This window comes from Camelina sativa, chromosome 19 (assembly GCF_030686135.1).
Source record: "Camelina sativa cultivar CO46 ecotype springtype chromosome 19, ASM3068613v1".
Taxonomy (NCBI): domain Eukaryota; kingdom Viridiplantae; phylum Streptophyta; class Magnoliopsida; order Brassicales; family Brassicaceae; genus Camelina; species Camelina sativa.
Genome location: NC_141898.1, coordinates 16681214 through 16753302, shown reverse-complemented (window position 1 = coordinate 16753302; position 72089 = coordinate 16681214). Strand labels below are relative to the sequence as shown.

The 72089-nt window shown below is 38.2% G+C and overlaps 1 protein-coding gene, 1 non-coding gene and 4 pseudogenes across 3 annotated transcripts; 4 read left to right on the top strand and 2 right to left on the bottom strand.

The window, feature by feature from the left end:
- The first annotated feature begins 13846 nt into the window (after positions 1–13846).
- On the top strand, positions 13847–15078 carry LOC104768104 (putative F-box protein At3g23970 pseudogene; annotated as a pseudogene).
- A 1212-nt stretch (positions 15079–16290) lies between these two features.
- LOC104766952 (jacalin-related lectin 24-like) lies at positions 16291–17533 on the bottom strand (annotated as a pseudogene). Its single transcript, XR_015590633.1, has 3 exons — positions 17290–17533; positions 16836–17148; positions 16291–16758 (listed from the first exon to the last, which is right to left on the bottom strand). The product of XR_015590633.1 is annotated as a jacalin-related lectin 24-like (transcript).
- A 22227-nt stretch (positions 17534–39760) lies between these two features.
- Positions 39761–41769, bottom strand: LOC104766953 (polyprenal reductase 2). The gene is made up of 7 exons (XM_010490925.3): positions 41623–41769; positions 41342–41535; positions 40773–41122; positions 40465–40699; positions 40291–40389; positions 40132–40203; positions 39761–40043 (listed from the first exon to the last, which is right to left on the bottom strand). Exons 2-7 carry the CDS (start codon positions 41507–41509, stop codon positions 39939–39941), a joined length of 1029 nt encoding a protein of 342 aa, XP_010489227.2. The 5' UTR covers positions 41510–41535; positions 41623–41769; the 3' UTR covers positions 39761–39938.
- A 3000-nt stretch (positions 41770–44769) lies between these two features.
- LOC147920680 (uncharacterized) lies at positions 44770–48381 on the top strand (annotated as a pseudogene).
- Positions 48382–65661: 17280 nt separating this feature from the next.
- LOC147920679 (small nucleolar RNA R71) lies at positions 65662–65755 on the top strand (annotated as a pseudogene).
- Positions 65756–70020: 4265 nt separating this feature from the next.
- Positions 70021–70127, top strand: LOC147920678 (small nucleolar RNA R71). The gene has a single exon (XR_015591861.1). It is a non-coding gene; the product is annotated as a small nucleolar RNA R71 (small nucleolar RNA).
- The last annotated feature ends 1962 nt before the right edge of the window (positions 70128–72089 follow it).

The following is a 72089-nucleotide window of genomic DNA, read 5'->3' as shown; positions in this document are numbered from 1 at the left end:
ACCATCAGCATCCTCCCCCCAAGAAACTTACCTCTACCTATGGTTCTCTAATTTCCAATCACACTAACTATTAGTGGACTTGTAAAAAAAAAAAAAAACTCTGCTCAAGTATTGCTCCTCTGTACTAAACTCTTTTAAGATAATATAAACGGTATCTGTTTAAAAAAAAAAAAAAAAAAAATCTTATAATCCGATACTTGTTAGATAAAAGACAAAAAAAAGTTTATTAAAGATGTCCAACTTTGTCAAAGGAATTTTTTTTTATCAATTTAGTTGACGAGAGATGATTCATAGAGATACTACATAAACCTATTAAGCCTTGATAAACAAATAACACCTACGGCCTCCCCGACTTTAAATTACACCGCTTAGATTTTAATCTAATTTTGTTCTGCTTACTTGCTTAGTTGCTTTTCATCAAACATCACATCCTGTACATGTGCAGGGATGGATATCGTTGATACGCATTCTGAGGCAGGAAGATTCCATAAAGCTAAACTTTTACCCTGTCCACAAACCTGAAATGTGCAGTAGCAATAACAGTAAATGCCCAGTCTTTAAACTTCAAACTCATTCACCAGGAAAAAGAAACTATATTCTTTAGGTTAGTGGAGCCGTGGAGGCAACAACCCTATTGAAAAATAGCACGTTGCAAAAATATAATGAGATTATTCATTTTCTTAATTCTTACAAACCAGCTTTCACTTCCGTCGAGGGCCATAGAACTAATGCGAAGGCGGGACTTTTTATCCTGGGAACCAATTACTCTAATTCATTTCCCCGTTTTGCAATCTGGTTGACAAAACAAAAGGAAGCCTTGAGCGTACAAAGCTTAGTCTAGACAAGTAAAGTATACCACATGAACCGGAACCTAAACTAAACGTAGTGGAGTGTTTTGTAACCACCAAATGAATTATCCGTTTTGCAATTTGGTTGATACTACAAAAGGAAGCCTTGACAAGAAAAGTATACAAAATGTACCGGAACCGAAACTAAACATAGTGGAAATTTTGGTAATCACCAAATGAATATCATAGAGTTTTAAGAAGCAGTCAACAAATGAGGAGCATTATATCTTAAGTACCAACATGAGGACTAAATGATTTTGAAAGTTCTATAACCACAGATGATCCAAGCATAATACTGGAAACTACAGCATTAAAAAAGAGGAACGTGAGCAAAATACCCCAGATTCTTGCAGTTCCATCCTCTGAGCCCGTCAATATCTGGAGCAAGAGACTTAGTATGATCAGACAAAAAAATGCAAATGTGGAACATAGATACGGATAGGAATGTGCATTTCTAATACTTATGGAAACACCATTACCTGACTTGCAGAGGTACGAGAAACTACAGTATGCAAATAGTCTAAATGCCCCTTGAAGGTCATTTTGATTTTACCACTCTCCTTAAAATCAACAGCTCTGTTCAATCGCTGGAAGAAACAACAAAGGCGTCCGGATTAGGGATTCTCGCCGGAACAGGAGGAGCCCAGGCGGTTCTGAAAACTGTACGCGTCTGTATCTCTCGGCTCGCTCCTTCGGTATTGCTTCTCTATACTCATCTTCATTCCAGTTTGTAGCGTCTCCGTACATTTTCCTCTGTTTCTACTTCCGGTGATACTCTTCTTGCAGAACGCCGGCGATAACACCACCAGTGGTTTGGTGAAGGTGGAGGAATTTCTAAACCGGCCGATTTAGTCCCTTAATTATTATTTTGTCAGCTATTTCTCTCAGGGTGTAACTAACTCCTCATGTCTTTGATGGCCAACCTTGTGACGCAATCAGAAGTTCTCCTGAAACAGCTCTGTTCGGTTTCAACATGTCTCGTTCACTGGTTGCTCGCGGGTGGTGAGACCATGGCCAGCTCAACCAAACCACACGAACCTGAGGAGCAGCTTGAATCAGAGGAAGCATTGGAAGAGCATCTTGAACCAGAAGAAGCATCGGAGGAAGCATTATTCGTTCTGGCGGGTCTTGTAACAAGGTCAAAGTCTAAAAGTTTCAACCAAGCCATCAATGGTCTACTTAGGGAGCTGGACAAGAAGCAAGAAGACATGGTTCAAACTACTTTGATGAAGATCACAGCTGAATAAGCTAGGTAAAGGGTTAAGTTTTGCTTATGCACTCTTTTTCCCTTGTCAAGTTTTGTCCCATTGGGTTTTCTTGACAAGGTTTTTAATGAGGCCTAAGTAGCACTTCCAAGTCCCCTTTGCCAGCCAATTTCGTGGTCTAAGGCCCATCTCTATGCCTTGGCTCAATTTCTATCTTTTGTGTTCAAACTTTGTATTTAATGCTTTTGTAATATCCTAGACATTGTGCATGAGATTGCATGAGTGTGGACTTGTGCATGTCCTTGTATGAGCTTGACCTTGTGCATGCTCTTGCATGATTTTTCTCCTCTCTCCTCTTCTCCTTCGTCCCCCTTCTTCTATTTAAACTCCTTGTAGTTTTCATTTGTTACTCATCAAACATTTTAATCAAAAACCTTCTTTTTACTTGTTTGATCAGAGAAGTGTGTAGTATCTTCTCAACTTGTTTACTTCTTAGTGTGTCATATCTAAGTTGTAGTCAAGCATGTAGTCTAAGAGATCTCCATCTCTCTTAGAAGTACACTTCGTTCTCCCCTTCAATCCGTTGCAAATCCACCTCTTCACCTTCTCCGCCGTTCATCTCTCCATTCAGCTGCATATTCAACCCATTCATCTTCATCATTTCGTTCATCCCTCTTCAAGACCTTGCAAAGTGTGTTCTTGGGAGTAGATCCTCGTCCAGGAGTCTATCAGCGGGCCTCTCTCCATAGGTCTCCTCTGGATCCTAATCTCTTTGGTTGGTCTGGTCACTTTCATGGCTCCAACCTAGGTCTCGATGTTCAGATATCAGATTGGATTTGGTTCGGATTTTTTGGATATTGGCTCTAATATCCGAATGGATATTTATAAAATTCGGATTTTGGATCGGTTCAGATATATTGTTGATAACCAAAATTAAACCAAAAATTATTGGATAAGGTTTTATTCAAATAATTTGTAATCCAATTGTATACAAAAAATCATACTAACCGAGTGTTTGGAAAATAAATGAAGCAAATGACAAGTTCAAAGTTCAAAATAACATAAAACCATACTAATACATAAAAGTGCGACGTACTAACATGTAAAGTGAGACATATTACTCTCTCAATGCAAAAAAAAATCAAAACCAAAGTAAACAATAACGTAAATATATGAGTATCTATGATTTATATATATCGTATATAGTTAGGTGTGTATATCTATATCTTCATTTCATGTATATCGTATATAGTTAAATGTATATCTATATTTATCAAGTTGTTTATTATATTTTTGGTTATATTCGAATATCTATTGGATATCGGTTCGGATCGGATATCTTCCGATATCCAAAAATAACGAAAACAAAAATCGATCGGTTATTCTATGGGTATTTTCGAATCGGATTCGGTTCGAATTTTCAGATGATTTTATGCCTACCTCCAACCATTAGAAAAGTAATTATGGTATGGGTAATGATTTAGGTCTAGTAATTAATCACGATATATACTGTTCTTTGTATCATGGTACAAATGGTAATGTGTACATAAAAATTTCATGAGTTTCTAGGGGTCGAATCTAGCTCCCCTTAACAATATGTTGTTCATAGTATTTCATATTTCATATTGTGCAGTTTTTCGCAAGTTGATTTTATAGGATATATATATGGAAAGGCTACTTTAGTAAATATGATAAACCTAGACTCTCTTGTATTGTGTATATAATGTAATCCCTATACCAAATAATATCATTAAGCTTCCTTCTTTACATGGTATCAGAGCTTTCGATACCTAAAGCTTAACCTATATATTTTTTTTCAGACGTCGCCACCTTCGTCTTCTTCTTCTTTCTGTTCACCATGTCGACTTCATCTGGTGAAACAATTGCTGTCACAGATTCTCCAAGTGTTCTTCATGTGAACATGGTGAATGTAACCAAACTTAACCACACAAATTTTTTGATGTGGAGTCGTCAAGTTCTTGCCCTTCTCGACGGATACGATCTCACTGGATACGTCGATGGCTCATTGGAAACGCCTCCTCCCACCAACACTGTGTCAGGTGTTGCTACGGTCAATCCAGAGTACAAGATCTGGAAACATCAAGACCGTCTTATTTACAGTGCTCTACTTGGTGCCATGACGGACTCGGTTCAACCGCTACTCTCCAACACAACCACATCAGCGGAGATTTGGACTACTCTCTCGTCGATCTATGCCACTCTTAGCCGCTCTCACATTCAGCAGGTGAAGCAACATATTGATCTCTGGACCAAAGGCGACAAGTCTGTTGAAGAATACTTTCATGGTCTTACCACTCGGTTTGATCAGCTGGCCCATCTGGGCAAACCTATGGAGCTTGATGACAAGATTGAACATATTCTAAAGGGACTCCCTGAAGATTACCGGCGTGTTTTTGATCAACTGGAAGGCCGTGAAAGCTCCCCGTCTCTCCCTGAAGTTTTGGAGAAGATGATCAACCAAGAGAACAAGCTCAAAGCTGCGCTTGTCTCTTCTTCCTCGCTACCAGTGACTGCTAATGCAGTTCACGTTCGTGGTGGTCATAACAATCGTGGTCAGCCACGATCGAATTGTTGTAACCACACATCACCGCGGGGATACCAAGGACGTTGTCAAATCAGTGGGATTCATGGGCACAGTGCCCGACGGTGCTCTCAACTCCAGCTTAATGGCAGACAATACTCCTCACTCTCGCTGTCTCTGATGCCTCCAGTGCCATGGCAGCCTCGCGCTCATCTCGCTACCGCTGCGTCCTCAACGACGAACAATCCTTGGCTGCTTGATTCGGGTGCTACGCATCACTTGACCACCGACCTGAACAATCTCGCTCTCCATCAACTCTATAATGGTGGTGAGGAAGTGACCATCACTGATGGTTCCGGTCTCAACATCTCGCATACGGGTTCCACATTTCTTTCCACACCTATTAAACCTCTTTGTTTAAATGATGTCCTTTATGTCCCAAACATTGCTAAAAACCTTATATATGTGTATCGTTTGTGTAATTCTAATAATGTGTCTGTTGTGTTTTTCCCGGCCCATTTTCAGGTGACGGATCTCAAAACGGGGGTCCGGTTACTCCAAGGCCGAACAAAAAATGAGCTGTACGAGTGGCCTATTCCAGCATCCACACCTCCTACTTCTCTGTTTGCTTCTCCTTCACCAAAAGCTTCTCTTCCTTCATGGCATTCCAGGCTTGGTCATCCATCTCCTCCCATATTACATTCTATAGTTTCTAATTTTTCTTTGCCTTGTTCTGAGTCTTCAAATAAATTATTTTCTTGTTCTCATTGTCTTATCAATAAAAGTCATAAACTTCTTTTTTACACAAACACCATACTCTCCACAAAACCACTTCAATATATTTATCTGATGTCTGGATGTCACCTCTTTCGTCAAATGACGGTTACAAATACTATCTTGTGCTTGTGGATCACTTCACCCGTTATACCTGGTTCTATCCATTGAAACAAAAGTCGGATGTCAAACAAACGTTTATGGCTTTCAAGGCTTTGGTGGAAAATCGTTTTCAAGAAAAGATAGGGACGCTCTATTCTGATAATGGAGGTGAGTTTATAGATTTGCGAAGTTTTTTGACGTCGCATGGGATCTCTCATTTCACGACGCCACCTCACACGCCGGAGCAAAACGGCATATCAGAACGGAAGCATCTGCATATTGTTGAGACTGGCCTAACTCTGCTTCATCAAGCTTCGGTTCCAAAACAATATTGGTCGTACGCATTTGCCACCGTTTATTTGATCAATAGAATGCCAATGCATATTGTTGAGACTGGCCTAACTCTGCTTCATCAAGCTTCGGTTCCAAAACAATATTGGTCGTACGCATTTGCCACCGTTTATTTGATCAATAGAATGCCGACGCCAGTGCTTCACGATGTCTCACCATATGCCAAGTTATTCAAACAACCACCAAATTACTTGAAGCTCCGTGTCTTCGGCAGTCTTTGCTTTGCATGGCTTTGACCCTACAACACCAACAAGTTACAAGACCGTTCACTACCGTGCGTGTTTATGGGATATTCGCTTACCCAAAGCGCTTATCTCTGTCTCGACATCACTTCAGGCAGAGTTTATACCTCCCGTCATGTGCAGTTTGTTGAGTCCAGCTTCCCTTTTACTTCAACTTCTTCTCATCCCGTGGTCACACCATCGCCTGATCATGCTATTCCAAACTCTCCGATTCTTGTTCCTCTTCCTTGCCGGCCACTCGTCACAGCTCCGCCACAACAACAACCCCCGGTCACGATCCGTCACACTACAACACCACAGTTGCCGTCTGAGCCCCTTTTATCGCCATCACTCACACGAACGTGACGTTGAAAGGGGCGGTGAAGATAATAGACTGTTGGGCCGAGATGAATTTATAGGCCCATTAAGAGAATCTACACAGCCGAGTACACCCAATCCTGACCAAGTCCATCAACTCCATCGTCCTCTTCTCCCACTTCGACATCGTCACCAGCACCCGAGCCTCTTCCACAACCACAACCACAACCAAATCTTCCACCACAAATTGAACCACCACCAAATAATCCACCTGCTAATAACCACCCCATGCAAACACGTAGGAAAAACAATATTGTCAAACCAAACACAAAACTCAGCCTCGCTGTTTCTACTTCCAAACCAATCATCCCCACCACTGTAACCCAGGCTATGCGAGATGAGAAATGGAGGAATGCCATGGGAGACGAGGTCAATGCTCAAATACGAGCTCACACCTTTGACCTGGTTCCCCCGAAACCTGGTCACAATGTTATTCCCACCAAGTGGATTTATACTCTCAAATATTTACCTAATGGCTTGCTTGACAGGTACAAGGCGCGTTTGGTTGCTCGTGGCTTCAACCAAAAATATGGTCTTGATTACTCAGAAACATTTAGCCTTGTTGTCAAGCCAGTGACGATACGTATGGTGTTACAATTGGCCGTGAATCACGCTTGGAGCATCAAACAGCTTGATGTTAATAATGCGTTTCTCCACGGCACACTATTGGAAGAGGTGTATGTTTCTCAACCTCCGGGTTTTGTTGATAAGGACCGTCCACATTATGTCTGTCGCTTGAACAAGGCGTTGTATGGTCTCAAACAGGCACCGCGCGCGTGGTACCAAGAGCTCAAGTCGTATCTCTTGCGGATGGGTTTTCATAATTCATTGGCTGACACCTCTGTTTTTGTTTATCGTTGTGGTTCTGATGTTGTTTACACGTTGGTTTACGTCGACGACATTATCGTCACTGGGAGCTCCGACATGCTAATTACAAGTTTCATTGCCGCCTTAGCTGCTCGTTTCTCTTTGAAAGAACCAACAGAGCTCCGCTACTTCCTTGGCATCGAAGCAAAGTCGCACACCGCAGGGGCTGCATCTCATGCAACGGCGGTACATCCTTGATCTCTTGACTAAGACTCATATGTTGAATCCACGACCAGTGTCCAAGCCTATGGCTCCCGAACCTACGCTAACCATTCGCTCGGGCAAACCTCATGACAATCCAACAGAGTATCGCATGGTAGTGGGGAGCTTGCAATACTTGTCATTTACTCGCCCTGATATTGCCTTTGCAGTCAATAGATTGGCGCAGTTCATGCATTCTCCCACTGATATCCATTGGCAAGCGGCAAAACGGATACTCCGATATCTCGCTGGCACAGCTTCTCATGGTCTCTTCTTATGGCCATCACATCCCTTTACGGTTCACGGAATCTGATTGGGGCGGTGATCGTGATGATCTCATTTCCACAAACGCTTACATTATATACATAGGTACAACTCCCATTGCATGGTCACCCAAGAAACAGAAGGGGGTGGCTCGCTTTGCTACAGAGGCTGAATATAGGGCTGTGGCGAATACCACTGCTGAACTCATATGGATATGCCCTGCTCACTGAACTCGGGGTCACCTTACATGCTGCTCCGGTTGTGTATTGTGATAATATTGGAGCGACGTATCTTTGCACAAACCCGGTTTTCCATTCACGAATGAAGCACATAGCTATTGATTATCACTTCATTCGGGAATGTGTTTAATCCGGTGCACTACGTGTGACTCATGTCTCACGGATGATCAGTTGGCTGGCGCACTCACGAAACCCCTACCGCGGCCAAAGGTCGTTAATCTTTTCAACTAGATTGGAGTGACTCAAGCCCCTCCATCTTGAGGGGGTATATAGGATATATATATGGAAAGGCTACTTTAGTAAATATGATAAACCTAGACTCTCTTGTATTGTGTATATAATGTAATCCCTATACCAAATAATATCATTAAGCTTCCTTCTTTACAGATTTGTTTAATTATTTTGTACATGGAAGATGAATTTACAAACAAACGGTATTGCAATTCAAAAAGCTAAATATTTTGTATGGAGATATTGATCTACCACGTAAAAGTTGGTAACTAATGAATGCTTGAAACGTCGATGTTTCTAGAAACGTATTAAGGGGGGACCGCTTATGTTGTGCTTGCGTGAGATACAAACACACATGAACAATAGAATGTGGAAGAGGAATCAGATCAAATCAAAAGCAAAACTATATATATATATAAAACTAGTGAGATGGCCATGATGTTCATAATTCGTTGCCCTTAGCATCTTTTCGCTTTACTTAGTATACTCCAAACCTTTAGTGATATTCGCTTATATTTCTATTTTTATATCATTTCCTATGCCTTACGTTTCGATTTTACATTCGTTCTTACAAATATTACTTTTTATTCTTTTGTTCTCTGATTGGAGGATCAATGCGTGTTCTAGCTACAGATCTTAATTATGGTTGGGGATCTCTCACATACATCTAAACCTATGTATAGTTTATTAATTGTTCAAGTGGTTGTTTACGCAACAACCAAATAAATAGTTTCATTTCGTTTTAAGTGGGATCTCTCAATTCGAAAATCTAAATTGGATGTAGACTTTAAACAAATAAATGTTTAGGTATTCACATAAAAGCATTTTAGTGAGGAGTGTATTAATGTAGGACTTTAAACATTCGTCCCATACGACGGTTACGATTTAGTCACTTTGCTATTAATTAATGTAGTCACTATTTTTATGTTCTGTATTTACATTTATGTTTTTCATATAACGTGTCTTATAGAGCCGACCAGAGTCTCATTTTAGATCAATGAAGGATATTTTATTCATGTCAATAATCATGTGTTACTGTTACGGTAACAGACTAACAGTGTTACCCCGTGATATAATATTTAATGAAAAGAGGGAATATATATGCTCAAATTGACAATAAATAAACTAAGACGGGTTTAATCCGGCAGAATATTTTTAGAAATTAAACGAAACTAGTGGATGATGATGATATTTATGCATGCATCATCATATATACCCCTAGCATTCCTTATATATTAACCCTAAAACCAGACAAACATGTTTCATATCATTAAAATTTAGGGACCGAGGCTACTATATAGATCATATGCATGCACGAAGATGAAAAGGTTCAACTAAAGGAGGTCAGTGAATAGGTATAAGGAAGGCGACAGAAGAGAGTGAGCACACATGGTTCCTTTTTCTAGCATTCTCATGCTCGAAAGCTCTGCGTGCTTACTCTCTTCTTGTCTCCTGCTCTTTCTCTCTGTCTCTCTCTCTCTCTATGTATGTACATTTACATGTATACATTATACGTGCATCATGCATGGTAGAAAAGGTCTGAATATGGACTAAATATATAAGATCATTTGCATTGATGGACTAACTTGATTCTCACCAGTCACCAATTAAAAAATAAAAAATAACAAAAAGTAGGAAAGAAGTTGAGAAACATTGAGAAACTTATTCTGGGCACATGGAACATTCTAACATGTTAAATTTTATTTTTCTCATTTATTCTTTAAATAAAGAATAATTTATATAAAAAGATTACAATAAAATATTTTGAGATACGTACTGAATATCGATTCTGTATTCATCTTTTGTTTTCGCTAATGTTTTACTTACGACTCATACACAACATTCTTCACTATATTCGTTGTATACTGCCAAATAGCCGTCACAAAACTTGGAGTTGGAGTATAATAACTTGGTGTAGATGATTATTTATATAAAAAAAAATACTTTTTTTGGTAAAAATTATAAATATTATTTATATCGAGATAAATTAAAATCAGGCTACACAAAGATGGTCTAATGTTTTTATACAAAAAAAGAAGCATATATTAGATCTGAATCATCCATCAACCATCATCATACGAGGGCTTGTTGTTTCAGTTGCTTTCTTGTATCAACAATTTAGTGACTTTGTAAATAAGATGATATGAAAAATTTGAGGGTGCTTTTCAGAAATTATATCTTATATAATAAAGTAGAGTTACTTTCTAAAACTTTTTTTCTGAGTTTGACACGCGGCATATCTGGTATTATTGGCATCTGTTCCAGGAAAAAACACTTAATTGCCTCTTTAGCTAAATCTAATTCTCAAAAAATCATAAATGGGCTATGTGTGTATTGGCTAATGGGCAAATGGGCTACATGTGAAAATAATCCACATATTTTGAATTTAAAACCATATACATGTTGCTTTTTCTCATTCCTTTGTTATTCTTTTAAAGCATATATTGTCATATTTAAAACCATAATGTCTACCCAAAAAAGTCAAATAATTTCATATCTATTATTGTGACTCGTTGACGTTGTCGGACATTTATAGGTTGTTAGAGTGGGTCGTTAGAATGACATTAGGTTGTTGGTTTATTGCTTCTTGATATTATTAGATTGATGGTTATTGTTTTATTTGTTTATTGGTTATTAAATTTATGGTATTGGTTTATGTTATACGATGTTGTTTGATTGGATCATGATGTTAGTGAGTATGAGATCACTAGTTATAGTAAAAACAAAACTTCACAAAAAAAATCATAATCCAAATCTACTTTCACATTTTATTATATTTAGAAAGAGGAAATACTTTAGAACAAACAGATCGAATAATGGCATAAATGAGTTTAACGAGGAATGAGAAATTAACAATATATAAGTAATTAAAATTGCATACATTACTAAGGGCTTGTTTTGTTTATTAATCGTTGCAATAGCGACTTGATATATCATAATTTTTGTGGTTTTTAACCATGATATAAAGAGTCTTTTTAGAGTCTTTTGATGTGTTTCTAGGTTCTTTGTGAGTCTATACAGGTTTTACAGGATTTTGGCACGAAATGAGCAAAATGTAGCAATTTAAGGGATTTCGGAGCAATTCAGCTAAGGAAGAGAACTTGGAGCCGAGCAAGGACGAGTGATATGATTCTCCCAAGAAATCGTCACCTTCGAGTTGGTATATAGAGACACATTGATTTTAAAGACAATGAAACCTCAAGAATAAGGATGGTGGAATGAATAGTTGCACAAGAGTTGCGGAAAGACTCTTGATATACCGGTTTGATCTTTCAGCCTCGCAGCAAAAAGATCGGCTCTCTCAGCCTCGCACCAAGGAGATCGGGTATGACTATTGGAATCACACCAAGTAGTCGGTTTTGATTGTTGGAAGCACACCAAGCAATCGGTTTTGTTCACAAAGAACAGAAGAGAATCACTCTCAAAGAAAAGAAAAGGTTTTGATAAAAAGTTGGATGTTTATTTCATTGCTCTTACATGAGTTTATATAGGAAAATAAACTTGGTAACAAAGCCAAGTATTAACTATTCTTGAAACTAAAAACAATAAAGATAGATAGTTGAATGAAGATTCAACTCTTGGTGCATGTATCCCTCCCTCCAAAGTGACTCTTGGTGCATGTATCTCTATTTTCGTCACTCCTCTTTGACCACAAGATAAAGTGATTATTTTGGGCTTTCTTGGACTTGAATTAGGGTCAAAGTGGGCTGGACTTTATAGACATCATCCCTAATAGAATTTCCCATGCTCTCTTTGGCCATAAGCTCTTGAATAAGTCCATTAAGTGCATTCCTTAGCTTCTTAGCTTTTTTCTCTAGCCATTGGTCTTTTAGGTACAAGCAATGGTTCATCCGCTACAAGTTCCTCTGGTTCAAGCTCAGCTACAAGTTCCTCGGGTTCAAACTCAGCTACAAGCTGCTCGTCATTAGCTCCATCCATGATCACATCAACGAGAGTGTTGACCGACACTCTCTAGTGTCGATCGACACCAAGCCACAAACATAATGGAAATCCGAATTCTCAAGTTTTAGGTTAATCCGTACTGTCGGGACACGCACCTATCACCTTCCCTTCTTTGATATTGTCCCGATGTGATGCAGGTGCAACGTCCTCCTTTGTTCCTCCGATTTTGTCTTGAAGTGAAGCTGGCCTTTTTTGTCCGTAGGAGATGACATAGCCGTTGCAGTCGACCGTTGGATCTCATTGAGCTTAACGGGCTTGACAGGCTTCTCTTCTTTCTGCATTCGGCCCATTTGATTACTCTGCAAAACTACATCGTTTTGTGCTGTTGTAGAGGGGGTATAAAGCAAATACTCTGCTTCTGCTGGAGGCTTTAGTTTGGTGTTGCTATCAGCTCTAGGGTAAATTTGAGCACATCACGACTCTGATCTAAGGCAAAAATTACAGTATAAATATAGACATGGCAATGTCACTAATGAAGATGATGAGTCGAATTTTTAGCATGCCTTATACGTCACTGTTATTAGCATCGAGCGACAACTTTCTACATGCTCTCCACATTCTTGTGTGTTAAGCAATTGTTTTTCCAACTTTTTTTTTTGGTCGCTCGATCTGATCTCAACGATTAGAACAAGATTAAGGCCTAAGTCTTTATATTTCTGCTAAGAGAAAGTGCTTTTGTAATATTGACTCAAAAGATATCAATAAAATTCGTAAATTTTCAGATTTAAGTTTGATGATACGTTGACTTGTGAATTAAGCAAGTATGGCTGCTTATTATTTCAAGTTGCTTTGTTTTATTTAATAATCTTTATCCTCATCAAGTCCATGTTTTGCATTTAAGTTGAGAAATCTTATCATTAGATAGTTCGTTGTTCAAAAAAAAAAAAAAAATAGTTGACATTTTGCATTTTTCATGAAAGTCTTGAGAAGAAAGACCCACTATACAAGTCTTTTACTAGACGGTGCGTGACATATCAACTGAGTTTTACACTTAACGAACTAACACTCCATTTTGCTTTTAAAATCCATGTTCATTTGCTATTTGATGAAATATCTTCCAGATAAAAAGTTGAGCGAAGAAATGATGATCGAGTACACTCATGCAATCATAAACTCACAAGAGATAAAAAATTAATTAAAGGTTTGACATAATACTAGGGAAGAGCTTAATAGGGATGACCCGATGGTAAGAACTTCTTACTAATAAGAAGACTAAAGGTAAGGCAACTGGTGCAACAACCCAATTTTTGTTTTTTGAAAAACAAATAAGCATCAAACAAGTAAAAACCCGGATACAAGCGTTACGATTAAATCACTTCTGAAACCAATTGATTAAACTCAAAATTAAAAAAAAAAAAATTAAAAAAAAAAAAAAGGTAACGAAAGTCTCTGATCCAATTTCAATATGTTAAAATTGTAAAGATGTTTGATTGTTTATCTATTTTTTCTTTGGTCTCATATACAGTACATGAATTTGGGTGTATCCTAAACAATAAACTAATTAATTCTTTATTTCAATTAATTTATTTGGTCATTTAGATATTCTAAAAATTGTTTTTGGAGCTTTTTCATTTCATTGTTTTGGTGTGTTTCTGCAAGAATCGACTATATATAACTCAAACCAAAGAAGAAGATTAAGTCGAGAACCCTAAACCCAAAAATGGATATTCAAGATATGGTAATGGAAGTCTTGGCGCGACTACCATTGAAGAGCATTGCAAGATTCAGATCAACGAGCAGAAGATGGAAACTTCTGATCGATTCAGATATCTTCAGAGATTACTTAGTCTCTCGCAACGCTTCTTCTTCAATCTCGTGGTCAATCATTCAGATGCTACCTCACAAACTGACACTTGAAATCATTGGTCACCATAGATGCAAAACATGGGGACTTACTAGTTCTTTGCCGAGAGAGCAATCAAGAAGCTACTAGTCTTAGCATGCACCGATGGATTGGTCTTGCTTTACGCAGAAGGTACCGATGGAACTCCTATGTATTACGTTGGAAACCCGTTGTTTCAAGAATGGTTTCGAATCCCTTTCCCTCCATTCCTCTCTTTGCAAGAACTTGAGAGATTACGGCACAAGAAGCTTTTCAGCGACAATGGATTGGTTACAAAGATGCGGAGTGGTACCGTTCTGAGTTATAAGGTTGTGTGGTTGATCACTCGCAATGCTGTTAGAGTCGATTTTATAATTTACTCATCTGATACAGGGACGTGGGAAACTCGAAATGTGACTTGTATTAATTCTCTATTCTGGTTGAATCCGAACAAGTCAATTGCTTTGAATGGAATTCTTCACTGGATTCACGACATGATCAGTTCTTTTCAAGCCTACGATTTCTATGGTGGTCATGATGATAGATTGTGTAGTAGCGTAGATTTCCCAGATACTCAGGAGTTATCACGTTTTAGGAGAACCATCACGACCTCAGAAGGGTCTATTGTGTATTTCAGCGAGTTCCGTGAGAATGGAAACAAAACATTACGTGTTTGGAGGCTGGTCACGTACATTAGTAGCATTAATGGTCCTAAGGATCAGTGGCAGCTCTTTTGGGAAGTCAGCTTGGCGTCTTTGATCGAGTTAGATATCGATTATTTTCCGGTGGTGATGCATCCTTTGAACTCTGAGATCATCTACTTGTGGAGAAGGAACAAGAATATGCTGATATTGTTTAACTTGAGGACGCATGCGTTTAGGCTTCACGAGGAAACTGCAGACGATAGCAACAAGTGTATGGATGGTTGCATCTTGAGTTTTAACGGGTGCAGTGAGTATATGCAGATGTACAATATGGCAGCAACAGTTTATTGTCCTAGCCATCTCCTCTTTTCCCAGTATGTTCTCCCTCGTTGCCTGCAACGTCTCCCTCGTCCCCAGCCTAATTAGTGTCTTCTCTCACTACTCTACTCTAATGATCTTCTTTAAACTCTTTGCTTGTAAAGAAGAGGAAACATGTAGTTGTTTCTTTAGGCTTATTCTGTTATTAAGTTTCCATATTCTCATTTGTTAAAGTGAAAAAACAAGAAAAAATGAGAGTAGTCAAACACACATAACTGGCCACCCATTCATCTCTCCACCAAAATTTACTTATTTCTTTCTTCACCAAATTAATCAAGAAATCCCAAATAATGCTAACACCAAACGAGAAGAGTTGGGGCTGTCTGGCTGCAGAACCTATTAAACCTATTTGGCTGCAAAGATCAAAAGTTATGTAAGCAAACACTTGATAAAAAGAAAAAAAGGGCAAATAAAAATTTAAATAGGGTCAAATAAAAATGCTGCAGTGTAAGGGCAATCAAGACCATACACAAGAATCTAAAGCTCTGACAGTCAACATATAATTCCATTTGAAGCATCTACAAATGTATTCTTTCGTCAGAATTTCTCAATCAAGGCTACAATTACTAGCCTGTGATCAAACCACAAGAAGTCAATTCACAACAAAAGATTCCTCTTTGCGCGCGAAAGAAGAAGCACTGAACCCTTCCATTTGCAACCCCAACCTTGTAACAAATACTACTACAATGCAAAACTCTAAAACGTACGGCAAGCACTCTCTAGAAACGAACTGGCAGAAGAAGTACACACACTGACAAGTTTAAAGCTGAACTTGAACATTTTTCTCTAAACGAAGCCTAAGGTAAGGAACATCAACTATGGAAACTTGTAACAAATGTAACAGAAGAAATACAATATATGTATGAGCAATCTTCTAAGCTAACAACAATATTTGGTTCCCTAGTACAAATCCCGTCCTGCATTACCTATGCCTCGTCGTATATATATCGATTGGGAACTGTAGGTAATGCCCGACGGGATTTGGTACACTGGGAATTCCATCGGAAATGACATTGTTTTCTTGTAGTGTGGGTAGCAAGCAAATAGAATTTCGAGTAAATTTAAGAACCCTGAAAAAATGTGCTGAAGAGGGCCCATTTATTTGAAGGAAAAACCATTCAAACACAAGATTTGAATAATAGTACGTATAATTAAAGTTAATTTGTTGGACGTGATTCAGATTTGTAACATAATCAAAAGAATAAGATCTAGTGACTGTGGATTGTGTGATACAATCGGCAAAAAAAAACACAACCCATATAAGTTATAACAAAGAGACATTTGTATTTCTTATTTTTTATGGTGAAACTTATTACTTGAGGGTTGAGAATTAGAGAGATGCTTGAAACTAAGACAATGCTCCATTATATTAGAGCTACTTTTATTTAAGATAAAATTCAACTTGAACTAGACCACTGTCGAGCGCTGCTATAACGCGTTGCTTACTCGCTTGGCTATATCTTCCTGTGATTATTGGGACTCACGTAGATACCAATCGATGTCATACGGTAATCATTTGAAGACCCAAAGAAACCTCCGAACTCACTTCGACTACGTATTTTCTGGTTCAATTTCTATTTCGTCACCTAATAGATATTTATCGCTTGGACGTCCAATGGGTCCGTGGTTCCCACGGTTAGTGTGAAATGTTAAATTTCTGATTCCTTTACCACCTTTTCCTAGTACTCCACTCAATCCAGTTACATATTCATCTTCCTTCAGTTTGACCTGCGACTAAACTTCATCAGAGACTTAAGTAGACTCAAAAGCAAAGAAACAAAAACAATTGTAGACACAAAACTTACAATACGAAATGATCCCTCGGATGAACCATATTTTGTAGACAGGACTTGAGCTCCATTTTCCAAATAGCCAAACTGAATAGACCTTATGACTTTGTCGAAAGCAACATATATGTGAGAGATCATCGTGCGTCCCTTCTCGTCCCATTCAGTGTCACCATCCTCCTCATGATATTCATCATCGTCAAAGTTCAATCTTCTTCCCACTGATCCTGCTCTTATCATCTCCATATAAGAAGCAGGTCAAAAAGTACGTCAAAGGAGGATAGAGAGAAAGACGTCGACTAAGGCCGATTATATAAGATACAGTACTGTCCTGTCCAAAAGATCAAAGAAAGCAAGCAAGACAAGTTCCAAATACATTAAATATAATGCTTGAAATTTGTGCTTAAGAAATAACAAGACTCTTCGTTTGACCAAAATATTAAAATTACACTTAATTTCAAGTCAAACTTACTTCTGGGGATATGATCCAGTTATCCTTTATTGAAACATGCATATCATAAATTATAATCACCTCCTTTACGTGTTTAAATTAGAGGACTCTATACTAATTAAATATTTAGATATAGAATAATCTACATAATTGTAAGATAATGAAAGATCTAGAGGTATATTATTGTTTAGGATTAAGAGTGTAAGATATTTTGTAGTTTTTTTTCTTTCTTTTGATATTTTATAGTTCCTTTGAAAGCATATAAATAGTTTCTCCCTCTGGGATTTGTATTAGGTTGAATAAGTGAAATACAGAAACTTAAAAAAGAAAAGTATTCATTATATATTTTTTGGGTTTTTCTTTTTGGTTTATCAGTTACGCCACCAACTGCAGATGTAACAAGTGCAAAAGCGACAAAAGAGTGGACACTGAGGAATTTCAAATCGGAGTTCGCTTTTAAAAAATCAATTTTCTCAAAAGTATATATTTAAACATGTCTGAAAATATACATCCGCTAGTTTGATTTGGCAGGTGACAGCGTTAGATCAATTGTTCAACAAAAAGAACGCTGAACAATTGATCAATTTCATTTGTTAATTCGAAAATGTGATAGAGATGATATTTTCCTATTAAGTTGCAAATATTTTTTTTATTAATTGTACATATTTTCCTTATTAATTGTACATATTTTCCTATTAAAATTAGTAATTTAATAGATAACTTTCCTATTAGTTTTAGTGATATAATATATTACTTTTGGTTTTATATACTTTTAAAAATATTAATTGTAATCTTTTTCTTTTTAAAATTTTTTAATTTTCTTATAATTATTAAATAAATTTTTTCTCACATATATCAAAATATTATCATATACTTGACACTTGTCGCGATTATATAAATTACGTACTAACTTTGAAAACTAAGGTTATATAATAAGATATATATATATATATATATATATATATATATATATATATATATATATATTAAGAGAATATTTTGATGTTTTAAATAAAGTGTGGACGAAACCTTACGTCATTATATTAGTTATATCGACTTTGTAATAAAACGAATGATTCAGACATTCAGTTTGGGCTGTAATAATATTTAAAAACGTTGTATATCGTCTGTCGTACGTTGTTTCCCTTTTATTAATGAACTGAATGTTTATCTATGTACTATATCCTGTTTTCCGAATCACCTCAATCGATTTGTTACTCTTTATTATTATGCCTATAAATATTCATGTGTTTACAATTATTATTAGCCAAAATATCTATATTATTATCCACCGGAATTTGAGTTTTTTTCGGCCTAGCTAGAAAATGGGAACTTAAATTTAAAAACTCATAATATTTTTATGTGTATTAATTCTTTAGGAATCTGTACTTCCAAGAACAAAACAAGTGAAAATGAAAACAATCGTTTTACGTGGGATGGAACTAGGCCTCGAAATCGCAATCATGATGAAGAATCCAACGAGTAAAGCTCTTATCTATTTGGGTCGTAATTATTTAGAGTTGTAAGTAGCGTATATATGTTAGTTTCGCATTTGTTAAATTAAAGTTATCAAAAAGTTATATACAGTAGAACCTCTATAAATTAATATTTTTTAAATTAATATTCGCTATAAATTAATAATTTTTTTCAGTTCCAAGTTGGATCGATGTAAAAAATAACACAATTCGATAAAATAATAAAATAATAATTTTTTTGAAACTTATATGTAAAAATATAGTCCCAACAATATCATAAATTAATAATAATATAAATTAAATACATATATATGTATCAAAGAAAATTTAGTGAAATATAACTCGATTATTGTTTGTCTATTCCTGAATTTGCATCCTAGTTGGAGCTTATCTCTAATCTTTTTCGTTGTATTAAGAAATTTTAATGTTATCTTCTCAAATCGCATAAAAAAATGGAAGAGAGTCCTAGTTACGGTAATTGTTTTTTACATGTAAATGGTTCTAAAGGTACCGCAATATGTTATTCGATTTCATCATTACCATGAAAGATAATACCAGCAATTTCTTCTAAACTCTAAACTTTTAACATTTATCATTTTCACTTAGATAATTAAGTAAACTATTAACATCAATTCTATTACGATAGCTAAGATTATAAATTAAGAAAATTCTATAAAAATGTAAATCATAACAAAAGTGTCTTATTTTATAATATAAAATTTTAAAAATTATAAAAATCTTTTTATTATTAATTTATCGATAAATTAAAACCTCTATAAATTAATAAAATTTCATGGTGCGACTTATTAATCTATAGAAGTTTTACTGTACTATTGTTTTTCCAAGTAACCCATTCGTTATACTTTGATTATTATGCACATACGATTTAATATCCAGTTGTATCTACTATTATTTTTAGCTATCTTTTTTTTTCTATTAAGGTTGGTCAATATTTATTGCTAAGCAGGTAATATAGATTATCATATAGACCGTTCATTTAAGGTTACCAACCGAAGTTAAGCACGACAATGACGTCGTCCATTTCAGTCGGTGTTCATTTAATTTAAATACCATTCGTAGCTCCGTTTGTTGAAAACTTAAATTTAATTTTATATTATTTTTATTAGAAATATGGTTAATTTAGCAATTCATTGACTTTAACACTAGATTCGGATACGTGCGGAGAAGTTTTCATAAGTTGTATTTTTTATGTATAATTCATATAGTTATATTGTTGTTAATAGGTTTGGTTTGTTTCTGTATTCGTTGAAAGTGTTTTTGTAATAACATATTTTTAATTATCATTTTGGAGAGGTAATGTTTGTGGTTTGTATTGATAATGCATATTATATATAACCATATCCAAAGAAAGAAATTTAAATGACAAATACAATAGAGAATTACTTAAGTTTACACCATATACCAAATATGATAGAAGAATACTTAAGTTTAGCTTCCAAAATAGTTGTGTAAACATAAACTACTAACATAAGATTCCTGTTTTCTTCCCAGCTTTATTCTGAAGAACCTGTAATAGATATTCAAAATAGTTACGTACATATATTTAAACAGTAGAACGACTTTTATATAATTTGATAATTATTAGAAATACCTTCTACACATAATCCATTATACTTCCTCTTCCAAATCAAGACTTTATCTCCAACTCTATCCACCTTTCATTCTATACAAATAGGAGGTTAGTATTTTAATCCTTTTAATATGTGAGTTTTGATTCTTAACGTAAAACAAACTTCAATTGATATTTATTTAAATATTATAATTAACATATATAATTTTAATAAATTTTTTAATTATTATGAATATGTAAAATTAAAAAAATCTAAAAATTATATAGTATATGAGTTATAAAGAGGACGGGTTGGAATTAATAAAATATTATTATTTTTTTTTTCAACAAATATTATTAAATTTGTGTTAACACGAGTTAAATCCTTATTTAATTATTTACCAACACTACTAATATTAGAATATTTGACATAAAATCAAGTTGATTTAACTAAGATTGTATAAAATAATTAAATCATTAGGAAAATGTGACTTAATCACGACGTATAAATTACTAATTATGTATTTAAACCCCTAATTTTTTGTTATAATAATTAAAAATCAAAATAGAATCTCAAACACTAAACAAAATATAACAAACAAATGATCATGAAGTATATTGCGGGTTAAAAAAATAATTTAAATATTTAGCCGCACAACAACGGAAATTTTAGTTCTTTCTCTATTTACAAAACATCCAATATTTAACAAACAGATACAACACAAAATATAAACTATAATAAAAATTATATGCCCGCGGTGTACCGCGGGTTAAAATCTAGTTACTTAACATTTTGTTTCACTAATGGAATATTCTCCTAAGATTATGAGTATCATCTTAATTATATTATTAATATAAATATGAAAATTTGTTTGAAAAATACAGGTTTTCTAATAATTTGGTAATATTACCTTGTTATTAGGTTTCAATTAGTACCGATTTGGAAACAATACATGAATTTCGCAACTCTTAAATGTTGCAATTTAACTAATTATCGATGATATGAAGAATATGTTTAATATTTTGATCTTGTAGTTATAGTAGATATTAAATATATGGGATTGTGAATTTATTATAATTTCCTTATGTTGTGTTTTTCTATAGAACTGCATTATCTTCGACTAAAAAAGATGTTGAACCTGTTTGGATTAGTTCCTCATTCAAATAGATCTGCGTATTCAAGATTTGAAGACTAATGATTTAAATTTAATTATTTAGATATTCGTTAAGATAGTTTGCAATTTTTAGGGATGCTGATTTTATTCTGTTTTTCCTAATCTAATAAATCTTTCGGTTTTTTTATGGTAAGCTTTAATTACACCCGATTTTTATGTGTTAATATCATTTTTTTTTTATCGGCTATTACAACTAAGGACTATCAATTTGTTTGGCTATTATTAATATCAATCTGTTTGGATACACATTTTTTACATATCATTGTTCATATTTGAGTGGCATTTTGTAATAATCTCAAATTCTATGTCTACTTATTAAAAATACTTCCCTTTTAATAGTATAAACTAGATTAGGACCCGTGCTCTAGCACGGATAAAAATATATTTTATTTATATTGTAATTTTTATATAAAATATACTTTATGTGATTGTTTTTAAAAGTTGTTGTGAATAAAACAGTATGCAATAAAATCATATGCTAAATATGAAGACTTAAATTTTTTTTGAGATTTTTTTATGATTGTTCTCCGGATTAGCCTAAAACTTTTGAAATTTACCAAATCAATCATAATAAACATTATTTCTATTATTTTGATATATTGTTGCTAGTATAATCGAAAATCACTCTTAATCTGTAGAAGAAATATTAATTTTTGAGATTTTGTTGCCTATATATAGTTAATTAAATATTCTGTGGAGATTTAATTTTATTTTTTTGAAATATCTTTTTAAATAGGATTTGAAATTGAGATTTAACTAATCGTTACAACCTATATAACCTACAACCTATTTTATAGTCTACAAAAAAGTTGTGTACTTCCGTTTTATTATATAGAAGATGGTTAATCTTACCCTGACCGTTTCCCAGTTTGTAAACTTCAGTACATACAAATGATACACATTTATTTTTTTGGGCCAGTTTGATTTTACTCCCCTGTGATATATCCTTGTAGACTTTGTCTACAAATAATACATTTCGATTGAATATGCACTAATATTTTTTTTTCTATAGAAAAATACTTAGGTTCCATGGATAATATAACATATTAATTAGATATACCCTTTTAAAAAATTGATTTTAAGTTTTCTTAATCTTTTTGCATATAGACTAGGTTTTACCTTGTGGTACACCACGAGTCTATTATTTTGTTGATATATATACTGTTAACGGTTGTAGGTAGAGTTTTGTAGAAACTCTTGATTTGCAAGTTGAGAATATACATTTTACGATGTGTTAGTTATGATTTAGGAATGAATGATCTGGCATATTCTTATTATGATTCTTAATTGATATTGTTGGATTAATAGTGTACATTTAAAGCTAATACGATCTTACCAAATATGTAATCGTTTATTAAATGCAAATTATATATTTCCTAAGATGTATTCATCTTGAATTAGTTGCTATATTATAGGGATGTGATTAAAAGGATGTGATTACATAATGTGAGTTATCAATTCTTTTTGTCAAACTCGGTCCTAAAAATTTGGCATGCAAATTAGATATTTCCTAAGATACAATGAGCATTAACTGGCATTGATTGGATGTAAATAAGTATGCCATGGATTAAAAACCGGCCCAAAATATTCGGCAATTTTAAGAAGGATCCGGATAATTGAATCGGTTATAATTTTAGTTAAAAACCCGACCCGAAGTTGGCAAGAAGTGATGGCACCCTATTGTACTCCAAAAATGTATTTTGAGCTCTATATGTGGATATACTTTTTTGGTTACAAATATCCTAAGATAATTTTTAATATATATCCGTTTATAAAAATTCAAATCACATTATATGCTGAAAAAAATCTAAATTTTTTTTTAACTTTATGTATTAAATAGTAATTAAAATAATTGAATATAAGATTAAATAAAAATGAAAGGAGAATTATAATTTTAATCTAACATATTGATTTAAATTAGATAGATATATTTTAGGAAATTAATATTATCAAATAAGGAAATGATTGTGTTTGGTCGTAAGGATTGTAGAGAATTTAGTTGAGACTTGTTTGGATACAAAGATAAGAGAGGATGTCACAAAAATGTACTTAAAAAATGTTAAGATAGATTACGCAGGCGCCTATGTATAAATTGTAGCACAATTTTGCATACAATATATACACATGACATAGCTGTGGCATGTAAAAATTGCTAGACCATATATAATAGTTTTGGACATGCATCGACTAATTTTACATAAGTTGTTGGCTTATATATTGATAAGCTCAAATTAATCCCTGGAGCTACTCTCTCAAACAAGAGATCACTGTAGTACTTAGGGGTCGAATTCCTTAGAGACTCAAAATCAAACACAATGGATTATAGAGTTTTGTTATTACGCTAAACTAGTTAATTGAATTATTGAAAAAGCAATGCAAATATTCAAATAAAAGTGTTGTGAAATCAGAAAAGCAAAAGGTTTAAGCCTAGGGAATTTCTCAGTAAACTATGAAATATTAAATCAGATGAATTAATTAAGGTTCAAACAATTAAAATCAGATCTAGAACTCTAAACACAATTTGTAAAATAAATCAGTTCTCAATGCAAATATTATCTAAATTTAAAACCAGAAAATCAAAATCTCTTTGTAAAATTCAAGGTTAAAAATCAGCTTTAAATTCAGGTTTAGATAAGTTCACAAAATTACTAAATCAAATCTCTTTGTAAAAAGTAATTTTGCTCATCAATGGTTTTTATTCAAGAAAACAATTATATTCTCATATCAATTTACTTCCCTAAGATAATAATTCTAGGTGATCAATCAAGAATTATTGTGAAGAACAACCAAGGATGAAGATCATAAAATATTAAGAACCCTAAAATCACATATCTAATAAATCATAAAGACCCTATAAAAACTCTAAACCTAACAAGCAAATTACACAGATATGATTAATGAAGAACATATCATAATTCTGAATAACATGCAATAGATATTGAAAAGTAAAAGAGGGAGTTTAGAAATCTTCTCTCTACAAAGAATTCAGATCCGTCTCTCCCAAAAGCTCTCAATATCTCTCTCTCAAAAACTGCTAAAAAATAACTTAAAAGTTTCTAAAACCCAAAAATAAAATATATACATCCTAAAACACGTCCAGGGGTTTATGTTGCAATTGTGGAAAACTTCGGGCAAAATTGTAAAACTTCCAATTCTTGTTCTCTCGTCGGATAAAACAGGGTGTCGACCGACACCCAGGTGGTGTCGATCGACACCAACACTCTGATTCGACTCCAAGCTCGTTTCCACCGGGTTAAATGCTCCAAAATGGTCCAAATTGCTTCACTTCACTCCATCTGTGCCAAAATCCTAGAAAACCTGTTAAGACTCTAAAACATCCTAAAAACAAATCAAAAGACTCAAAAAGCACAATTATATCATGGTCAAAAACCGTAAAAAACATGATATATCAACTCCCCCAGACTTAGCCTTTGCTTGCCCTCAAGCAAAACAGAAACTTAGACCTGTGAAAGAGGTTTGAAAACATGGAATTCACTCAACTGCAGGTAATTGTTTTTCGCACTCTTCATCGCGTTGATCTTCAAAACTTACTTCATATACTTTGTCAATTGAGAAGCATCAACATTCGTTACTCAAATCCCACAATCCTTAGGAATCTCTAGTCTCACCATTGTCATCTCATTACATAAATTAAAGCAAATACAGGTGAGTTCTTACCTTGGTGTATCCATCAGTGGCATATGAACTCTCTTCAGGCGAAGACATTCTTCATACATCTCCTTTTCTCTCCCTTTTCTCACTTCCAATGGATTGATTTTTTTTTTTTTAAATCAAAGGTGTAAGCGAATATCGGGGTCATCGGTAATTTACCTACCTCTCGCGTCCAAGCTTTGTGTGATCATTTGACTCAAGAGTAGAATAATGGGGTCGCATGTAATTTACCTACCCCTCTAAACTGATCAAAATCATCTCATCTTTTACTCTCCTCTCTTTTTTTTTTTTTTTTTTTTAAGTACTGAAGGGAAGAGAGAGGGGAGACATACTTTGAAAAATTGCACTGTTTTGTATGGATCGAAGAAGAAGTCTAGTCCACTGATTTCAAACCCCAAAGTAATAGATTAAGTCCGGTTAAAATCCTGATAAAAGTTGAGACAACGTTAGTTTAACTAGATATCCTTTGGATAAGGGCTTTCAGGATGGTTGATACAGCCCATAGTCTTTTTCTAAACTTCAGTTCTGAGATCAAGCATAATCAAGATTCATAAGAGTGTTAGCCAAAGAAGAGAAACCATTAGTTAGAGATCCTAATTCCAAAAAGAAAATTTTTAAAAATTTGACCCAAAAATATGGTTTTGACATACTAAACACAAAAACTATGTTAGTAGTTAGTACTAACCTCCCCCAGACTTAAACGACACTGTCCTCAGTGTTTTCAAGTAAGAGGAAAGCAAAAAGAAACAAAATTTAATGGAAAAATGTATGAAAAATTAGAACAGTTCTCGGGTTACCAAGTGGTGTCGACCGACACCATTTTAGTGTCGGTCGACACTCATCACGAATGGTGTTTTGGCCGTAACTCCTTAGAAATTTGTTGCAGTTAGATGTGTTGTTGAGTTGTTTGATCAATCCGTGGATGGTAATGCTGTTAAGAAACACTCAAACACAAGTTAAAAGCAACATCATATTAGTTCATAAATTTCATACAAAATCCAAATAAAAACTGACTCAAAGCAACAATAAAAATGACTCAATCCTAAGAGAAAATGAAAAAGGGATAAGAAACCATGATCAATGTCTACTCATCATCAGAATCAGGACCCGCAAGAGATGGTGATCTGCTCCTGGTAGGACGGATGCAACCGCAACAAGACAACCAGGCCATACCGTTCCAGATGGAACACAAAGTAGAAACCACATAAGCCTGATGAGCTCCATGAGACATAGTGGCGGGATCCTTTGGTGGCTTTGGAAACTCTAATGGTGCGGTAGTGCCAGAAGATGACCCAAACTCAAAACCCCCAGCAGGGTTGGGACCATCTAAGTCCATAGTAGGAACAGCAGCGCCTCGTCGGCGACGAGGAGCAGGTGCAGCAGCAGTAGCAGACCGGTGACGACGGGTAGGAGGAGCGACAACAAAATCAGCAGCAGGTGGAAGAAAACGCAGCTGATCCGGATCGTCACCAATGGTGGTAAGGTCAGGTCAGGGTAGGTGAATCAGGTACTCTCCAGTGTCATCCGTAAACCTCCACAACAAACCCGGCTTTAGCAAGGTTTTACTCCTCAAATACTGCTCATCCATGAGAACCCTCTCGGTCATAACACTGTAACCATCAGTCGGGATGTTCTTCCACTGAAGAATAGCTGTAATGAGGCTCCCTACATTCTCAGTCTTAGTGCCTTTACCTAGGAAAGGCTTGTTCTGAAGTGAAACCAAGTGATACGTGAAAACTGCGCCGAGATTCGGTGTTGGAGGGTCAGTGCGCTCAGTCAATGCAGGAATCAAACGGCCTATCCCTATTCCCAATAAATAAAGCTCAGCAGCTCTCATCTTGGATGGTTCCGCCTTACACAAGTATGTGTTCCCAATGGCCCGAAGAACATACCGAAGTACGGGATGACGAACATCGGTTTGAAGAGACCTTTTGGAGTCATACTCTCCTTTGCCTATGTAGGACCACAAAATACCAACATCTGAATATTGCTGAGGCAAAGCAGTTCCTCTGTAGAACCGTCTCCAGTCAAAGATATCACACAGCGTAGGCAAAGACAAAGAATAAGGTACACCTCTAATACAAAAATGCAATTCGCCCAAACGTGGTTCTGGTGCCTGTTCGTTGTCATATACAACCCTCACACTAGCCATAAACTGTCTCACGAAATCAGGATAGCAATCATATTGTTTAGTGCAAACAGTCCCCATATTCATCCTATCTAGCAATCTCAAAACCTCATCCTGGATTCCCATCCTATGTAAAAGAGCAGGGTACACAAACTTTGTGGGTTCAATCTCTACATCTACCCAAGCATTGTAAAGCATAGTTTCATATTCTCCCACAACTAACACTGGCCTATTGATGAATTCTGCTTTCTTAAGCTCAGCAAGTGGATTCTCCCATACTAATTGGGTTGGAATTGGTTCACCTTCTTCTTTTGGCCATGGGAAACAAGATTGAATGGAAGATGGAAGTGAAAGGTCTGGGAGGTCAGAGGAATGAATCGCCGGAGGTCTCAGAGGCGGAGCAGCAGCGGCCGAAGCTGACAGAGGCGGACGGCGGTTGGACTGGCGAGTTGGGCGAGAAGATGAAGCTTCGCCGTTGTCGGTTCGTTGCTTCTTCCTCAGTACCATCACTCCAAAACACGAAATTGACACCGGATCCGGGTAGAGGAGAGAAAACCGAGTGGAATAGAGCTTTGAATCACTCAAAACGGATTAGAATTAAGAAAATTATGAGGATTTGAAGCTTTGGTCGAATGGAAGAAGAAGAAGACGACTCGGGTTTTTAGTCTGGTGTTCCTCGGTTTTAACGGTGTCGACCGACACCCATAAATGGTGACGGTCGATGCTGCTTCATTTAGACCCGGCCCATTTTTAATTTCAGGTCCAGTTTCTCAAACCCAATTATCAAACCCATTAACCCTTATGTCCATCTGCGATCCAATAACGGTGACGACCGACACCCAGGTGGTGTCAAAAATCAATATGTTAGTAATCTTAAAAGAAAATTGAAAAATAAATAGTTCCTACCAGTGGGTTGCCTCCCACTCAGCGCTTATTTTAAGTCATTAGCTTGACTTGGCAACGGATTAGGCGGAGGGTGCTTCGTCCAAACGCACAATGTGCCCGTCTAGTATCTCGGCTTTTGCCCAATAATTGTTCACCCTTTTACCATTAACAGTGAACTTCTCTCCCTTGGAATTTAGCAACACAATGGCTCCATATGGTCTAACTTCTTGGACAGTGAAAGGACCAGACCAACGGGAACGGAGTTTACCTGGGAATAGCTTCAAACGAGAATTGTAAAGAAGTACCTGGTCATTGGGCTCAAAATGTCTGGAGATGATCTTCTTATCATGATAAGCCTTAATTATCTCCTTGTACAGCTTGGAATTCTCATATGCATGAAATCGCAGCTCATCCAACTCATTCAACTGCACTAACCTTCTCTCTGAAGCTGTCTTGGCATTAAAATTCATCAACTTAACTGCCCAGGCTGCCTTGTGCTCTAACTCCACTGGAAGATGACATGCTTTCCCATAAATCAGATGAAAAGGTGTGGTGCCAAGTGGTGTTTTATAAGCAGTTCTATATGCCCAAAGTGAATCATCAAGCTTCATAGCCCAATCCTTCCTTGTAACACCAACTGTCTTTTCAAGAATCTCCTTAATCTGTCTGTTGGAAACCTCTACTTGACCACTAGTCTGAAGGTGATATGGAGTAGCCACTCTATGCTGAACCCCATACTTTTTCAGCAGCTTGTCAAATGATTTATTGATAAAGTAATTACCTCCATCACTGATAACAATTCGAGGCACTCCAAACCTTGGAAAGATGATGGTCTTAAACAGCTTAAGAACCACAGCAGAATCATTCTTCGGACAGGCGATCGCTGCAACCCACTTTGAGACATAATCAACAACAACCAGGATGTAGCTGTTCATATAAGAAGATGGAAATGGTCCCATGAAGTCAATACCCCAGCAATCAAACACTTCAACTTCAAGAATGAAGTTTTGTGGCATCTCATTCCGTTTACTGATTTGACCTTTCCGCTGACAAGCATCGCATCTTGAGACAAACTCATGAGCGTCTTTGAACATCGTTGGCCACCAAAAGCCTGCTTGGAGAACCTTGGACACTGTTTTGAATGTAGCAAAATGTCCTGCATAGTCAGATCCATGACAATGAAACAAAACGTCAGGTACCTCAATCTCTGCTAAACATCTTCTGTAAACCCCATCACTGCAATGCTTATATAAGTAAGGTTCATCCCAATAGTATCTTCTAAGCTCTCTCATTAACCTCTTCTTGTTATAGCCAGTGAACTTCTCTGGTTCTACCTCTACAGCAAGATAATTGGCAATATCAGCGTACCAGGGTTGATTGGAGTTAACCACAGCAGCTAAATCACCATCATACGACCAATCTGTATCGGGAAAACATGGGTGTCGACCGATGCCAGTGTGCTGTCGATCGACACCATCTGTATCCGAGAACAGACTCTTTGTTTCATCAGTCTGAAACCCTATATCCACAAAATAGACGTGTTCTTCAAGTAAACAATCATGTATTGGGACATCATCATCAATTCTAATCCTGGACAAGTGATCAGCAACACCATTCTCAATTCCCTTCTTATCCTTCACTTCAATGTCAATTTCTTGAAGAAGAAGAATCCATCTCAAAAGTCTAGGCTTTGCATCTTTCTTCTGCATCAAATACTTTAAAGCAGCATGATCAGTATGAACAATGACTTTTGAACCAAATAGATAAGACCGGAATTTTTCAAAAGCAAACACAACTGCCAACAACTCTTTCTCTGTTGTTGCATAATTTCTTTGTGCATCATCAAGTGTTCTGCTTGCATAGTAGATTGCATGCAGCTTCTTGTCTCTTCTTTGTCCCAGCACTGCTCCCACTGCAAAATCACTAACATCACACATAACCTCAAATGGTATAGCCCAATCTGGTGGCTGAACAATAGGAGCACTCACAAGCTCTTACTTAATCCTTTCAAAAGCTATTCTGCATTCATCAGTGAATTCAAACTTGACATCTTTGCACAACAAAGCAGAAAGTGGTCTAGCTATCTTGCTGAAATCCTTAAGGAATCGCCTATAGAACCCTGCATGCCCAAGAAAACTCCTCACTGCCTTCACATTCTTTGACATTTGAAGACCTGTCATCACCTCTATCTTGGCGCGGTCAACCTCTATTCCAGCTTCTGAAACCCTGTGGCCAAGCACTATGCCATCTCTAACCATAAAATGACATTTTTCCCAATTAAGCACCAGATGCTTCTCTTCACACCTTGCTAGCACCTTGCATAAGTTGTCTAAACAGTTCTTGAATGAAGACCCATAAACTGAAAAATCATCCATGAATACCTCCATAAAGTCTTCAATCATATCAGTAAAGATAGAAATCATACATCTTTGAAATGTCGCAGGAGCATTACAGAGACCAAAAGGCATTCTTCGGTAAGCAAAGGTACCATATGGGCAAGTGAAAGTGGTCTTCTCTTGATCATCAGGATGAATTGGAATTTGAAAGAACCTGGAATAGCCATCCAAAAAGCAGTAGTATGGATGATTAGCTAGCCTCTTCAACATCTGATCAATGAAAGGAAGCGGGAAGTGATCTTTTCGGGTTGCAACATTCAGCTTCATGTAGTCTATGCATATCCTATGACCAGTAATTGTCCTTGTAGGGATCAGCTCATTCTTGTCATTCTTCACCACTGTTACTCCGCCCTTCTTAGGAATAACATGTACCGGACTAACCCAATTGTTGTCAGATATTGGATAGATGATCCCAACATTCAGCAGCTTCATGATCTTTTTCTTGACAACATTGTCAGCATTAATCTAATGCTACGAAATACTTAACATCCGATTTTGGTACTTTTAGTAGCAGTTCGTAAATTCGTGCTACAACGAACTACTACCGACGCTCATATTTCTTGTAGTGTTTCGATGAGCCGGATCCCATGGCAAATCATCCAAACCATAAATAGGTGGTGGAAATTTTCTTTCTAGAAACCAATCCATTGATGTTAAAGTTAGAATTAACCTACAAACAGAACATAAACGAGAATAATGGACAAAAGATAGAAGACACCATAATAGAAAAAGAAAGATTTATTAGCTCTGTTTACCTGGGAATAGCTTCAAACGAGAATTGTAAAGAAGTACCTGGTCATTGGGCTCAAAATGTCTGGAGATGATCTTCTTATCATGATAAGCCTTAATTATCTCCTTGTACAGCTTGGAATTCTCATATGCATGAAATCGCAGCTCATCCAACTCATTCAACTGCACTAACCTTCTCTCTGAAGCTGTCTTGGCATCAAAATTCATCAACTTAACTGCCCAGGCTGCCTTGTGCTCTAACTCCATTGGAAGATGACATGCTTTCCCATAAATCAGATGAAAAGGTGTGGTGCCAAGTGGTGTTTTATAAGCAGTTCTATATGCCCAAAGTGAATCATCAAGCTTCATAGCCCAATCCTTCCTTGTAACACCAACTGTCTTTTCAAGAATCTCCTTAATCTGTCTGTTGGAAACCTCTACTTGACCACTAGTCTGAAGGTGATATGGAGTAGCCACTCTATGCTGAACCCCATACTTTTTCAGCAGCTTGTCAAATGATTTATTGATAAAGTAATTACCTCCATCACTGATAACAATTCGAGGCACTCCAAACCTTGGAAAGATGATGGTCTTAAACAGCTTAAGAACCACAGCAGAATCATTCTTCGGACAGGCGATCGCTGCAACCCACTTTGAGACATAATCAACAACAACCAAGATGTAGCTGTTCATATAAGAAGATGGAAATGGTCCCATGAAGTCAATACCCCAGCAATCAAACACTTCAACTTCAAGAATGAAGTTTTGTGGCATCTCATTCCGTTTACTGATTTGACCTTTCCGCTTACAAGCATCGCATCTTGAGACAAACTCATGAGCGTCTTTGAACATCGTTGGCAACCAAAAGCCTGCTTGGAGAACCTTGGACACTGTTTTGAATGTAGCAAAATGTCCTGCATAGTCAGATCCATGACAATGAAACAAAACGTCAGGTACCTCAATCTCTGCTAAACATCTTCTGTAAACCCCATCACTGCAATGCTTATATAAGTAAGGTTCATCCCAATAGTATCTTCTAAGCTCTCTCATTAACCTCTTCTTGTTATAGCCAGTGAACTTCTCTGGTTCTATCTCTACAGCAAGATAATTGGCAATATCAGCGTACCAGGGTTGATTGGAGTTAACCACAGCAGCTAAATCACCATCATACGACCAATCTGTATCGGGAAAACATGGGTGTCGACCGATGCCAGTGTGCTGTCGATCGACACCATCTGTATCCGAGAACAGACTCTTTGTTTCATCAGTCTGGAACCCTATATCCACAAAATAGACGTGTTCTTCAAGTAAACAATCATGTATTGGGACATCATCATCAATTCTAATCCTGGACAAGTGATCAGCAACACCATTCTCAATTCCCTTCTTATCCTTCACTTCAATGTCAATTTCTTGAAGAAGAAGAATCCATCTCAAAAGTCTAGGCTTTGCATCTTTCTTCTGCATCAAATACTTTAAAGCAGCATGATCAGTATGAACAATGACTTTTGAACCAAATAGATAAGACCGGAATTTTTCAAAAGCAAACACAACTGCCAACAACTCTTTCTCTGTTGTTGCATAATTTCTTTGTGCATCAAGTGTTCTGCTTGCATAGTAGATTGCATGCAGCTTCTTGTCTCTTCTTTCTCCCAGCACTGCTCCCACTGCAAAATCACTAACATCACACATAACCTCAAATGGTAGAGCCCAATCTGGTGGCTGAACAATAGGAGCACTCACAAGCTCTTGCTTAATCCTTTCAAAAGCTATTCTGCATTCATCAGTGAATTCAAACTTGACATCTTTGCACAACAAAGCAGAAAGTGGTCTAGCTATCTTGCTGAAATCCTTAAGGAATCGCCTATAGAACCCTGCATGCCCAAGAAAACTCCTCACTGCCTTCACATTCTTTGACATTTGAAGACCTGTCATCACCTCTATCTTGGCGCGGTCAACCTCTATTCCAGCTTCTGAAACCCTGTGGCCAAGCACTATGTCATCTCTAACCATAAAATGACATTTTTCCCAATTAAGCACCAGATGCTTCTCTTCACACCTTGCTAGCACCTTGCATAAGTTGTCTAAACAGTTCTTGAATGAAGACCCATAAACTGAAAAATCATCCATGAATACCTCCATAAAGTCTTCAATCATATCAGTAAAGATAGAAATCATACATCTTTGAAATGTAGCAGGAGCATTACATAGACCAAAAGGCATTCTTCGGTAAGCAAAGGTACCATATGGGCAAGTGAAAGTGGTCTTCTCTTGATCATCAGGATGAATTGGAATTTGAAAGAACCTGGAATAGCCATCCAAAAAGCAGTAGTATGGATGATTAGCTAGCCTCTTCAACATCTGATCAATGAAAGGAAGCGGGAAGTGATCTTTTCGGGTTGCAACATTCAGCTTCATGTAGTCTATGCATATCCTATGACCAGTAATTGTCCTTGTAGGGATCAGCTCATTCTTGTCATTCTTCACCACTGTTACTCCGCCCTTCTTAGGAACAACATGTACCGGACTAACCCAATTGTTGTCAGATATTGGGTAGATGATCCCAACATTCAGCAGCTTCATGATCTTTTTCTTGACAACATCTTGCAAATTTGTATTCAGCCTCCTCTGATGCTCAATAGATGTCTTAGCTCCCTCCTCAAGATGAATCCTATGCATACACAAGTCTGGAGAGATTCCTGCAATATCATCAAGAGAATAGCCAAGAGCTTTGCAAAACTTGCGCAGCTTGCTTAGCAATAAAGTGAGCTCTGCATTGTTCAAGGAAGCATTAAAAATAACAGGATAAGAAGAATTCTCACCTAGAAATGCATACCTTAAACCTGCAGAAAGTGGCTTGAGATCAAGCTTTGGAGCTTTCTCTAGACTCCAATCAGAAAAATTTTCAGCTTGTGAAGAAGTACTAACCAATTCCTCTTGTGCAACCAGCTTCTTCACTTGTTCATTAGCATCAAGTAGCTTGACATACACAACAGTAATTTCATCTAGATGCTCAACCTCTTCAGCAGAAGCAATCAATGCCCTCTCTAGTGGATCCTCAGGATGCAACTCCTGGAATATCTCTTCAGCAAGATTAGACAAAGTGTCTACATAGAATGTCTGACCATCAATAGTTGGCCTCTTGACCAGCTTGTCCATATCAAAACGCATTTCTAGATCACCAACATTAAGACCAATCTGACCCTTCTTGACATCAATAATAGCTCCACAAGTGGCTAAAAATGATCTTCCCAGAATAAGAGGGTCCTGAGGTTCTTCTTCATACTTGAGTACCACAAAATCAGTTGGTATCAAGCATTCTCCAATCTTAATTGGAACATCCTCAAGAACACCATCAGGAATACGAATTGACCAATCCGCAAGGATTAGAGTAATCTTGGTAGGCTTGAAGTCTGTCATTCCCAAGCTGAGAGCTACTGATCTTGGCATTAAGTTGACACTAGAGCCAAGATCACACAAAACTACCTAGATCAGGAAGCTTTTCTGGGATCTTGTTCCGAATAATAGCACTGACTTGAGCTGATATCATCATGACTCCTTGCTCAGCATTCAAATCTTTGGTTACCATCCTCATGACATATCTCCTTAGCATTGGAGAAGTCCTAATAGCATCAATCAAAGGTAGCTCAACAATAAGCTTATCCATCATTGCTTTACATTTAGCATCATCTAGCTCTTGTTTGGACTTCTTTGGACTCTTGGGGAAAGGAACCTTGGGTTTGTAAACTCTTTCAACAACTGGAGTGGAAGAAGTGGCATTCGGAGTTTCTGTTCATGACCGGTGACAATCGACACCCAGGTGGTGTCGGTCGACACTGGCTCAGCTGCGGCACTCTCATCTTCATCTATGTCAATCAACTCTTGTGTATCATCAGTGTGAATCTTCTGTGGTATAGGATGGAGTTGTTTACCACTTCTCAAAGTTACTGTATTGCATGAATGCTTGGGATTTGATTCAGTTCTCCCAGGGAGAAATCCCTCTTACCTTTTGACGGATCCAGCGGTTTGTGCAACCTGAATTTCCAGCTTCTTTACATGAATGTTCAAAGCTTCAAATTTCCCATTAATTTCAGTGTAGACATTGTCAAGCTTCCCATTGAAAGTCACTGTCATCTGCTCTTGACCTTGCAAAAGCTGCTCAAGCATAACTTCCATATTACTACTTTCTGCTGTCTTCGGAGGAGGGGGCTGATATGAGTTATTGCCATATGTCCTTGTGTATCCACTGCTTTGTTGATGCTTCTGATAGTCAGGGTTGGGTGTGAACCAGAAGAATTTCCCTGAAAGTTACTGCGCTGGCTGTTTCCACCGTAAGGCCTGCTACCTTGCTGATTACCAAACCGCTGACCTTGATTTCCATAGACATAGTTCACATCCTCTTCTTCATGCCCTTGCTCAGGTTCTGGTTCAAAAGTTTCAACTTCAGCAGCAAAGTGAACTGATTTCTTGCCAACCAAAAGGTTGTGAACTGAATCAAGCTTAGCACTCACTGAAGCAAGCTGATTTGCATCAATTCCTCAATGTAGTCTCTTTCTTTCAGCATCAGCTCTCTTAGTAATATTACTGGAGGCTAGGTTCTCAATCAAGTTCTTAGCTTCATCTGGGTATCTTGTCTTGAAGTTTCCATGGCTTGCAACATACAAAGCTAACAGATATTCCCAGTCAATTCCTCTGAAAAAGATACTCAGCAGTTGCACTCTTGAAAAACCATGGTGTGGACAGTCCCTCTGATATGCCTTGGATCTCACCCAAGCCGCCTTGAAAGCTTCATCTGGTCTTTGTTTGAACGAGGACCGCTTGACTCTCAGCTCATGTGACATTGCATCATCATAAAAGTAATTGAGGAAAGCCACCTTGATTTGTTGCCAAGATGTCAAAGACCCAGCGGGCAATTGTTTCAACCATTGAGATGCCTCTCCTGCAAGTGAATATGGGAAGAAATTGCCGTAAATGTAGTCTTCAGTCACACCATTGGCTTTGATGCTGGCCACCAGATCTTCAAAGTGTTCAATATGATCCAGACCTTTCTCATTTGGCAGGTTAGAGAAGGGTCTCTGTCTAACTAGCTGCAAGTAAGCAGGCTTCAGCTCAAAGTCATTGCGCGGGAAAGGAGGTGGAACAATTGCAGAGCGGTTTTCATACATCAAATCAGCTCGGTTGAAGTCTGCAATAGTCCTGATCAGATCCTGGTTTTGATCCTGTCTTCAAACGGGATTCTGGACGTGGTTGGCAGCTCCACGTACGTCTGCTACAGGTGGGTGTCGATCGACACCCTGATGGCGTCGGTCGACACCATCGTTTTGCCCGTCAACAACAGCTTGTTCATTGACAACAACAGCTTCAGCAATCACATTGCCTTCTGCATCAAGCTTTTGGCCCTGCTCATTGCACAAGTGACCCTCTTGATCCCTCAAAGCACCATCCTCATCACGAATCAAAATGACTGTGTTAACCATCTTCAAGGATTTGGGTGCTTTTCTGTTCTCACGCTCAAGTTTTCCCAACTCTTGGTTTGAAAGCTTCAATGGGAAGCGTTCCTTGTGTGAGGTCTAGGAGGCATACACCTGAAACACCAAAGAGAAGAAAAACAAAAACGTGTAAGGAGAAAAAAAAAAATTTAGACGAAATTAAAAACTCAAATCTAATGGTAGATCAAAGAGTCCCCGGCAATGGCGCCAAAATTTGATAAGCTCAAATTAATCCCTGGAGCTACTCTCTAAACAAGAGATCACTGTAGTACTTAGGGGTCGAATTCCTAAGAGACTCAAAATCAAACACAATGGATTATAGAAACTAGTTAATTGAATTATTGAAAAAGCAATGCAAATATTCAAATAAAAGTGTTGTGAAATCAGAAAATCAAAAGGTTAAGCCTAGGGAATTTCTCAGGAAACTATGAAATATTAAATCAGATGAATTAATTGAGGTTCAAGCAATTAAAATGAGATCTAGAACTCTAAACACAATTTGTAAAATAAATCAGTTCTCACTGCAAATATTATCTAAATTTAAAACCAGAAAATCCAAATCTCTTTGTAAAATTCAAAGTTAAAAATCAGCTTTAAATTCAGGTTTAGATAAGTTCACAAAATTACTAAATCAAATCTCTTTGTAAAAGGTAATTTTGCTCATCAATGGTTTTTATTCAGGAAAACAATTATATTCTTATATCAATTTACTTCCTTAAGATAATAATTCTAAGTGATCAATCAAGAATTATTATGAAGAACAACCAAGGATGAAGATCATAAAATATTAAGAGCCCTAAAATCACATATCTAATAAATCATAAGAACCCTATGAAAAACCCTAAACCTAACAAGCAAATTACTCAGACATGTTTAATGAAGAACAAATCATAATTCTGAATAACATGCAATAGATATTGAAAAGTAAAAGAGGGAGTTTAGAATTTTTCTCTCTACAAAGAATTAAGATCCGTCTCTCCCAAAAGCTCTCAATATCTCTCTCTCAAAAATTGCTAGAAAATAACTTAAAAGTTTCTAAAACCCAAAAATAAAATACATCCTAAAACACGTCTAGGGGCTTATGTTGCAATTGTGGAAAACTTCGGGCAAAATTGTAAAACTTCCAATTCTTATTCTCTCGTCGGATAAAACAGGGTGTCGACCGACAAGAAATATAAGCCGACGGACTATAAGAATGTCCCAGAGTCATTAGCCTAAAAGAGGGAAACACAACACCAAAGAACAAGGAACCAGATTACAACAAATGATAATAATACAAGAAGGAGAAAAAACAAACTAAGCTCTATATCTGAACAAAGGCATGAGAGATTCCCACAAAACTTCCCTATAAAACCTGTCAATGTCGAAAGCACTAGAAGACCGGACTACCACACACCGAAGACAACCAGAAATCAAATCGACAGAGAGGAAAGCAGGAACCCAACGCGACCAGAGACACAAACACAACTTCCAGCACACCTTACCAGCCAATTAAAAAGAACTAAAAACCCTAGGGACAAGGCCAAAATCTTAAAAACGACTGGAGATAAGCCACGCAATATCAGCTATTCTTACACGCGGACACTCGTCGAACCACCTTCAGCCACCTACAAACTTAAAACTGACGACGTCCTCGCAAGAGAAGAAGTAGAGAACGATTCCACTGCTTTGACTAATACCTTACTCCAAAATTTCCAAAAAGGGAAATCAGAGGAAGGCTAGTAGGTGACTCAGCAACAAAATACCATCCAAATGGCTCACACCAAGAACGAACCTAGAGCATAACATAATCTCAAACCAGCAAGAGGACTCTAAGAAGAGGTTGAGCAAAAAACAAAATTCAAACCTCCAAACATCTCCACAACCGAAAATACAAGACCAAGAAAGGAGACAACAAGGATAACACTAAAGCCACCACTAAGCAAACTGGAGATATACCAAACGAGTTTGATTTGATGAGAATGTAGCCAAAGGTAACCTAGACACTTTGTAAACAAAGAGACCTAAGACAGCACTATCATGGACGGAAGAATACAAAGGCTAGATGTTACGAGAGAGGAAGCAAAAAACATCTCAGCCGCAGTAGAAGCCAAATAAACCGCCTATCACCATCAACGACCAAGGCCAAAGAAAACCAGATATGAAAATACACTCAACAAAGTCTTCGACGAGACAGGGCAAAACGTGGCTCTCCATCACGAGCCAAAAGAAGACGACACTCAGAGAAAATCTCACCGAAGCCGGAGAAAATATACTCTTGACGCCGATCCAAAGCATTTGAGACTAGATCCGCCGGAGAAAGGCTGAAAAAGGCTCATCAACAACTAGACATGAAAGAAAACAAACAGAGCACGACTTCTCACAACTCCGGCAAGAAGCGCTGGTGGTCGGAGAGGTTAGAACGAGGTGATAAGCTTGGCGGCGGCTAGAGCGAACTTCTCTTGCCAAAAGAGGGAGAGATTACACGATTGACACCCACCAACTACAGATGTAACAAGTGCAAAAGCGATAAAAGAGTGGACACTGAAAAATGTCAAATCGGAGTTTGCTTTTAAAATATCAATTTCCTCGAAAGTATATATTTAAGCATGTGTAAAGATATACATCCGCTAGTTTGATTTGGCAGGTAGCGTTAGATCATTTGTTCAACAAAAATAATGAGGGTATATCTTCTTATAGCAGTTTCCATTCTTTTTGTTGAACAGTTGATCTAACGCTGAATAATTGGATGCAACCATCTCTTAGCAGTTTTCATTCGAATAGGCCACATGAAAAGGAATACCCACACCTATATCCATCAACTAAATAGTTAATTCAAGAATGTGATTAGAGATGATACCTGCAATAGTTAATTAAAAGTAGAAAAAGCATTTAACAAAAAAAAAAAAAAAAGAATACAACGGAAAATTCATTGACTAAGATAACACTAAAAATGTTGATTAGAGTGGAGTACATGCCGAGTGATTGGGACACTTTTGTTTGTGTAAAAATACATTCTTCAAATGAAGAAAACTTACAGCACCATAAAGATGACAAGCATAGCCTTGTTATATAACACAACAAAGATCTTCAGAAAAATATCATTTACAGAAACATGGAAATTGAAACATTGTACAAACTTGGCAAAGTTGTGTTCTATCTCTCAACCATTTTAGTAGACATAAGGGAAAATAGCATGCCGATTAGCCGGATAATTCTCAAACTTCCGGAGATACCAACGGTGTGTTTCTCCAGCGGCGTATGTCAGATTAGCCGCCTACAAAAAAGAAGACGTAAATACAGTTTCTCATAATCTAAACAACCTTCAGAAACAAAGCATTCCAATTAAGAGACTGAACCGTTACCACGAAACCAAAGAGTAACCAGATGTTTATGTCTGTTCCTCCACTCGCAATCAGTAAGCCCGCATATAAAACCTGAATTTTATAGCAACCATATCATTAAGAGAAGAGCTGAGAAATATAGAAGAACGTTAACAATATCTACTAGGGAGGGTTTATTACGATTTCTGCCAAGAAATGGGGACAAGAGACCATCCCAAACCAATCCCCATATGGAATTATATACTCTTTAGCTTGGCTTGGATTTTCCCGGAGTGATCCCTACATTAACGTTTTTGTATTTCTTAGTATCATAAACATTAAACAATGCGCAAATCACTAATCGTTAAAACTTACAAGAATGGCGTGACAGCGGCGCTGATGTATCCATCCCCATAGAAAAATAGCTCCACCAATCCACTGGAGTGATCCAAGCTTCGCCAGTGGGCTTATAGACGATAACAAATTAACTTCAGGGGATGAAGTATGGCTTTTCCCATTAGCAATGAACTCAGCCGCTTGATTTCCAGCGAATCTTGCTACCTCTGGAGCAATGTTTGAGCAGAGTGACAAAGGCGCTGTTACATAGAAACTAGAAACACAAATTAAAAGCCAAGCAAAAAAAAAAAAAACAATCAAACTAAAGAGTTTCTTGAGAAACTTACAACAAACCAGCAAAATAACCAAGAATGTGCATCCGAGCGGTAGGGCTATATTTGAATACATAGATTGACTCTATAAGCCGTCTCAAGACATGTATCTCCATCAGAAGAAGTAGAAACACCGCTCGCCACACTTTGAACCGATGCTCAAAGGGAGTCATATGAGATTTATGAAAGGAGAAAACATGGGAACCTCCGGCTAAATGGCTTGCAATGTCCGATAACTGGAACTCACCAGAAGATAAAGGCGCCATTTCGTAAGCATACATCCAAGTTGCAGCAAGCAGTAGAGTTGTCCACACCACTCCAATAACATAAAAGTGAGCAAAGTATTTCTGAGGAATTGTAAACTTCTGCACAGAGAAATTACACAACAACAACTGAGTCACTACTAAGACAAGGTTTAAGCCCAAAAATCGAAAACAGAACATATCTGAACTTCAAACTAAAAAGTGTTCTGCTTTCTCGTTTCCTCAATCAGACTATAAGAACAAAAATTTCAAATCTTTTTCACTAAAGTTAAAAAGTTCAGAGAAATTGGGTAAAGTTACAAACTTTAGACGAATATATACCTGAGAGGATGGGTGAAGAATCTTGCCTCTTCCAGCGAAACTCAAAACGAGATCACGAAAAGAGTCAAGCTTTGAAGTGGGTATTGAAGCAATCAACAAAGGAAGTATAGAGACGATCCAAACGGTGATCCAAGCGGCTCTAACAAACCACACAATCTCCAAATCCATACTTTGTTAAAAAGGGTTTCTTCTCTCTGAATCACAAATAAGGGTGAAAAGTATAATAAGTTGCAAAAAAATTGGAGAAACAGTTTTTGATTTGAAAAGTAAAGATTTCTTACTATTTTCTTCAACTTTCGTGGGAGGGAAAACAAAGTAGTTGTGAAGTCAATGGGTTGAGTCCTCCTCAATTTTGTGACTTTTGGCTTTGATCACTGTCGATCTAACTGATAATATCCAATTTAAGGTCAATGAACGCTTAATTATGTAATTAGTGGTAAAGAACAAAATCAATAATTGACTCGGTTTAGTTTTGGTTTAGCAAGTTGTGGTCCTTACCGGGCTGGTTGTACTTAAACCGTTGCCTAGCAATTTGGCTTGGCAATGCACGATATAGTCTGCACCTATCCAACTTTGGTTATCGTATCGACGAGCAACTCTTACCAATCTGGCTCACAATTGATTTTGCGGACTCACCGAGGAGAAAGGAACGTCGACTTGGCCTCTTCGTTCTTCACAGACCTCTTGGTTGGGTCTGATCTCAAACCAAAACGATGGTTTACATCGGTTTAGTCATATTTTGGGCCTGTTCTACTGGGCTTATATGATAACTTATGTTGGTTATCCGATTAGAAGGAAGAGGTCGGAAGAAGAAGGAAGAAATTTGTTGTGTTAATTCGATAACCAATCCTGGAATTGGGCAGTCTCCTTTTTATGTACAGTGCCAGACTTAAACGACAACGTAGGGATAATTCATAATTACTCTCTTTATTTAAATCGACAACGTAGTAGAGAACCACACCGTCGTTTTCTTCTTAAACTGCTTCTTGTGTTTTCTCACCAACCTCCCTGATCTTGTGCTCACCAAGGCCAAAGGTATTGAAAACCTATCACTTTGTTGCTATTCGTTGGTTTGTTTAATTAGGGACTCGATTATGACCCTAACGATAAGGAAGGGATTTGCTTTACTAGGGTGTTTAACTAATGGTAAAGTTTTGGACTTCATTACTACAATCTGCAAAAGCTTCATAAAGGCTTTAGTGACATAGAACTTTGTTTTGTTGGTTTGATTCTCACTTGTTTCACTTCTACCTTTTGGCGTTTTTTTTTTCTTCTCGTTTTGTAAGGGAGGCACAAAAACAGGATAACCTCAATTTATTCTTACCATATGTAGCCAACGAGAGTTGACGTTAATGCACTTTGTGCAATTATCAGATCTGAACCTTTAATGCTTGCTTGAGTTTTTAAAATCAAACGAGAATTTAGCTTTTAAGAATTTTATTGTTTAAATAATCACTACAAAAAGAAAACACGCGATTTGCGACGGAAAAACGTCCTCGCAAATTTGCTATGGATTTGCGAGTAGTTGCAACTTCCTTGCAAAATTTGTGACGAACATTTCCCTCACAAATTTGCGACGGAGATAAAACAGAAGTGCAACGAAACGAAAATCCCTAACAAAATTGCAACGAAATAGTGATAACAAAATTCGTAGCAAATTTGCGAAGGAGTTGCGAGGGACTTAGATGTCGGCAAGCACGTTTTCCTCGAGTGTAACTGTTTTGTCGGCAAAAAAGAAACAGCCTCGCAAATTTGTAGCTGATATATCATGGTTTTTGTGGTTTTTAACCATGATATAAGTGTGCTTTTTGAGTCTTTTGATTTGTTTCTAGGTTGTTTTTGAGTCTTTACAGGTTATCTAGGAATTTGGCACGGATGGAGCAAAATAGAGCAATTTGGATCGTTTTGGAACATTTAACGGAAGGAAACGAACTTTGAGTCGGATTAGAGTGCTGGCATCGATCGACACTACATGAGCATCGATCGACACTCCTGTTTACCCGACGAGAGAACAAGAATTGGAAGTTTTACAATTTTACCCAAAGTTTTCCACAATTGCAACATAAGCCCCTGGATGTGTTTTAGGACATATTTATAGTGTTTTTGGGTTTTGTAAACCTTTAAGTTATTTTCAAGCAGTTTTTTGAGAGAGAGATATTGAGACCTTTTTGGAAGAGAGATCTGAACTCCTTCGAGAGAATATGAGAATATGATTGTTTTCCTGATTAAACCATAGATGAACAAAATTACTTTTTACAAAGAGATTTGATTTAGTAGTTTTGTGAACCAACTAAACCTGTTTTTAAAGCTGACTTTTAACCTTGAATTTTACAAAGAGATTTGAATTTTCTGGTTTTAAATTTAGATAATAATTGCAGTGAGAACTGAATTATTTTACAAAACTGTTTAGAGTTCTAGATCTGATTTTAATTGATTGAACCTTAATTAATTTATTGATTTAATATTTCATAATTTCCTGAGAAATTCCCTAGGCCTAACCTTTTGATTTTCTGAATTCACAACCTCTGATTTAATATTTTGCGTTGTCTTCTTTCGTTTTTAATACAACTTAATTCGTTTAGCGTAATAACAAAAGTCTATAATTTATTGTGTTTGATTTTGAGTCTCTGTGGATTCGACCCCTAAGTACTACATTGATCTCTTGTTTGAGAGAGTAGCTCCACGGATTAATTTGAGCTTATCAGTAGCAAAAAAAATAAATATTAAAAAACAACCCTTGCAAGTCCGTCGCAAATTCCCTCACAAATCCGTAGCAGTTATTTTTAGAAAACCTATAAATAGCCAGTCTATGAGACATGGAAACCACAACACAAATCAATAAGAAAAAAAAACTTCTGAGAGAGAAAAAAAATTGTCAAAAAATAAAGTTTTTGTAAAGAAAAAAAAAGGCTACAGGACAAGCCTAGAAAATAATGTTTGGAGGTGAGGAGCATGAGATATATACAATATGACAGTGGATGCACAATCATAGAGACCTGGAGACCGGTGATGTGAGGAAAGAGTTTTGTGATGGCTTGCGCGGTTTCATGTACCAGGCGACAAACCAAGACTTTGCTCGTGAAAACGGTACAATATTTTGTCCATGTCATAAGTGCTTAAACGATAAATATTTGGAATTTAATCTAGTGAAGAAGCATCTTTATAATAGAGGATTTATGTCAAATTACTGTGTATGGTTCCGTCATGGAGATAGTTGTAGCAGTAATGCTGGAAGTAGTAGTATGAATTATGCTGTTGATCAACCTAGTAAATATGGGCATCAAGAATCTGATCAATTTGGTTTTCATGGGTATAACGAGGAAAATAGATTTCATGATATTGTTAATGATGCATTTCATGAAACTATTACTGCATTTCCAGAGAGTAATATGGAAGAACCCAACGTAGATGCACAACGTTTTTATGATATGTTAGATGCTGCAAATCAACCTATCTACGATGGATGTAGAGAAGGGCATTCTGAGTTATCATTGAAATCTAGGATGATGACAATTAAAGCAGATAATAACTTAAGTGAGATTTGCATGGATTCTTGGGCTGAACTCATTAAAGAATATTTGTCACCTGATAATGTATCGGCTAAGAACTACTATGAAATACAAAAGTTGGTTACGAGTCTTGGATTACCATCTGAAATGGTTGATGTGTGTGTTGATTATTGCATGATTTTTTGGAAAGATGATGCTAAGCTGCAGGAATGTCGATTTTGCGGGAAGCCGAGATATAAACCTACTGAAGGAAGGACACGAGTGCCATATAAATGTATGTGGTACTTGCCTGTTGTTGATAGATTGAAACGCTTATACCAATCAAAACGGACTGCAGCAGCAATGAGATGGCATGCAGAACATTCTACACACGAAGGAGAAATTACACACCCATCTGATGCAAAGGCGTGGAAACATTTTCAATCGGTATATCCTGACTTTTCTCAAGAGTGTAGGAATGTTTATCTAGGGTTGTGTACAGATGGTTTTAGTCCATTTGGTATGTCAGGGAGGCAATATTCTTTATGGCCTGTTATATTGACGCCATACAATCTTTCTCCAGATATGTGTATGCAAAGCGAATTTCTGTTCTTGAGTATTTTGGTACCAGGTCCTAAGCATCCAAAGCGAGCTCTAGATATCTTTTTGCAACCTCTGATTCATGAGCTGAAGCAATTGTGGTATGAACGTGTTCAAACGTTTGTTTCCTCGAAAAAACAGAATTTCAATATGCGGGCAGCGCTAATGTGGACGATTAGTGACTTCCCCGCATACGGAATGTTATCTGGGTGGAAAATTCACGGAAGATTATCATGTCCATATTGTATGCATGGTACAGAGACATTTCAGTTAAAGTATGGGCGAAAACCTTGTTGGTTTGATTGTCATCGTCGGTTTCTTCCCTTGCATCAAGCATATCGGAGGAACAAGAAGTTGTTTAGAAAGAATAAAGTTGTGCGTGTTCCCCCACCAACTTACGTCTTTGGAAATGATTTGTTTAAACAGATCAATTACTATGGTGCTCAAGAAACATGTAAACGTGGGGGTAACTATCACACACCAGCAAACATGCCGGATGGATATGGGAGCACTCACAATTGGCACAAGCAGAGTATTTTTTGGGAGCTTCCATATTGGAAGGATCTTCTCTAGCGGCATAACCTTGCGTGATGCACATCGAGAAAAACTTTTTTGAAAATTTCATCACTACGCTTTTGAATGTGCAGGGTAAAACAAAAGATAGTATGAAATCAAGGTTGGATTTGGCGGAAATATGCGCAAGGATCGAGTTACATATTACAAGAGATGGAAAAGTACCAGTACCCCAACTTTGATTGACAGCGGATGCTAAGAGGGTGTTGTTCGAGTGGGTTAAATCTGAAGTGAAGTTTCCCGATGGATTTGTCTCAAAATTTTCAAGATGTGTTGAGCAAGGCCAAAAAATTTCAGGTATGAAGAGTTACGATTGTCATGTCTTCATGGAACGACTACTACCATTTGTATTTCTTGAGCTATTGCCGGAAAACGTTCATGAAGCTATTGCAGGTATATAATTATAAAATGTTATACATTTTTATAAACCTATTTAATTAATTCACTCATTAATTGAGTATGCATTTGCTTGTAGGAATCGGAGTATTTACGGAATAATATTCCAGTGTTGATTTGTAACTTGGAGAAAATCTTCCGTCCTGCTTTTTTTTGACGTGATGGAACATCTTCCAGTCCATCTCCCACATGAAGGAGATCTTGGTGGGCCAGTGCAATTTCGGTGGATGTATCATTTTGAGCGGTTTATGAAATCTCTTAAAGGAAAGACCAAAAGTCTTGCCAGAGTTGAGGGATCAATAGTCGCCGGAAGTTTAACAGAGGAAACATCATTTGAATATGATGTATAGGGAACAGTTAATAGTAATCAGAAGACAAACGTAATTGATCGTTATAGCAGATAGATGAAGTCATTGTATCCTCACTTAGTAGCACATAATAAAAGCTACAACTCAGATACAAATAGCTCAACACCGATGCTAAGATAACTAATCAAATGGCATTAACATAGAGCTACTAAAAATTAAATCATAGCAAGAAAAGATAGCTACGTTTACCGTATATATAGCAGGCATAAAGTACTATTATATATATAAATATAGCACGATATATGTGTTATTAAACATTGTAATATAGTATTTTATATATGCTATTAAAAGATACCCTACGATAGCACCAGCCCAGAAACACTATCGTATATAGCCCCTCTATTATAGCGTCTCATTTAATAGCATTCATGAAAAAGCTATAATAACCATATCATAGCGTTAATCGTATGCTATCAATACCCATATTTGTTGTAGTGACATCATACTACTTTAGCCCCACCGTGAGAACAAAAAAAACACGTACTCAACGATATGATGACGGAGGCGTTGCACCTACATATAACGTTCCCGATGTTCCAGATATCTTTGCTCAGATAGGAAGACTCGCTGGAAAGTTAAAGGAAGTTTGGTGGGAAGATCATAACTATTGTCGAGCTGCTCACAATTACATCTTGCGGAATCTAGATTACGTTCAACCTTTTGAGAGGTATTCATTTTTAAAAGTTAAAATTTAAATTTTATTTACTAAGATAACAAACTAACAAATATTTTTTTTATAGACTTTTCGAAATGCAGATTCGTGAAGCATATCCTAATTTAGAAGAAGTTGACTATGAAGCTTACAAAGAGCGGGATTTTGCTAATTGGTTAAAATACTATGTAAGTATATATATTTAAAATAAATTTTGAACTATATGTATAATTTATTTATTCTTTAATTTTAATAAACTTTTCCTATGGATGTGGAAATGAACCCTTGCCTCTTTGGTTGCATGAGCTCGTTCAAGAACTAAGAGCAAAAATCACAACTGCTCTGGTGTACTTCACTCGCGGTTACACTTTTCATACGTATGCACATGGTAGTCAAAAAGTGACATCAAATTACGGAATCTACGTACAAGCTGGTGATAGCGATTTCAAAGGCGTTTTGCAACAAATCTTAGAAGTTGAATATCCAGGCCTTCTGAATCGGAGATGCGTACTTTTCAAGTGTAAATGTTATGATCCATCGCCCCGATGCGTGCGAGTAAATAAATGGGGAGTTGTCGATGTAAATGCCAACAGATCGTATGCCAAATTTGATCCTTTCATCCTAGCATCACAAGCACAACAAGTGAGCTTTATTTCCTATCCTCCTTTGCGGCCAAGACGTGATATGTGGTTATCAGTCATCAAAGTTAATCCTCGAGGCCGTATAATCGGGTTAGTTGATGAGCAAGTCGTGGTGCAACAAGAGAGAGTCGAAGAAATTTCCATTCCAAACATATGAACAGAAGATGTTATCCACATTGGTCCACATAACCGACAAGTAGAAGATATTGGTGATGTTTCTCAAGAAGATGTTGAATTAGACGAATTCGAAGAGTCTGATGATGGAGTAGATTCTAATGATGATGATGAACTTTCTAGTAATTCAGAAAATGAATCTGATTGAGTAATTGTAGTTTTTGTTATTTTTTTAATAAAAATATTACTCGTTTTGCGACAGAAATGCGTCAAAATTGTGACGCTTTGCTAAATGGGCCTTGTAAAGGCCTCACAAATTGTGTAACACTCGTGAACCAAAACTCTGTGTTTTGGGGGTGGGTGTAGACCGACACCAATAGTTTCTGGTTCGACCAGATTGACTTAATTGTCGATTTTGCTCGGTTTGGTTTAGGGAAAACAATTGAACCGAACTATTTAGGTGTTTTGTTGCAGAAGAGGGTTCTGGCAAGTTGTGTCTGTCGCCGTTCTCTTGTTTTTGGGAGAAAAGAGAGAAAAACCTTGTTCTTGAGATTTTGGTGTTTTTTGAGAAGATTTTTGGCTGTTCTTGAGAGATTTGAGGCTAAGAAGGAGATAGAAGCTTGGTAGGAGGGTTGGATTCGTTTCTTTTGGTCTGAATCTTCCTGCAAAGAGGTGAGTGCATGAACATGGCTAATCTAAGCCTTTGATTTTCTTGTTCTTGCTTGTTTGTTGTTGTTTTGTGTGTTTTTCCTTCTGGGATTGGTTGCTACAGGTTCCTATGGATGTTTTCGGCTTGAGTTTTGAGTATTGGACGATTTGGTGGAGTTTTGGGAGCGAGATTCGATTCTCGGCTTCGTGCGGATCGCAGTTGCAGAGTGAGTGTCGATCGACACCATGTGATGTCGGTCGACACCAGAAAATTAGGCATCGATCGACACTGTGGGGTAGTGTTGGTCGACACCAAGGCCAGTGTCCGTCGACACTTGGTGGTGTCGGTCGACACCTCCCTTCCAGCGAGATGATGTTTGATTTCCTAGTTTGTATGTTTTTGTTTGTTGTTTGTTTGGAACATTGGAATCACTATTGCTTGTGTGTATAGCCCAGTAGATGAGAGGATTGCCTCACTAAGTGTTTATCAAATACTCATGCATCTCAATATGTGTTTGTGGTGCAGGTAAAGGCAAAGTGTGATCGTGGAATCAAGGCGATGAAGAGGAGGATGTTCTAGGGACTCGATTGGATGTTGTTTGGCATTTCTAGGTTGCTAGAGTTGGGTCATTAGAAACATTGCTAGGTTGCTGGTTTCTTGTTTCCTGATGATTGGTTATTGGATTGTTGTTATATTTGATTATTGGTTATTTTATTATTGGATATTTATTGGATATTGGTATTGTTTATTTCCGATGTTGGTTGTGGTTGTGGATAGGTGGCTAGTGGATATGGGACCACTAGTTGTAGTTATTGATTATTTATTATTTAAAAAAAAACGGGTCGGGTCGTTTCAGTTTGGTATCAGAGCCCTTACTGTTCTAGGTTTGGGTTCACTAGGCTTTGTGTTGTAGATGTTTGGGATTGCATGTCTTAATTGATTATGTGACTTAGTCAATTGTGTGTGGCATGGAGTCCTAGAACATCCTCTTGGAGCCTACAGTGTGATTCCACGGTGAATCTTGGTTTTTGTGTTTTGTGTTATGTTAATATTGCGGGTTAGCCTCTGTTCTTGGAAGTGCAGTGGTTAAAGGTATTTGCGTTGTTGGTCGTGGACGGGGACGTGGTCGTGGTCATCATCGAGCGGGTCCCGAGGCCAGCGAGTGTGTGGTCTAGAGTTTCCACGAGGAGGTACATCGGAGGGTCGCAAGCGTATCAGGAGGGACCAGAGGGGGTTAGCCGGTGATCGTGCCGGATGTGCTGGGAACCCAGGTGTGGGGTTGCAGCAAGTGAAGCCTAGGGTCAAGATGATCGCTTGGCGGATCTGTTGACGTGTTGTTGGAGCGATTACCGAGAGGGGTACCAGTGCAGGCTCCAGTTGTGCCGCATGTCGCGGGTGCAGCCGAGGGCTGCAGATGTTGAGGAGTTTCCATACAGTTGTAGATGACCGGTACGAGATTCTTCTCGAGAGGTATCGAGCCTAGAGAGGCAGATAGGTGGACATATGCAGTTGGAGTAAATATTTCTCTGTTTGGTGGGTAATCCAGTTGGATGTTAGAAGTTGAGTGGGCAGGTGTAACATTGCAATGTTATACTCGGACCACATGAGATACTTTTGGTCGGGAGATGTTTATAGTCGTTAAGGATTGTTGCTCCTGAGGGGGATGTTGATTCTCCTGGATACCGATGGCTCAAGGGGCTGGGGGCTCCGAGAGTGGCAGAGGGGATGATGTTCCCCTGAGGGGATTAATAGTTCCCCTGATACCGAGATCTTGAGGATTGCGGTCCAAGAGTGAGACAGTATAACTCGAAGACGCTAGTCTGAGAGTGAGATTGGTATGGCTCGAAGGTTGCGACCTAAGGGTGGAGGAGTTGGGAGCAAGCAATACCTAGGACGTGAGTATAAACATAACAACTGAATGTAGACCTCGAGAGATTGGCGGTGGTTTAATCTCGGGTTTTGGATGTGTTGACCAATGGGTCAGGGTTTTATGACCAGAGCTGTTATGAATGTTTGGTTGTGCGCCAAGATTGTGAGGCCGGTGGTGCTGGAGTCCCGGGAAGGGGAGTTGCAGCAATTTTGAGCCGGGAAAGGCATGTTTTCTAGATACATAAGTTCACAAGAAGCCTTCATGGCAGGATAAACTAATCGTTGCGACGATGCTGGATGAAGTTCATTGGAGATGGACAGGTTGTTAGATTCAAGGTTTTGGTAAGCTTGTTGGAGGGAATAAGTCAAGTGGTTTGAATTCGCGGCCTGCAAAGCATTTGATGCGGTGAATCAATATATGCGAACGTATGGTTTGTTTTATTACGCTCGTATTGATGATTTGCTGTGGAGAATTGCTAAGCAGAAAGCTAATTTTGGATTAAGCTATCTTGTGGAAGTTTTCCTAAGAGACAAGTTACTAGAGGCTCTTGGACAGGCAAGAGGGGTTGATTTTCACATTGTGAGGATTCATTCGTCTTATCACTCTACCGTGGGGAGCGTCGGTGTTGTCTCAAGTAGAAGGACGAGGTATGGGTTTATGAGTTCATGGCGATGCCTTTCAGGTTGACTAACGTGCCAGCAGCGTTTATGAGATTGATGAACAGCGTGTTTCAGGAGTTTTCTGGATGCGTCTGTCATCATTTTTATCGTCGATATCCTGGTATATTCTAATAGTCCTGACGAACATGCAGTGCATGTGAAGGCAGTTCTGGAGAATCTGCGGGATCAGAGATTGTGTGCTAATTTGAACAAGAGCAGTCTTTGGCAGCGTGAGATGGGTTTCTGGATCATATTGTTTCTGCAGAGGGGGTTTCTGTAGATCCGGAGAAGATTTAGGCTATCAGAGTTTGGCCTAGACCGCATAATGCCACAGAGATCAGAAGTTTCCTTGGTTTGGCAGGTTACTACATGAGGTTTGTGCAGGGATTTGCGAGGAGAGCACGTCCGTTGACTAAGTTGACAGGGAAGGACGTTCCTATTGTGTCGGTCGACACCAATAGTTTCTGGTTCGACCAGATTGACTAAATTGTCGATTTTGGTCGGTTTGATTTAGGGAAAACCATTGAACCGAAGTATTTAGGTGTTTTGTCGCAGAAGAGGGTTTTGGCAAGTTGTGTTTGTCGCCGTTCTCTTGTTTTTGGGAGAAAAGAGAGAAAAACCTTGTTCTTGAGATTTTGGTGTTTTCTGAGAAGATTGTTGGCTGTTCTTGAGAGATTTGAGGCTAAGGAGGAGATAGAAGCTTGCTAGGAGGGTTGGATTGGTTGCTTTTGGTCTGAATCTTCCTACAAAGAGGTGAGTGCATGACCATGGCTAATCTAAGCCTTTGATTTCCTTGTTCTTGTTTGTTTGTTGTTGTTTTGTGTGTTTTTCTTGCTGGGATTGGTTGCTACAGGTTCTTATAGATGTTTTCGGCTTGGGTTTTGAATATTGGACGATTTGGTGGAGTTTTGGGAGCGAGATTCGACTCTCGGCTTCGTGTGGATCGCAGTTGCAGAGTGAGTGTCGATCGACACCAGCAAATTTGGCATCGATCGACACTGTGGGGTAGTGTCGGTCGACACCAAGGACAGTGTCGGTCGACACCAAGGACAGTGTCGGTCGACACTTGGCTGGTGTCGGTCGACACCTCCCTTCCAGCGAGATGATGTTTGATTTCCTGGTTTGTATGTTTTTGTTTGTTGTTTGTTTGGAACATTGTAATCACTGTTGCTTGTGTGTATAGCCCAGTAGATGGGAGGATTGCCTCACTGAGTGTTTATCAAATACGCATGCATCTCAATATGTGTTTGTGGTGCAGGTAAAGGCAAAGTGTGATCGTGGAATCAAGGCGATGAAGAGGAGGATGTTCTAGGGACTCGATTGGATGTTGTTTGGCATTGCTAGGTTGCTGGTCTTATGTTTCCTGATGATTGGTTATTGGATTGTTGATATATTTGATTATTGGTTATTTTATTATTGGATATTTATTGGATATTGGTATTGTTTATTTCCGCTGTTGGTTGTGGTTGTGGATAGGTGGCTAGTGGATATGGGACCACTAGTTGTAGTTATTTATTATTATTAATTATTTATTATTTAAAAAAAACGGGTCGATCGTTTCAAATTGCGTGGGACTTGCGATGGAGCCTCACAAATCCCACACAATACCGTATACCCTGAACAATTTGCGAGGTATTTGCGAGAGCTTTGCTAGGATTCTCTCGCAAATGCCTCGCAATAGACTTTTGAGAATTTATGTTATATTTATTTTTCTTTAATTGTTTTTTGTTCTACTATTAAAGTTATCCAAAAAGTGAGTAGATTCTCTAATGAACTTTATAATGAAGTTTGAACTTTAGAATGAGGATATCCAATGAAGTTTGTAGAACTAGGTAAATTAATATCCAATGAAGTATGTAAGTAGAACTAGGTGAATTAATTTGGTATGAAGTTTCTAGAACTAGGTGAATTAATATTATCCAAAGAAGTTTGTAGACTCTAATGAGGATAGTGAATCATAATTGAAATCTAAATAAATTGTAATGGTGTTTTGTTGTGATTTTGTCAATAATGTTTTGTTGTGTTTTACGATGGTTTTGCTATGTAATTGCGAGGTCTACAATATTTACGTGGCATTTGCGAGGGTTTATCAAGGAATCGTAGGTAATCCCTCGCAAAGTAGTGACGGAATAGCAAGGCCTCCTGAAACTAGTATCTTTCTTGTGTGCGTGAAATGGAATGTGAATGAATGATATGATCATGAACAATGGTGAAAGCAAGGTGTTTGAATTCCCCTTATGCAATTGTAGTATAAGAGGTATCAATCCTAAATGAGTGAATGCAAGCAATCAGGGTGTGCAATACTTGTCTAAGTTAAGCCAATTATAGAGGGTGTTTGTCACTAACAACCTATTGCAGAATGTAAAATGCAAAATGTAAAAGCTGAATGGACAAGATACTAAATGTAATGGAACAGAATGACTATGGCAGTAATGAAACTAGAACATATATCAAACTATAGTAATGCAGGTAATGAACTAATGCAAGGAAAGTAATGAACATGAAACTAAATGAATGCAACAGAAATGCAACTAGAATGATATAAGAAACAAGACAGGACAGACACAAATCATAAACAAGAGTTCTCGGAATGAACTCGAGCAAGCACTCTATCGAGTGTAGATCAAGTGCAGGGTCGAGCTGGGCAAAAATGTAAAACAGAGCAATGTAGACAAAACAGAGCAAGACAAAAGTAAATCAAACAATGATCAAACAACAGGATTTAGACTAAGTGATGTACATATATTTTACCTTGTTTTCCCTTAGTTTATTCACAACTTTTGCATCTTTTGCTATCCATTTAGGCCATTATTGTGTAGGACTAATCATGCATTAGAGTATAGTTGCATTGCATTTGCATCTTTTCATGCATAAACAGGTGATTTTGGAGCTTAAGGAGCATGGAAGCAATGCTGAGGAGAAGTGAAGCAATCCTGAGGAGAAGTGAAGCAATCCTGAGGAGAAAACAAGAGAGTTAAGGCTGTAGAATCAAGGTCTGGAGTCCAACTCGACCGCACCACTCGACCGTGTGCTGAGAAGGACTCGACCGAGTGGAGAATGCACGAGAGAAGCCAGCTCGACCAGCCACTCGACCGAGCACTGGTCGAGTTGACCGAGCCGTTGACTGCTTTGACTTTTTGTATTTTTAGGGCTTCCACCTCATCTCCTATAAAAAGCCCTTGTACCTGCAGCCACCAGAGAGTCCAGCTTTTTAGAGAGTCTAAAACCTAGTTTTTACCTTTTTTAGATATTATTCCTTTTGCACTTTTCTTTTATTTTAGATTTTGTACTTGTTTGAGAGAGAAAGACTAGATTCTTATATTTTGTTTGTTTCATAACTTTCAAAGTATTAAGATTTCGAGTTTTATTCCTTCATCAATATTGTAGATCTCTGTTTCATCTTTCCAATGATGAAAGTTTCATTATTTTCTGGGTTTTTGACATATTTCACCATGTGTTCTTGTGAGTAGTTTGTTTAGGACCTTGAGGATGGGTTAGGCTGGGTTGATCTTGTGGTTTGTTTGATTTGGTCAAGCTTGATTGTTGTAGATCTCTTCTAGGCTAGATGATCTTAATGCTGATCCTATATCTGAGAAGGTAGGGTTTGATTTCAAGCATCTTAGCATCACACCAATGTCTAAGGAGCATAGATAAGGCTAGATCTAGAGCTTACCATTAGGCTTGCTAAGAGATTAGAAGTCTTGTTTGGTTTGAGATGTATTGCTTAATGCCTGCTTGTGTAGATTCTTTTCTTTGTGAGAACAAGTCTAGAAATGCATAGGTTTGATTGTTTCTTGCCATGAGAGTGGATTAAACATGTCTTAGAATAGTATGTCTAGAGATCAGCTCAATGTTTGCTTGAGATTTGTTGACCAAGTTAGATAACCACAATGATTAGCTCAGCCCATGAATCCCTCCTCAAGGCCTTCTTTGTTTATTGAAATCTTAGTCTAAATATCATTGCTTGCTTGTTGTTTGATAGTTTTAGCATTGCTCTGTTTTTCTTGTGTTGCTCTGTTTTCACGTTTAAGTCTAGCTCGACCACGTACTCGACCTACACTCGGTCGAGTGCTGCTCGAGTTCATCCCCAGAACTTGTGTTTTTGATTTGTGATTGTCTTGTTTCATTCCTGTTTCATTTCCATTGCATTCACGTAGTTTCCTATTCATTACTTGTCTTGCATTAGTTCATTAGCATAGTGTCTATCTCTGTTCTAGTTTCATTATAGTTGTCTGTTCTGTTTGCATTTAGTATCTTGTTCTAGTTTTTTTTTACTTTCTGCATTTCTTATCTCATTTTAGGATTGTTAGTGACAAACAATCTTTACAATTGGCTTGACTTAGACTCATATGCACATCTTAATTGTTCACAATCACTCAGATAGGATTGACACCTCTTATACTGCAACTGCATAAGGGGAATTGAAACACCCTGACTTCTATTCATTCCATACATCATCATTCCATACATCATTCATTCATACACCACAAAGAAAGTCAGTTTCAATTTGGCGCCGTTGCCCATTTGAGTGTGTTTTGTGACCCTCAAGACCAAGGCCAACCCTCAAGACCAAGTCTATCCACCTCAACAACCTCAACAACAACAAAACTACATCCCCAAGCAACAACACCAAGTGTTCCAGCCCCAATTGTGTCCCCCACCAGGGTTTCAGACTAACAAGGGCCAGGAACAAGACTTAAGAGCAATGATGCAACAGTTGTTGATTGGGCAAACACAAGGCAAGATTGAGGAAGCCAAGCAGTTTGGTGAGTTGAATCAAAGGCTCACATCACAGTACAATGATATGAACATGAAGTTTGAAGGTCTCAACTCCATAATGAAGTATATGGAGAGTAACATTGCCTCTACTTCAGCTCCTAAACCCAACCAACTCCCTGGAAAAGCTGTTCAAAATCCAAGGGAGTTCACTGCAAAAGCCATTCATATCTCTGATGAGGAAGTCACTGAGGACAGTGAAGTCCAAGTTTGGGGGAATTCATTAGTTACTGATGCCCCAAGTGACGTTTGTGCAAAGCAACTGGAGTCCGTTATTGCACTCGACCAAGTACTCGAACAGCCACTCGATCGAGTGCATGCTCGAGTGGTCGATCGAGTTGCAGACTCAGAAGCTGTCAAGCCTGCTAAGTACACTCCTCCTGCTTACAAGCAACCTCTTCCATTCCCAGGACGTTTCAAAGCACAAAAGATTAAGGAGTTTAGGGAAATCATTGAGAGAAAGGAGATGATGGCTAAGCAACAAGAAGAAGAGAGGGTTTTAAAGGAAGAAGCTGTGGTTGAGGAAGTGTTGGCCATACAAGAGATCACCATTGCTTACCAAGAAGAAGAGAGAGGACCTGCCTTGGAACAGTATGATCCATATCCTCTCTACAAAGACTTTTTGCTTGATTTGTCAAAGAAGAAGGCTGAAGCTCAAGATGAGAAGGATCTTGAGGACCTTGGAGGAGTTATCATTCCAATCAAGCTTAAGGATCCAGGTCCATTCTATCTGCCTTGCACACTTAGCTATCTTCACTACAACCAATGCCTTTGTGATTTGGGAGCTTCAACAAGTGTGATGCCATACTCCATAGCACAAAAGCTTGGGAGAACTGATTTCAAGTCCACCAACCTTCATATATGTTTAGCTGATGGGTCAAACAAGGAGATAGTTGGAAGGTTGGAGAATGTCCCAGTCAAGATAGGAAAGGCAAGGGTTCACACTGATTTTGTGGTGTTGGAGATGGACAAGGAACCTGAAGATCCAATCATTCTTGGAAGGCCATTCCTAGCCACAGTTGGAGCAGTTATTGATGTCAAAGAGGGTCTTGTGACCTTGAACATTGCTGAAGATATAGCCATGAAGTTTAACATCTATAACCCAACCAACCTTCCTACCATTGATGATCAACCTTTTACTATCAAGGACAAAGGAGGTCAAGAAGGTTCAAGTGGTGAAGCAACTCCAAAGGCTAAGCTCTCCTTTCAAGATGATTCTGTGGAAAAGCTTAAGAGGTCAGTTCAAGAGTTGACTAGTATGGTTGAGGATCTTCAAGTTAAGCTGAACAAGAGGTCCTTAAGGAAGGCAAGACCAAGGCTCAAAATCAAGAAGAAACATGGTTTGTGTGTTAAGGGTGAGGTGATCAAGGATCAACTTCACAGTGATCAAGAGTTTCCAGGGAGGATTTCATCACCTCCTTGGTATCTAAACCAAGTCTAAAAAGGACACCAAAGTCAAGCTTAGTGACTTTAAACAAGCTCACTAGGGAGGAAGTCCCTAAGGTATCCTTTGTAAATATGGTTTATTTTCCTTGTAGTTTTGATTTGTTTTCTTTTTTTTGTTTGTGTTGGACAGGCCTTTAGGTGAGAATGTAGTTGGGTAAAGAGGGAATTAGACTTGGAGAAGGAGACTCGCAAGCCCACTCGACCTACCCACGAGAGGTACTCGACCGAGCTGGAAAGGAATTGAGGCCCATTTGATCTTCAAATCGCTAGAACGATCAAGTGGAGGGAAGAACAAGAAGAAAAATTTTGAAATTTCAAAGTTTGGTCAAGGTGCTCAACCGTGTACAGTCGAGTGTGGGGTCGAGTGGCAGCAAAAAGCAGGTCAAAAATTCCCATTTCAAATTTGAATGGTATGGACGCTCCACCCTTGTCTCTTTGTCCCCTTAGCTTCTTTATATAGACCTTGCACGAAATTATACCTCTCACATTCTCTCATTTGCTCAAAACCATTGAATTCAAGTTTTAAAGTCTCTCTCATAGCTTATCTTTTGCTCAAGCTTAGTTCTTTCAAGTTTTTGGTTCACTAACCCATTAACTTTGAGCTTTGAGTCTATTCCCTTCAGTTCTATTTGAAAAATGTCTTCAAGAATCACTAGGAAGTCTCAACAAACCGCTGCAACCTCCATGGAACGTCATGATGCTAGCCTTGAATCAAGAGGAGAAGCTAGAAGGGCCACTTGACGCCCCACTCGATCATGCACTCGACCGAGTGGTGGTTCGAGCAACCGGTCGAGCCAGATGCCGTGCCAAGGAGAGAGAGAGTTGAGGAAGATCCTGAGAGGACTGAAAGTGAGGAGGAAAGGGAGTCAACTCTCAATGAGTTCATGAGGAGACACAAGGCCAAAGGGAAGAGGCCAGCAGTTGAGGTTGAACAAGAGGAGAGTGAGAATGAGAGTGAGGAAGAAAGTGAAAAAGAAGAGATAGAGGATGATGGAGAAGCTGAGTCCTGTGGGTTGTCAAAGAGGCAACTCTATGATGCTTTCATGAGAATGGAGTTCGTAGGGACTAGATATCCACACAAGGAAACCATGGAGAAGCTAGCCATTGGTGAAGATGTGGAGTATCTCTTTGAGAAGAGCAACCTAACTAAGTTTATGGGGCTTTGCATGGAGGGATACAAAGAAGAGAGTTGTGAGTTTCTAGCCACAGTCAAGCTGCATACATATGCAAGGAAGGATGCTGAGATTGGAGCTGGTCACATTGCTTTCACAATCAAAGGGACAAGGTATGGACTTTCAATGAAGAAGATAGCCAATGTGTTTGGTTTTGAGGTTGGGAGCAATAGGAGTTTGATGATTCCAAGAGAAGAGCTCTATGCTGTGTGGGAAACCATTGGGGACAACAAATACTACTCATCCTCCAATTCCAAGAGTTCAAGGATAAGGAGCCCAGTCCTAAGGTACTTCCACAAAGCTCTTGCCAACACCTTCTTTGCTAGGAAGGAAACTGGGAACATTAATGAGGGGGAGCTAAAGATGATTGATTTGGCTCTCAATGGAGTCATCTTCCAAGCAAGAAATGGCACCATCATTCTTGGGAGCATTGTGGAGACTAACCTAGCAATGGTGCTCATTGACCACATGATTTACTTAAGAAGTTGGGTAGGCAAGTTGGAGAACAAAGGATCAAGAGGAGCACTAACCATTGGAGGCATCATTACTCCAATCCTACAAGCTGCTAAGGTTCCACTTAGAGGATAAAGGGTTTCACCAAGATGGATTGACTCTAGCTACCTCACCTCTACTCTCATCCTAGCCAAGGAGATGCATCAAGGGAATCACATTTTCAACTTTGAACTTCCAACACTTGGGAAAAAGCAACTGATTTTGCCTAACCAAGAGCTCACCACCATTCAAGAAGGAGCCAACATTGACTTTTGGCCAGCTGAGGAGCATTTGTTTGATGGGATAGTTCAACCTAGAGTTGATGAAGCTGGAGATGTGCAAATGGCTGATGGGGAGGAGCAATTTTACTTTGAGGATTATGAGCTCAACCCAAGAGATAGTAGAGGAGTGAGGGAGGCTACCAAGAGACTAACCCTTTTGCAAATATGGAACAAATGGCATGGGAAGAGGTTTGATAAGCTGAAGAAGAAGGTGACCAATATGGCTAAGTCTATCAAGGGCTTAAAGAAGGAGATTGCTGAGTTGAAGAGTGGGAATTCTTCACCTACACCATCAAGCCCTTTGAGGAGGAGTAGCTCAACTAGAGCACTTTCTAGAGTTGCGAACCTTGTGGAACCAGCTAGGGCTTCAATGTATGAGCCAAATCAGAGGAAGAGGAGCTCAAGTACCCGAGAACAACCATTTTCAAGGTACTCGACCGGGTCACTCGAGCACCCACTCGACCGAGCACCTCCAATGCACTCGGCCGAGTTCCAGCCCAGATCACCCTATGGTTTCCCACCTCCAGCTGCTTATCCAGGATATCAAGGTTACCCTCCCATCCCACCCCAATACTTCATGGATCCAGCACTCTACCAGTAGTTCTACCAGCAGCAAGGTCAACATTTTGACGCTCGTGGTCCAGCTCGACCCCCCCACTCGAGCACGTACTTGACCGAGTCCCGGTCGATTCCCATCGTCGAGCTGCCCCAATCTCCACCTCCAAGTCATCAGCAAGACCCCAACTACTCCTATGACAGCATGCAGATGGATGTGGACAACTACTTCCACTATCCCTATGGTACCACTATCACCTTCACTTGTAGATATCATTGCATTTGACATTGTGTTTTGTTTTTTGTTTTTCATCTTGAATCCTCAATCAAATTTCTTTCACACAGGGACTGTGTGATTTAAGTTTGGGGGAGGGTTTGAGATAGCATTTGACATTGTGTTTTGTGATTCTTATTTCAAATTTTTAGCATCATCATGTTAATACTTGCATAGCATCTAAGGCATAGAAAAACCCTAAAAATTTGAAATTTTTTGCAAACGTCTTTATAAAAAAAGAGTGTTCATGTAGTTTGCACTGCACATTAGGATCTTGTTTAGCATGTTTCATGTAGGATTGTATAGTATTTGCATTAGGGATCTATGATGAGTATTCCCTTGTTAGCTTGTTTATTCACTAGACTAGGATCAATGCCCAAGTTAATAGTACTTTGATGCTAGTTGAGTGGTTAGAAGAATAAGATTGAACCAAACCTTGAATTCCTACATTGCATTTGGTCTAAATTGAAGCATGTTGAGATTTGAAACCATTTCCTATTTATAAGAACCTAATATTGACTTTCAATTATCAATGTGTGCATTGCCTTAAACTCATGGATACCATATACATATTTGGATCATCATCTTCCTTTTTACCACTCTTGTTGATCCAAGTAGCTGATTTCCTCATTAAGAATCAGTTCCCCTACCCCTAAACCAAACCTTCTTTCAAGCCATGTTTATTCTTGTGTGTGTGAGGCCTATTTTTGGGATTGAGCTTGGTAGAAAGTGTTAGGTTTGAACTGACAAGAGTAAAGCCTTGTGTAGTTCTAGTTTGCATTTTTCAAACTAGATAGGACTAGGTGGTTCACTTGTTGGGTTTGGGACTTGGCTGTCATGAAAAGAAAAGAGGAAAAAGAGAAAGAAAAGGTTAGAGTCTTTAGGAGGGGAATGTGTTTAAGTAAATTTAAAGTCTAGTGAAAGAATGGGAAGAATAAGGTTGTTTAAAGATGGTTCTAGTTAAAGAAAAGAAAGAAAGAAAAGAGAAGTCTAGCAAAATGCTTATATGTCTTAAGAATAAGAAGAAAAGAGAACCATAGCAAATAAGTAAAAATCCCCCATTCCACTAGAAAGATCAAATAAGAAACCTCTCCTAAGACTTTAAAACCAAAAGAGAAAAGAGTGAAAAAGAAGAAAAGAAGTTAAAGGGTAGCACTAGGACCAATTGGGTTTAGATTGATAGGATAAACACTTTGGGTGCCTTTGGGTAGACAAGGTTTTCTTCTTGTATGTGTCTAAGTGTTCTTACCTTTAGCATTCTTCTAAAGCTCAATCCATTTTTTTTATGAGAGAACCTTGATATTGATAAGCCCTACTCTAAAAAGAGACCATCATTGTCTCTAAACCTTTTACTGCCAAGCCAAATGAGTTTAAGCATTGCATAGAATTGATTCATGTTCTTGATTAATGAATGTTAAAGGAAATGGTTGATTTGAATGCATGTGGATGTCTAAGGCTCAAATCAGTGAAGGTTGTGATATGCTTGTCTAAAGTCTTTAAGTATAGCTCATTCAACTTGCATCATAGTACTAGTAACTTGGACATTGATTCTAGATAGTCTATTTGCAAGCTTTAGGATCTGAGATCCCACTTTCAAACCTCACCTACCTTCTTTTGTCTTGATTATTTGCTTGAGGGCAAGCAAAGACTAAGTTTGGGGGTGTTGATGTTCATATATTTTACCTTGTTTTCCCTTAGTTTATTCACAACTTTTGCATCTTTTGCTATCCATTTAGGCCATTATTGTGTAGCTTTAGGACTAATCATGCATTAGAGTATAGTTGCATTGCATTTGCATCTTTTCATGCATAAACAGGTGATTTTGGAGCTTAAGGAGCATGGAAGCAATGCTGAGGAGAAGTGAAGCAATCCTTAGGAGAAAACAAGAGAGTTAAGGCTGTAGAATCAAGGTCCGGAGTCCAACTCGACCGCACCACTCGACCACCACTCGACCGTGTGCTGAGAAGGACTCAACCGAGTGGAGAATGCACGAGAGAAGCCAGCTCGACCAGCCACTCGACCGAGCACTGGTCGAGTTGACCGAGCCGTTGACTGCTTTGACTTTTTGTATTTTTAGGGCTTCCACCTCATCTCCTATAAAAAGCCCTTGTACCTGCAGCCACCAGAGAGTCCAGCTTTTTAGAGAGTCTAAAACCTAGTTTTTACCTTTTTTAGATATTATTCCTTTTGCACTTTTCTTTTATTTTAGATTTTGTACTTGTTTGAGAGAGAAAGACTAGATTCTTATATTTTGTTTGTTTCATAACTTTCAAAGTATTAAGATTTCGAGTTTTATTCCTTCATCAATATTGTAGATCTCTGTTTCATCTTTCCAATGATGCAAGTTTCATTATTTTCTGGGTTTTTGACATATTTCACCATGTGTTCTTGTGAGTAGTTTGTTTAGGACCTTGAGGATGGGTTAGGCTGGGTTGATCTTGTGGTTTGTTTGATTTGGTCAAGCTTGATTGTTGTAGATCTCTTCTAGGCTAGATGATCTTAATGCTGATCCTATATCTGAGAAGGTAGGGTTTGATTTCAAGCATCTTAGCATCACACCAATGTCTAAGGAGCATAGATAAGGCTAGATCTAGAGCTTACTATTAGGCTTGCTAAGAGATTAGAATTCTTGTTTGGTTTGAGATGTATTGCTTAATGCCTGCTTGTGTAGATTCTTTTCTTTGTGAGAACAAGTCTAGAAATGCATAGGTTTGATTGTTTCTTGCCATGAGAGTGGATTAAACATGTCTTAGAATAGTATGTCTAGAGATCAGCTCAATGTTTGCTTGAGATTTGTTGACCAAGTTAGATAACCACAAGGATTAGCTCAGCCCATGAATCCCTCCTCAAGGCCTTCTTTGTTTATTGAAATCTTAGTCTAAATATCATTGCTTGCTTGTTGTTTGATAGTTTTAGCATTGCTCTGTTTTTCTTGTGTTGCTCAGTTTTCACGTTTAAGTCTAGCTCGACCACGTACTCGACCTACACTCGGTCGAGTGCTGCTCGAGTTCATCCCCAGAACTTGTGTTTTTGATTTGTGATTGTCTTGTTTCATTCCTGTTTCATTTCCATTGCATTCACGTAGTTTCCTTTCATTACTTGTCTTGCATTAGTTCATTAGCATAGTGTCTATCTCTGTTCTAGTTTCATTATAGCTTTAATTTGTCTGTTCTGTTTGCATTTAGTATCATGTTCTAGTTGTTTTTACTTTCTGCATTTCTTATCTCATTTTAGGATTGTTAGTGACAAACAATCTTTACAATTGGCTTGACTTAGACTCATATGCACATCTTAATTGTTCACAATCACTCAGATAGGATTGACACCTCTTATACTGCAACTGCATAAGGGGAATTGAAACACCCTGACTTCTATTCATTCCATACATCATTCATTCATACATGATGTTCATATATTTTACCTTGTTTTCCCTTAGTTTATTCACAACTTTTGCATCTTTTGCTATCCATTTAGGCCATTATTGTGTAGCTTTAGGACTAATCATGCATTAGAGTATAGTTGCATTGCATTTGCATCTTTTCATGCATAAACAGGTGATTTTGGAGCTTAAGGAGCATGGAAGCAATGCTGAGGAGAAGTGAAGCTGTCCTGAGGAGAAAACAAGAGAGTTAAGGCTGTAGAATCAAGGTCCGGAGTCCAACTCGACCGCACCACTCGACCACCACTCGACCGTGTGCTGAGGAGGACTCGACCGAGTGGAGAATGCACGAGAGAAGCCAGCTCGGCCAGCCACTCGACCGAGCACTGGTCGAGTTGACCAAGCCGTTGACCACTTTGACTTTTTGTATTTTTAGGGCTTCCACCTCACCTCCTATATAAGGCCTTTGTACTTGCAGCCACAAAAGAGTCCAACTTTTTAGAGAGTATAAACCTAGTTTTTACCTTTTTTAGATATTATTCCTTTTGCACTTTTATTTAATATTTTTTTAGATCTTGTACTTGTTTGAGAGAGAAAGACTAGATTCTTATATTTTGTTTGTTTCATAACTTTCAAAGTATTAAGATTTCGAGTTTTATTCCTTCATCAATATTATAGATCTCTGTTTCATCTCTCTAATGATGCAAGTTTCATTATTTTCTGGGTTTTTGACATATTTCACCATGTGTTCTTGTGAGTAGTTTGTTTAGGACCTTGAGGATGGGTTAGGCTGGGTTGATCTTGTGGTTTGTTTGATTTGGTCAAGCTTGATTGTTGTAGATCTCTTCTAGGCTAGATGATCTTAATGCTGATCCTATATGTGAGAGGGTAGGGTTTGATTTCAAGCATCTTAGCATCACACCAATGTCTAAGGAGCATAGATAAGGCTAGATCTAGAGCTTACCATTAGGCTTGCTAAGAGATTAGGAGTCTTGTTTGGTTTGAGATGTATTGCTTAATGCCTGCTTGTGTAGATTCTTTTCTTTGTGAGAACAAGTCTAGAATTGCATAGGTTTGATTGTTTCTTGCCATGAGAGTGGATTAAACATGTATTAGAATAGTATGTCTAGAGATCAGCTCAATATTTGCTTGAGATTTGTTGACCAAGTTAGATAACCACAATGATTAGCTCAGCCCATGAATCCCTCCTCAAGGCCTTCTTTGTTTATTGAAATCCTAGTCTAAATATCATTGCTTGTTTGTTGTTTGATTGGTTTTAGCATTGCTCTGTTTTTCTTGTGTTGCTCTGTTTTCACGTTTAAGTCTAGCTCGACCACCCACTCGACCTACACTCGGTCGAGTGCTGCTCGAGTTCATCCCCAGAACTTGTGTTTTTTTTTATTTGTGATTGTCTTGTTTCATTCCTGTTTCATTTCCATTGCATTCACGTAGTTTCCTGTTCATTACTTGTCTTGCATTAGTTCATTAGCATAGTTTCTATCTTTGTTCTAGTTTCATTATAGCTTCAAGTTGTTTGTTCTGTTTGCATTTAGTATCCTATTCTAGTTGTTTTTACTTTCTGCATTTCATATCTCATTTTAGGATTGTTAGTGACAAACAATCTTTACAATTGGCTTGACTTAGACTCATATGCACATCTTAATTGTTCACAATGACTCAGATAGGATTGACACCTCTTATACTGCAACTGCATAAGGGGAATTGAAACACCCTGACTTCTATTCATTCCATACATCATCATTCCATACATCATTCATTCATACACCACAAAGAAAGTCAGTTTCAATACACCACAAAGAAAGTTAGTTTCACACATTCTTGTTGAGAAAGTTTCCATTGGAGGCTGTATCAAGTAGCATTCTAATCTTGGGTAGAACTCCTCTGTACAAAGTGCTGAGCAAAGACTCATTGCTGAATCCATGGTGGGGAATCCTTTAAATCTCTCCCATGCCTCACAAAAACTTTCATTATTTCTCTGTGCAAAACCTGAGATTTCATTCCTCAACCTAGCAGTCCTTGCATTGGAGAAGAACTTGGCCAGAAAAGCTTTCTTGCATGCATCCCATGTTGTTATTGCTCCAGTAGGAAGAGTCTTCTCCCAGAGATGAGCTTTGTCTCCAAGGGAAAATGGGAATAGCCTTAACTTGAAGCCATCTTCACTGACTCCATTGATTTTTGTGAGTTCACATATCCTGTCAAACTCATCAAGGTGATCTAGAGGATCCTCCATTGGCAACCCATGAAATTTGTTGGCTTGTATCATGGAGATCAATCCACTCTTGATTTCATAATTATTATTGGCAACTGCAGGAGGCACAATATCAGCTCTTTGGTTGTGTGTGTTAGGTGCATCCCCAGCACCAATGTTCCTTGCCCTTGGAGCTTGTTGATCTTGTTGCTCCATTAACACTTGTTGTTCTTGTTCTCTGCTGTCTTAGGTCCCTTGGTGGTCGGTTGATGTGATCAAGGAGTCTCTGAAGATTGTGGTGACCCTTGGATCTTGTCGAGCGCAGGCTCGAGTGGATGGTCATGATCCTGATGGCACTGGCATACATAAGAGAAAAATAAATATAAGAAAGAGAAAAATTAACCAGTGAGAAATTATTATGGGAAGAGGCTTATTCTCAGGATCAAATGTCCTCTGGGTTAACTATTCCGGAATCCTTGGATCAGACGGGGGGTCAGGGTCAGGGTCCCTGCTGTCAATTTGATGGCTCCTGGAAAGCCACAGATACTAATTATGGCTTGGGTTGGTGGTGTTATAATGCTGATGCTGAGACTTTGTTGTTGGGTGCCAGATGCCTTAGACGAAGTTCCTCCCCGCTTCACTCGGAGTTGGATTGATTTGGAGGCTTTGATTTGGGCTATGGAGTGTATCCTTGGCACTAGTGGTTTTTGTCAGAGATTTGAGAGGAATTGTGCAGAACTTATCGCGATGATTCAAGTCCCACAAGACTAGGGAGCGTTTTCTAATCTTCTAGATGATTTCCACCTGCTCTGGGCATCCTTCCCTTTATTCTCTCTGTCGAAGGTTTCTCGCACATAAAATCAACGGGCGGATTGCCTCGCTCAGTCTTCCCGTTCTCTACTCTATAATACATCTTTTGTAAACTCCTTTCCTCCGGTTTGGGCAACCAATCCTGGAGTTACTTTCTAATTTATAGTTTGGTTGACAAAAAAAAAAAGAGAAAAATAAACAAATAAAGATTTGTATTCAACATATATATAATTAATTATGAAAAAACCACTTTTATTAGTGGCATTTGTGGATTTTTGCCATTTTTGCTTAAATTTTATGGATTTACCATATTTTACGATTTCAAAACACAATTTTACACATTTTGCTTGGGTTTTTTTGGTTCCAGTTTTTTGTAGGGTATAGTATTTGTTATGAAATACAAATTTTAGCAAAATAAATTTCACAAATGTATAGATTTTGAAGTGATCAAAAGTGGCAAATCTAAAATATTTGAAGAAAATGACAGATTCAAAATAATTGGAGTGAAAGTGGCAAAATCCATAATAATCCCACGTAGATATCTCATGCGTAAAAACTTAAATACCCATGGCTTAAAGTTAATAGGTTAGTGACCCAAAAACTAAAGGAGCGAAGCTTGAGCAAAAAGATGAACTTTGAGAGAGATTTTAAACTTGATTTGAACTTGTTTTAAGCAATGAGAGAGTGTGAGAGATACATGATCGAATCAAGCTCTATTTAAAGAAGCTAAGGGGACAAGGAGACAAAGGTGGAGCGTCCATACCATTCAAATTTGAAATAGGAATCTTTGACCTGCTTTTTGCTGCCACTCGACCCCATACTCGACTGCAAGTGATCGAGCTCTTTGACTAAATTTTGAAATTTCAAAATTTTTCTTCTTTTTCTCCCTCCACTCAATCATTAAAGAGAAATGGGAATCGAGTGGGCCTTGGTTGCTTGTCAGCTTGGTCGAGTACCTCTCGTGGGCTGGTCGAGTGGGCTTGCGAGCCTACTTCCCCAAGTCCAAATCTCTCCATACCCATCTACACTTTCTTTGAAAATCCTGCCCAACACAAACATAAAAGAAAACAAATCAAAATTACAAGGAAAATAAAGCATATGTACAATGATACCTTAGGGACTTCCTCCCTAGTGAGCTTGTTTAGAGTCACTAAGCTTGACTTTTGATGCCTTTTCAGGCTTGATTTATATACCAAGGAGGTGATGAAATCCTCCCTGGCACCTCTTGATCAGTGGGAAGTTGATTCTTGATCACTTCACCCTTCACACACAAATCATATTTCTTCTTAATTTTGAGCCTTGGTCTGGCCTTCCTCAAAGTCCTCTTGTTTAGCTTGACTTGGAGATCCTTCACCAATTCAGTCAGCTTTTGAACTGAACCCTTGAGCTTTTCCATTGATTCCTCTTGTAAAGAGAGCTTAGCCCTTAGAGTTGCCACTTCACTTAAAACTTCATGACCTCCTTTGTCCTTGATAGTGAAAGGTTGATCATCAATGGTGGGTAGGTTGGTTGGGTTATAGATGTTAAACTTCATGGTTATCCCCTCAGCAATGTTCAAGGTTACAAGACCTTCCTTAACATCTATAACTGCTCCAACAGTGGCTAAGAATGGCCTCCCTAGAATGATAGGATCTTCAGGCTCCTTATCCATCTCTAGAACCACAAAATCTGTATGAATTCTTGCCTTTCCTATCTTGACTGGAATGTTTTCCAGCTTGCCAACTACATCCTTGTTTGACCCATCATCTAGGCATATGTGAAGGTTGGTGGACTTGAAGTCAGTGTGCCCAAGCTTTTGTGCTATAGAGTAGGGCATCACACTGATAGATGCTCCCAAGTCACATCAACACTAGTTGTAGTGAAGATAACTAAGTGAGCAAGGCAGATAGAATGGACCTGGATCCTCAAGTTTAATTGGGATGATAACCCCTCCAAGGTCCTCAAGATCCTTCTCATCCTGAGCATGAGCCTTCTTCTTTGACAATTCAAGCAAAAAATCCTTATAGAGAGGATATGGATCATATTGTTCCAAGGCAGGTCCTCTCTCTTCTTCTTGGTAAGCAATGATAACCTCTTTTATGGCCATCACTTCCTTCTTCTCAATCACAACTTCTTCCTTCAAAGCTTGCACTTCCTCTTGTTTCAAAGCCATCATTTATTTTTTTCTCAATGATCTCCCTTAGTTCCTTAAGCTTTTGTGCCTTGAAACGCCCTGGGAATGGTAGTGGAGGCCTGTAAGGAGGAATAATGAACTTAATGGGCTTATCAGCTTCGGAGACTTCAGCTCGATCCGTCACTCGATCACCCACTTGGTCGAATGTGTGTTCGAGTGGTGGGTCGAGTTCACTGCCGGATTTAGTTTGCTTTACAAATACTTCACTCTGGGCTTCAACAAATGATGAATCCTCCCCAGCTTGGACATCACTGTCCTCAGTGACTTCTTCTTCATAGACATGAATGGCTTTGGCGGTGAACTCCCTTGGATTTTGAACAGCTTTTCCAGGGAGTTGGGTGGGTTTTGGAGCTGAAGTAGATGCTATACTGCTCTCCATATACTTCACTCTAGAGTTCAGACCTTCAAACTTCATATTGAGATCATTATACTGTGATGTTAACCTTTGATTCAACTCAGCAAATTGCTTAGCCTCCTCAAGCTTTCCATTGGCTTGCCCAACTAACAATTGTTGCAGCATAGCTCTTAAGTCTTGTTCCTGGCCTTGGTTAGTTTGAAACCCTGGTGGGGGACACAATTGGGGCTGGAACACCTGTTGTTGCTGCTTGGGTATATAGTTTGTTGGTGTTGAGGTTGTTGAGGCTGTTGAGGGGGGTAGAATTGATCTTGTGGGTTAGCCACATTGTTACTCCTATAAGAGAGATTGTTATTCTTGAATCCTCCTTGGTTGTAACTTTTGAATCCTCCATGGTTTTGCATGTAGCTCAACTCAGCAAACTCCCTATCTCCTTCTTGGACTGGAGCTTCTTCTTCACCAATGAAGTGAATGGTCCTTGATTGGCTTAGGAGAATCTTGTCAAGCTTCTCATTGACCATCTTTAAATCCTGCTTGTATTTGTCCTCTTGATCAGTGGAGGTGATCCTTATGGTTCTATCATAATCTTCATTATAATTACCATCTGATTGAGCAAGATTATCTACCAACTCCTAGCCTTCTTCCACATTCTTGTTGAGAAAGTTTCCATTGGAGGCTGTATCAAGTAGCATTCTAATATTGGGTAGAACTCTTCTGTACAAAGTGCTGAGCAAAGACTCATTGCTGAATCCATGGTGGGGACACTGAGTTTGGAATCCTTTAAATCTCTCCCATGCCTCACAAAAACTTTCATTATTTCTCTGTGCAAAACCTGAGATTTCATTCCTCAACCTAGTAGTCCTTGCATTGGAGAAGAACTTGGCCAGAAAAGCTTTCTTGCATGCATCCCATGTTGTTATTGCTCTAGTAGGAAGAGTCTTCTCCCAGAGATGAGCTTTGTCTCCAAGGGAAAATGGGAATAGCCTTAACTTGAAGCCATCTTCACTGACTCCATTGATTTTTGTGAGTTCACATATCCTGTCAAACTCATTAAGGTGATCTAGAGGATCCTCCATTGGCAACCCATGAAATTTGTTGGCTTGTATCATGGAGATCAATCCACTCTTGATTTCATAATTATTATTGGCAACTGTAGGAGGCACAATATCAGCTCTTTGGTTGTGTGGGTTAGGTGCATCCCCAGCACCAATGTTCCTTGCCCTTGGAGCTTGTTGATCTTGTTGCTCCATTAACACTTGTTGTTCTTGTTCTCTGCTGTCTTAGGTCCCTTGGTGGTCGGTTGATGTGATCAAGGAGTCTCTGAAGATTGTGGTGACCCTTGGATCTTGTCGAGCGCAGGCTCGAGTGGATGGTCATGATCCTGATGGCACTGGCATACATAAACACCGCTCAGGCCAGACCTCTTTTAAAGCTCGTGCCAGAAAACTTGTAAGTTTATAAATTCTTCTTCTTACTTCTTTACTACTCTTTTTTTCTTACTAATAACCTTTGTCCTTTGTTTTACTTTGTTTTAGTCTGAGCTGACCGGTGAAAGCACTCCGGATTATCTAAGTATCCTAGAAGACACTCACAGAAAACCCGAGGGGAGTTTTGTCGATGGAAAGTCAGAGTCCATCTACAATGAAGTGTCATTGAAGATACAAGAGGTTCAGTCTCAACTCTGTTCAGGGGATAACACGGAGAGTTCTGCTTCTGGTGGGTTGTTTGTATGATCATACCAAGAACAAAATTTATGCCGAGGTAAACTTCTAACTTGTTTGTGTTGTTGCCTTATTGTTTGGAGTTTTTTTGGATGTTGAACGTTTGAGTTTGTGTTAGTTTGTGTTGTTATTCTTTAGTTTGTCGTATGATATGCTAAGATTGGACTAATTGTAATGTGCATTTGTAGGATATGCTACATTTGTGTTGTTGTGTCTGTTCTAGGATCCGAATAGTGTATGTTGCTTGTTGGTTCTTTCTTTCATGTGACTATGAAAGTAATTGTTTGATTGTATTGCTCGTAGGTTGCTCCGAAGAAGAAAAATAGACATTATGGAGTTTCTTTGCAAAATGAAGCATATTCAGCCCATTTTGGTCCATCGCCACCGCCTATTGATGATCCGGTTGTTCTTGCTCAGAAGGTTGTTGTCGCTGAAGCTACTCTCGCAACTCAAGACACTACTCTGGCAACTCAAGCCACTCAACTTCAAGACAATGCACAAAAGATGCATAGCTATGATACATACTTTGACTACCTTGCCAGGAAGGATCCTGAGTTTGCTGCTAAGTTTGGAAGCAGGATTGAACATGGAAGTTCCAATCCAACCTTACCTGAGATAGGGGACGTCATTGGCACTGTCACTGTCTGTAACGCCCCCGAACCGTACTATGACCACGCAGGCCATCGGACAGCCACGGGACGCTACAATGGGAATTGCACCGGGTCAATCCGGTCGAGGGACGGAAGCTGCAGACTTCCCGACCGGTTCATCCTAGTACAACTCCACCCACAGCCGAGACTACTTAGGCTTTGCAAACCTTGCGGCCTGGTGCGTTGTGTCAGCCCGGACAAGGCCGAGTATCATTTGCAACTTGCCATGCCTTTGTAAAATCGAATGTATATTACTTCAATAGGTTTTTTTACATTTGAAAACAAAACATTAAAGCAATATACAAAAGATAGTCGGATAATTGTTTATAAAAACATAGGGTTTTACACAAACACAAGAAAACCCTATCCGGTACCCTAAAGTTTGCTCCAGCTCTAGACTCACTTAGGCTTCCCTGCAAGACAAAAATAATATCATGAGTAATCT

What these genes read in the sequence shown, in the direction of transcription:
- LOC104766953 (XM_010490925.3), bottom strand. Translation starts at nt 41,509, where the DNA reads ATGGATTTGGAGATTGTGTGGTTTGTTAGAGCCGCTTGGATCACCGTT. An exon ending in GGTTATTTTGCTGGTTTGTT is followed by an intron (nt 40,700 to 40,772) that starts GTAAGTTTCTCA and finishes TTGTGTTTCTAG; the next exon opens with TTTCTATGTAACAGCGCCTT. An exon ending in GCCGCTGTCACGCCATTCTT is followed by an intron (nt 40,390 to 40,464) that starts GTAAGTTTTAAC and finishes ACGTTAATGTAG; the next exon opens with GGATCACTCCGGGAAAATCC.